The 72,089-nt window shown below is 47.9% G+C and overlaps 1 protein-coding gene across 1 annotated transcript; it reads right to left on the minus strand.

Annotated features, from left to right (window-relative positions):
* Nucleotides 1-14,829: 14,829 nt before the first annotated feature.
* Nucleotides 14,830-24,926, minus strand: LOC123042761 (disease resistance protein Pik-2-like). The gene is made up of 2 exons (XM_044465152.1): nt 24,070-24,926; nt 14,830-16,895 (listed from the first exon to the last, which is right to left on the minus strand). Exons 1-2 carry the CDS (start codon nt 24,924-24,926, stop codon nt 15,287-15,289), a joined length of 2,466 nt encoding a protein of 821 aa, XP_044321087.1. The 3' UTR covers nt 14,830-15,286.
* Nucleotides 24,927-72,089: the final 47,163 nt, after the last annotated feature.

Here is a 72,089-nt window from a genome sequence, read left to right on the forward strand (position 1 = left end):
CTCACTGGAGCCGGACAAACCTTGTTGTAGTAGATAGTCAGGAAGTCGTTGTGCTAAGGCCCCAAAGTACCGACGCACAAGAGCAACAACCATCGCCGATGAAGAGAGTTATAGAATGGAAAGATCAAACCTGTAACCACACGAAAGAAGACAAACAAAATCTGGATCCAAATAGATCCACTGAAGACCAGCACCGATCGAATTCCGCGACATCCGATGGAGACATACTTCCACACATCCTCCGACGACACTATTCACATCATCGAGGCGGGGGTAGGATGTGGGAGACATTATTTCTACTGAAGGACATCGCCACTGCCACACAGCTCCAACCAAGACATTGAACCAAACAAAAATTAAAATGGGATCCCTCCCGCCGGCGGGGGGCCGAGATCCTCTGAACCTCCACGGCCCAAAGGCCATCGGAGGCGGGGCCGGCGGTAGGAGGATGTGAGATGCAAAACCGTTGGGTTCTAGCTATGAGGCATGCTTTGTTTATTTCTTTTCTGTAGTTCATGTTCAACTTATATATAATGAGCTTCTCCCATTTTTCGCAATCCTAGCCCCGCTCAATCAAATGACCAGAAATGTTTGTCCCCAGATCCAGTTGCCAAATCTTCCCCGTTGGAAAGCCCTCTAGGTGACACGTGGCTCTTTTCGCTCGATCAGTAACGCTACACAACTCCCTTCTTTCCCGTTTATAGAGCTCATCCAAAAAAATTGTTTTTCCGTTTCATAAGTTTCAATTCTACTACTTACCATCACCCCTTCCAGTGGTGGAGACAGGCCTGGGGCAACTAGGGCTATAGCCCCAGGCCTAGTGACAACTTTCCTTATAATTTCCTTCATTCAAAGTACAGAAATCATAGAAGTTTATCACTCAACATAGCACAGCCCCATGCGTCACCTACTTCTATCTCCGCCACTGACCCCTTCGTACATGCTACATATGGGCTCTCCGCTAGGGTTTCCTCTGCCTCTTGCCAGCACCGCCGCCAATCCTCCTCTTCTCCTACGGCCCTAGGACCATGTAGGCACACCATCGCCGGTCTGCCTCTCCTCCTATAGGGTCCTAGGACCATCGAGGCATGGTGGATCCCGGCCCTTGATGTCGAGAGGGCTCCGTTTTTAAATGTCTCTTCTAGTATTGTTGGGGTTTGTGCGAAGCTTGGGAAACCATGCGGAGGCCGCTTCTTGAAGATGGAGTAAGATTCTCCTCGCCAGCCCCCCGTTCCGACGATGCTTCTAGCGTCGCTGGAGCGCGTGTGGAGTTTCCTCTCTGATGGATCTAGTGGGATTCGGTCGACCTTTGTCTTTGGTGGATCCAATTGGATCCGATCTTCGTTTGTCTGCGTATGTGTGTCTACAGGTTAGATTCTTCTGATCTACACTTTTTTTCATTGGCGGCAGTTGTTGTTCTCGTGCGCTAGTCCTATAGGCGCCTTAGCACAATGACTTCCCGTTGTCTACTACAATAAGGTTTGCCCGACTCTGATGAGGGAGGAGCGATGACGGCGGCGGACCTACGGCTCGCTTTAGTGTTTGTAGTCATCGCTAGGTTGTCTACAGACCTAGATGTATTTTTTTTACTTCTACTGTCTCTGTACTATATTGACAGATGGTGAATAGATCAGAAGTTTTCTCGCAAAAAAAGGTTCAGATTTTAAGGTGCATAAATAACTGCATGCAAGGATCAAGAGAAAACTCACCAATTCATATATTTTTTTTGGTCATTTAGTAGTCCTGTATGCATGAGCTGTAATTAATGCATCAGTAAATATAACTTTTTGAGAAAAATAAGCGTCCTAATTAAATATTTGCAAACTATGAAATTTATTTCATCACTCATCATCTATCTTGGTTGGAAAGATTTTGGAATTGAGCTTTATAAGAGCATGGTTAATCGAAAGTCCTGTTCTGCGCTCGAGCACATATGCTCGCGGAATCATCCCCGTTCAGTCTCCTTGAGATCGTGGACCCATCACGTGAGGGTCCAAGTATTCTTTTCGTTACCAGGCCTGATGACCCACATCACAGACGATGCCGTCAGTCATGTTGTTACCGCTCTGACGGAAGCACACATTATGGCCCGTCAAATCCGAGATTCTGGACGAACGGCGATGTTAGAGCCCATTTATTGTTCCCAACTGTTGCACTGACCGATCTAAAACTGCTGAATTGTCTCAGAAGAAAATCTAGACTGCTGAATACATGAATGGAGCGGCCAATACGTTCAGTTGTCCCTCTCCCAACTCTTATCCATACGTAGGCATCAATTTTTTCGCTCATGTCCACAATTTGAACTCGTGCATATGCCTTGTCCGCCGCACTAGAATTTTGGATTAGACACCTATCTGCAGACAGCTATGAACGTATACTAATATGCAATGAACTGTTGTAACCATTCAGCTACAAGTGCAGTCTTTTAATTTACCAAACAAACTCTAATACAGTACCAAAACATAATTCTGGAGGTATAACTATCAACGCCCACCCACATCATAATTCTCCAGATCAAAACCCAGACCAACTCACAGTAGATTCAGTACAGTTTATTCAGACCACATTCTATTTATTCAGACTAGTTCCACTCAGGAAGTAGTATCAAGAAATTCATTAGACACACTTGTATCAACACATGCAAAGGAAATTTGCAGCTTCAGCATGAGGATACAACCTACAACAAACAGTCTGCATTATCTGCAAATTGTCATACACATACACCATTTATCCTAACCATGCAGGTACTGTCCCATGTACATCCCTACTATTTCAGTCAACTCTCTTTCAGACATAGCTCCGCTGCTTTGTTGCAATTGTTCCGCTGGTGACCTTCGACTCCACAGTTCTTGCATCGACCGGGTCTTGCTATGGTACATCTCCGCGGTCTGGGCACGTAGTCCTTTTTGTCTCCCTGTCGCCGGCGAATAGTGCAAAACCTGGATTATCGGCAAACCACGGATAGCCTTCTCCATAGCAGTAGTCCGGTTAGGACATGGTGTCCTTCCCGGCGCAGCAGCACCTATCGTCACTCTGCAACCAAGAAAATCCCACAAACAGATATGAATATGATGGATAGTTTTACACACAGCGCTAGTAAACATTTGCAAGCACCCTGATCTTCTACTTTTGGTTTAGCTGCAGAATCAACATAGCCAAATCACATCTTGTACAACTTTATTAATAACAATTTCCTGATTTCACACACTAGCAGCAACATGTTAATTACTTCAAACCACAAAATCATGCAATGTCGCTGCCCAGCTTATTCTAGTTCTGAATTTCTGAAGCTTGTACTAATAGATGAGTCAGTCCTGCATCCGTATTTACAGGGCCACACACCTAGCAGTTCAGTCAGTACCAACATAGGCACCCACTCCCTTACACAATTTGCATGCTCTGATTGTTTCAAACCAGAGTGCACTTGAAAGGCCACCCAAGTGCTTTAGCCCCCATCTCTACAAACAGAGGGCGCCTAAATCACTTTTTCTGCTGAATAATCATAATTTGGTTGCACAAAATTTGTGGTTCTGCAGAACTGACATACCTTCTTTTCCACCCAAGAGCTATTTGGTTGATCTGTCTAATAGTGCTCTGAACCTTCCCGGCCTCCATCCGCCGCCCCTTCAACCGAACAGATCTGGACATCCGCACTCATCTCCACCATAGGTGCAACACTGGGTAGTATTGCGGCTGCATCAGAATATTGATGCCGTTCACCTCTTCAAGCACGGTGGTCCTAGGTACACAGATTGGAAACGGAGGCTTTCGTCTTAGTGAGCACCACCCAAAAATCACGCACCAGAAAAAACAAAAAAAAATGGACAGATTGCTCACCTCTTAATCGGCAGCATAAGGAACTCAATTTTTGGCCGTTTCGATCAGCCCTCATCGCGCACGAGAATCGCAGATGAACTCCGCCGCTTCTGCAAGTGACTAATCCAGGCGGCGGAACTCTAAAAAAAAAATCCAGGCGGCGGAGGTACGAGACAACCCTAGCGAGCTCACCATCCCTGCATTTACTCGGTGCCTGTCCCGGTAACCAGAAAGCAAGTTTCCTGGGCGGAGGATCAGGAAGGACATAACGTCATGTGCCACGGCTCTGCTTCGATCCGTCCACGGCGTTCTAGCTCCGTCACTAACATGGCCCACCACCCAGGGTTCACGGCGCACGTGACATAGCCAATTGAGTGGATCCCGTCGTATCCCGATGCTATGACGAACCGCCCAGATAACGAGTCCATTTGTACTCGAGCTCAATAACTCCACGTCCCATGGTTAATAGTATAGTGAGATGTTGGCTATATGCAGCTGCCATGTTATGCAACATCATTATGTGTAGTTAATCATACAATAAGTTCAGCTATCTTATATCTTATCTTATATTTACTAATTGGAGGCACCATTTGAGCCTCCACGTTAATCCTACAAAACTATCTACAACAACCATTAGATCTTAATTGTACGTGTAGGATTAAATTAGATTGAGAATTTTATCTATTTAATTGTCTATACAATTTTTTAAGGGTCGCAGTCCGTATGTTACAAGGAAAATTGGATCGGCCCAAGAGTCCATTAGTTTTACACTAGGTAACGTGCAAAGTAAGATCACCTAGCAAATTAAAAATATTTTTTTCATCAACGTACGCATGCATTGGTCCATTAAGAATGAGTCCATTTGTGTTAGGGCATCTCCAGCCGTTCGGCCCCCCAGGGAGCCTAAATAGAGCGGCCTGGGGGCGTGCCGGCGCTAGTTCGGCCCCTGGGGGCGACCTAGCTCCCAGTCACGCCCCCACGCGCCGGCCCCAGGATGCGAGAAATTCAAACTTGGTTGTTCCCGCTCTCAAAAGACGCCGCAAATCCGGCGATCGGACGGACGTAGTCTGGCGTTACAAAAAACAGAGCGCCGCCGTGCAACGATTCACTCGGCGGGGTCGGCTCCAGGCGTTGTCGTAGTCGGCGTGCGCGGGGTCGTCGGTGACGGGGCTGCTTCGGCGCAGGGCTGCGTCGGCGCGGCTTCGGCACTGCTGAGCGGCGATGTAGAGGAAGTGTTGTTCGGGCTTGACGTCCGTGCGGTCGTGGGCGTCGTCGGCGTCGTCGGCGTTGCCGTCGGCAGCTCGTTCAGGATGAGGCCGCGCTGCACCAGGTACCACGCCTTGAGCTTCTCGTCGTTGCTCTGGAGCATGTCCGCCCCGCTCATCAAAAAAGCCATGTTGGTGTTCCTCTTCTTCGCGGCGACGTTCGTCCGGAGCAGGTCGAGCTTGATGGCGTTGTTCTTCATTAGCGACGACCACCGCGCCTCGGTCTTCTCTTCGCGCAGGAAGGCCCGGGCCTGGGCGTCGGCGAGGCAATGCTCGATGGACTCCTGCACTCGCGCAGTTGCCGCGTCGGCGCTTTTCCCCTTCTTTGCCAATTTGTGGCCGTCCGGCCGTCCCTCTGACGCGCCCGGAGTCGTCGCGTCTGGCTTGTATGTCTCCTTGGCCTTGTCGAGGGCACGCCGGACTTTTGCCCACTTCTCGCACTTGTCAATGCGCTTGTAGACGTGGAGGTGCTTGAAGTCGGCGTCTTGGTTGTCGCCCCGATACATGGCGAACATACGCAGCAGCTGCGCGGAGGGGCAAACAGTTGGCTGGCGGCGGGCGTAGGGGACGAAGATATGCGGGCGAACGGCGTGCGTACCTGATCCTCAACGCTGGCTCCGCTCTCCGGGCGAGCCGCGACCTCCTCGACGATTCCATGCCATTTGTTGCACGCCAACTGGATACGCCCCCAATGGTTCGCCATCGCCTTGCTGCATGTAGACGCCTTTGAAGTAGGGGTCGACGAGCTTCCGCTCGTCGAACTCGGCCTTGATGCGGTCCCAGTACGTGTCCAAGCTCTGGTTCGCGCCGGTGGTCGGGTCGAGGTAGATGACTTTCCATGCTTCGGCGAGGCATTCCTCCTCCTTGAACGTCCACTTGATGCGCGGTTCGCCTGACCTAGCCGCCCGCTTCTTCTTCTTCCGGCGCCCCTTCGTCGGAGCAGGAGCCGGCTCCTCCTCCTCCTCCTCCTCCTCCTCATCCTCCTCGTCCTCCTCGGGCTCCTGCGCGTCGTCGCCGTATACGTAGCCGAGCTCGGCCTCCATGTCGCCGTTGAGGTCCACCACCTCGTCCTGCGTGGCGAACCCGGGAGACGCGGCGGCCGCGGTCGATCCTGTCGCGATGATGTCGTCCATGTCGGCTCCCGTGTCGTCGGCATCGCCGAGGTGCGAGAAGGGCAGTGGTCCGCGATAGAGATGGGGCGTCGGTGTGGACGCGTACGAGGCGGGCGGCGAGTAGTTGTATGGAGGGTACTGCACGCCGGCGAAGGCGGGCGAGGGCGTGCGCGTAGCGGGGTGACCATGAGGGAAGGTCACGTTTGGGTTGAACCCACCGTGCGCGTCGCCGTCGGCGTAGCCGGGCGACGATGAACCCCATGGAGATCCGGCGCCTTGCTGTCCCCAGGGCGCGTACTGGGCGTGGCTGACGACGGGGGGATTCATCCCCGCCTGGTCGACCGATGAGGAAGACGCCGCGGCACGCGCCGCGTTGTCGCGGGCCTTCTTGGCTATGGCCCTATTCCGCCTGTCGGCGGTGACTGCTTCGCGCCGCTGAACTTCCACCCTCCACTCGGCGTTCGACAGGCCCGGTGGCTTCGATGGCGGCGCCCTCGGCTTCCTCTGCTTCGGCTGGGCCACGGCGCCAGTAGCGGATGCCGCCGCGCGCGGCATGGCATACTTCTTTGGCGGCATGGCGTGCTTCTTCGCGGCGAGCGAGCGGGAGGGGGTTTGGCGGGAGAAAGGGAGAGAATGGCGGGAGGAAGGCGAGCGAGCGGGAGAGATGCGAAGGAAAAGCATCGAGAAACGGCGGGAAAAGGCCCTCGGGTCGCTTCCAGGGCGGGCCCACGCGCCTTTTCGTTTGTGCCGACTCCCCAAGCGCCCCCCAGGGCGCCGGGTTCGGCCTGGGTCCGCCGGCACCAGTTTTGGCCCGAGCCGGCGAAAAACGGGCTTCTGGAGGCGCGACTGGGGCCTTTTTTTGGCGCCGGCACGGCAAAATCGCCTGGGGAGGGCCTGTTGGGAGCGCGGCTGGAGATGCCCTTACACTACTACGCATGCATGGGTGACATAGCTATGTGGAATATATACCCAAGTGTGCTGTGGGTACATCTAGGCATGTGAACTAATTTTCTCATCCAAAAATCACCACACACACTACGGCAATGCATATATGTGTATATTATAACAATATATTTGTAAATCACACTTACATATATACTCCCAAATTTTAATGTGATTTACAAAGTGTTTTCTAAAAGTACTAAAAAAGGTGTAGAAAAAAAATCTAAATCTATGTTCCAAGTACATGTAAAAAAACCCTAGAATATATTAATAAATCAAAATTGCAAAAAAAAATTTCAAAAAATGAAAAGTGTGAAACTTGCATCAGAGGCCAGCTAATTTCAGAAGTGAGGGTGTGCTGTTATAGTTTCATATAGCTGATATTAAAAGAATAACCGAATAACATTGCGAGAGCACTTAATTAGTTAAACATGTAACTTAGTAGTAGTGAAAGAAAAGTCGCTAAATTAATGTATTTAAATAAATCAAATTGCTAAATTTTGCAATGCATCAGAGCCCCGCTGATTCCGGAAGTGACGGCATCAAATTTAATATTGGGATTTTAGATATTTATGGAATAATTGCACACATTTGTGCGGACGCTGAATTAATTAAAATTATAAATTAGTTCTAACCAAAGAAAAACATCGTCATTACTTCTCCCAATGGCTCTATTGAGATGTCATATGATCAATTTCCAAAAATGTAGAAACCAAGATAAGAGATCTTATAGCTTTGATAAATTTACAAAATATAAGGATGGCTTCTAGAATGTTACTGTCCAAGGATAGGTTGAACCGAACCATGACCCGTAGCAAGGCATGTAGCTCACCGGCATGCTGATGAGGTAGCAATTAGTTGGATAGGTTTATCTGTGTGTGAGGGCGCGCGTGTGACACGCACACGGACACTTGATAGAGAGGGAGGGAGCACGTGTAGATAGAGCTGAGAGTGATCACATGAACTAACTCCTCCGAGAATAGTTGTAGGTCACTATGTTTTTTATGGAATATTTTCAACATAAGTAGCAACTAGATGCAAGAAGTAACTGCTCTGTAGAGAGCAAACATTTTCATTTTTTAGTAACTACTAGAGTTAGGAGCCGTTAAATAGATATAAGTGTGTCACCACTTTTTTTGTGGCACAATGCTTAGTACAAAATTCCAACACTTTTTTCGGAGTATATTCATAATGGGAAGTAGGGAAATGTAATATTGTATACGCTACGAAAATAAGTAGCAAATGTATATAAATGTGTTCTACTTCTATTTCTTCAAGATTCAAAGAAAGCAATAATTATAAGACAATCCATGTATAAAATTATTTTTTGAAGCATGCTAGCCGTGCAGGAGCACGGGTTGATGACTAGTTAGAATAATACTTTTTTGAACTTCTATCTTTCTCTTTTATTATATTTTTTTCCTAGGAGCAGGTATATAGCTAGACTTTTGCATGAGAGCCTACTTTCATCATTTTACAATGTACCACTGTTTCACTTACGTAAAAATGCCATATAAGCGGCCTACAAGCCCACTATTGACTGGCTTTAAACAAGAAAGGAGGTATCCTAATCAAAGAAAAACGGGGAGTATCAGCACAAAGCTACTTCCTCCGTCCAGGTGCCTCCACCTGGGTGCATAGGACGTCTGACGAAAATCAAGTATTCCAAATGTATAAAGGGATCGTGCTACAATTAATTAAGCATAGTTAAGGGCATCCCCAGACCCTCAAACCACCCGAATATGTTTAAATAGCATAGTCCACACGCGTTCTGCCATCCAATGCGGTCCTGCATTGATCCGTAGGATGGTCTGGACGCACTTTCTCCCGCAAAACGGAGAGAAACTAGGGAGTTGCGGCTGCCCGTAGTCATGTAGCTATACAGTGGATACGAACCAGCAGGTTGGTCCGTCGAGCCCGCCAGATATGAGCCAGGAAACTCCCTACTCCACCACCCTCGACGCTCAAGGCCGTTGCAGGACAGCCCACGGAGGCAGAAACTCCGAACCGCTGCATCGTTCGGTAACTCGCCGCTCCAAGCCAGCTCGCCGAGGAGTGGTGAGTTGTTCCAGGCCGGCACGCGAGGGGGGGGGGGGGCATGGTGGCACGACATCGTGTTTTCCTAGGACGACGTCGTGTCAGATCGTTCCTCACGTGTCTGTGATCGCACCATCTGTGTCAACGTCGGCGTAACCGCGCCCTGTCGGCGGAGCAAGAAGCCGACTTCGCGGAGATCGACGAGGCGGCGGACAGCACGTCCATGTCGGCCATCTTCATCGAGGAGAAGTAGAACAAGGGAGGCCGTCGCCCCTTGTGTCCAATGAAGGCCACCGCTGAGGCGAGGTTGGTGTACACAACCGGTGTCTTACTCGGTGGCAAGCCACCGTCGTTCCCTTCCCCTCCCGCTGAAGCACATCCCGGTGGTTCTACTCCGATGATCGGCGCTGCCAAACATGGGGAAGCGAGCCGCCCTTTGTGCTGAAGCATATATCTCCGGGGCTCACGGCAGTCCGATGAGCGGGCTGCTAAACATGGGGAAGACAATGGAGAACCCTGCGGCCGACCATAGACTAGTCAAGGATATCCGTGTCGCGGGAACGGATATCTGCCGGCGTCAGCCGTAGTTTACCATAGTTAGGTATAGTCTTTAGTTAATTTTTTCAAAATATAATGAATTTCGTTCGGTTTATTTGAAATTCACCATATTTGAATTAATTTCATCCGGTAAATTTCAACAATGGTTGAAATATATGCGGACAACGTTGGATGAGCGGTCCTGCACAAGTGTCCGTTTGGAGATGCCCTAACCACCAACGCCTCGCTTGCGCCATCACCATGCGCAAACTTTTCTGGCTAGCCTCCCAGGAAAACCGTAACTATTGTGCATGCATGCTCCCTTGCCAATCCGTTCGCTGCAGCGAACCAACATGTGGTTGAATAGTTAAAGGGATTGTGGTATTGTCAGCCCACCAGGGTTCAAGTCCTGATGCACGCATTATTTCTGAATTTATTTCAGGATTTTCGGCGATGTGCTTCCAGTGGGAGGAGACATTCTCGTCGATGACAAGGCGCCTACGGTGACTTTATAAATTTCGAGATAACATGCCAGCTCGGTCTCTTGAAGGTGCTCATAGGGGTAAGGCGTGCGTGTGTGCGTCCATAAGGGTGAGTGTATGTGCGTATATATGCGCGCTTGCATCTGTACTGATGTTTAAAAAAATCCATTCGCTGTAGGGGAGAGTCAAAACGACCCCATATTAATTATTAGGAATTGATTGTTGTATCCAGCTCCGGGTATGAAGAAAATGGGCCCGTGATTTGGGATGAGATGTAGTGTGGATGACATGCGAAGCCGAGTCCATACAGCAGTGACTGTACTGCATGATCTGCTACTGTAGAGGATCCTAACACCCGTGATTTGCCCAAGTCCTGGTCCGATTTTTTTATATCAACCAATTTCTTCACGTCTAGATTACGCTGCTTCTCCCAACACAGCGTAGGGTGTGTAGGGAGAAGGCCACCTTCCTCCCGCTCGCACCCTGTTAGACCATCGCTAGCAAACCTATTATCGTACGATTTTCTTCCTTTTAAGGTAACGGAAACGCTCATATACACGTGCATACACTCATCTTTATAAAGGCACATCCTATCCTATAAGCACTTTTGAATGACTGGGTTGGTATATCATCTTGAAATTTACGTAGTCGTCGTAGGCATCTCATCGTTGACGGTAACGTCTCCCCACTGAATGCACATCACCGGAAATCCTGAAATAAATGCAAGAATAAATGCGAGCAACAGGATTTGAACCCTGATGGGCTAGGGATACCATAGTCCCTCTAACCATCCAACCACAGGTGGTTCGATCGTACGGATCTTTAAAGTGAGTATATATGCCATAGAAAACGTGTTCTACGGTTGGCGCGGGCTGCGGCCGAATAGTAAAACAGTAATATTTGTTTTACGGTTCGGCCTTGCATGGTCTGTTCGACCGTTTCTGTTTTACCGTTCGGCCTTGCGGACTCTATTCAGCCGCAGCCCGCGCCAGCCCTCAAACCGAAAAAAAAACATATTAGACAAATTGACCGTAATTCCGATAAATGGCTACAAATTCAAACAATCAAACATAGTTTGTGTGAAAATTAAACATAGTTTTCATCCATTGCCCAAAAGAACATCATGCAAAAGCCACCACCACCTCCATGACCATCATCATCATCACTCTCCACCACCACGGCCGAAGCCACCACCACCTCCATGACCATCTCATTATCATCATCACTCTCCACCACCACCACCGAAACCACCACCCGTCGCCGCTTGCTTCCTTCTCTCCAAGATCTCCCTCCTTGCAATATCATGTCATTCTTTGGTGATGTCGTCCATCTCATTGCGGTTCATCGTAATGATCTTGTTCTCCTCTTGAATAAGCTTGCCCAAGGCCTTGTTCTCCTCGGCAATGGCTCTTCTCTGTTCAATGGTGGCCTTGTGAAACCCCTCTTCCTTGAGTAATTGCCACTTTTCTTGCTTCTCTTGTGCCTTCTTGTCCGCCAACTCCTTCTTTGCCTCCAATGTCTTGGCCACCATCAACTCATTTGATTGCACCATGGCATCTATCTTGACCTGCAAGCTTGATGCCTCCACTTCCCTCTTGATCTTGTCCTTGGCCTTCTTGTTTCCATCGGGCTTGTTCTTGTTTCTCGCGCCATCATCATCTTCATCATCATCACCATCAACCTTGGTGAGTGAACCTCTCTCTGGCGGGGATTATTTGTCAATCAACTTCCACTTCTCGCTATTTTGAAGGTTGCCATTGGAAGCTTCCATGTCCTTGTACCTTTCTTGCGCAATTTTGTCCTACAAAATGAAAACAATGTCAAAGTATGTCACATGCAACCACTCCAATGGCTACAAATCATTTTCACTACTTGGGACGTGAAAACAAACTCGGGCTACAATGGTACCACTTAGAGGTGCATTGTGGACTTGCTCGAAGCAACCACTCCAACGACTACAAATCAGCTTGATCACATCCCAACGACCTTGGAGTGACCTATTGGTGTGTGGCATCCTCGAGTCATACTTTTCCATCATTCAGAAGAACTGATTCTCTATCCTTTGCCAATACCGCTTGTCGGTGTGGTCAGTGTCGGTGCACGCATCTAGAGACACAGATTCCCAAGCCTTGATCAAGACTTGATCTTTCAATTGCGTGTAGTTCTTAGATCTCGCGCGCACTTTTGCTTGCGCTTGGTCAAACACCCCCTCCCCAATCTTCACCACCTCATCTTCTTCCTCACCGTGACCGTCCACACCACCATCCATCTCATTGTAGCCGTAATCACCGATCGGGGCTTAATCAATCTCGACGGAGTTGTCATCCACCATGTGCACAAACTCGGTAGTCACATCGTGCAAACTGGCGCTGCAATTTCACTCACAAGTCATGAACAATCGCAATGGCGGGAAGTGAAAACGACTAGAAGAAAATTAAAGTTCCATACCTTGCGCCCATTCCATCGAACACCTCCGGGGTGACGGCAACAGCGTCGTTGGCGGGCGTCCTCGGGGAAGCTCTTGCGGTGGCGATCGGAGGAGGTGGTGGCGCGGTGCTTACAGTACCTTTTTTGGCCGCCTTCTTGCGTTTCACCCACGCCACCTTGCGCATCTTCACCGGCTGGGTGGGGATGGCCTGGACCGGATTCGCAGTGGCGGCGATCACGCGTGCATTCCCAGCAACGGCTGTGGGAGCGCCGCTCTGGATGAAGAAGTTGCCCTGGCGCTTGCGGGGATGGGCAGTGGAGGCTTGAACGGCGGCGGGCGCAACACAGCTGGCGACGAGATCTGCTTGAGGGTTGTTGGTGCGTCCATGCCTTCCACGGTGACGGGTGACGGCTGGAACGTGTCCATGGCGGCACTATAGAGCCGGGGAAGGTGGTCCGCAGGGGCCGGAGGAAGATCAGTGACGGTGGAGGGAAGGAAGAACAGGAACTGTTGCGCGGAAATGTCCATCCCGCCAAATCTCGCCAGCAATAGGGGTCACCCTCGGGTCAGCTTCCTGCCCCGTGTTTCTAAAGGTTGAGGGGGAGAATTTGCCGCGCCCCCCAAAAAAATTAAAGGCCGCCGGCCGAGACGGTGTCTGTTTGGGCCACTTTTTTCGCGCAAAACTGTAAACTAACGGTTATTTTACAGTTCGGCGCGATATAAGAGGTCTGCTAGAGATGCTCAGCCCACCTAGCGAAAACCCGGATAGATACCTGATACATGATACATGATCGTCCTAGTACCCCTCAACAAAAAGAAAAACATGATCGACCTAGTAAGTTTTTGTTTGGAAGGATTTTACCCTGATTTGTATTCGACAAGTTGTGGTAGTAAGAGAATACTGATAAGGCTGTCATAGCGGGGAGTATCATATAATAGTATCATGCATAGGATACTACATCCATATTGCATAGTATCATATGTTGATATCATAGATAACTTCATTTATTATCATGCAAGACACATAGTAGCACATCATTTAATATGATACAGTATCATAATATGATAATCAACCATCTCTTTCTTCATTTAATTTTATAACGCCTCATTAAAATTGTCTAGTTGAAATGCATAATATTACTTATGATACTCCCATTACGGGTAGCCTAAGACTTTAGCAGCGGAGACGTCACTCTCAATCACACCTCAATCTATTATTAGCAAAGATAATAGAGTTATGATGGTTGAGATATTTGCAGTAAATGAAAGTGGTAATTACCTATGGCCGACTATTAGGCGGTGTCCGGCCGACCCAAACACTCGTCTGTTTTTATGTTATTTCATGGTAAATACATAATGTTTTTTCTTCTTTCTAAACCACACAAGTGTAATAGACAATTTATGTGTTCCCGAGTTCTTGTTGGGTCAATATATCCGCCATGTGTAGGACAAAAAAGAATTGTGTTTGGTGGCACGAACAAAATACATGCATGGAATTAGTAGTTACATAAGAATTATTTCTCCTAATTAACTTTAGAATACAAAAATTGTCCAAAAAAATTCGGGTTGTAGTATAATATTTGTTTGACGTAGATATGAGTTGTAGATGTTGTTTGAATTAGGAAGCCACATTTTAATCTTTCAGTTTCTAGATAGTTTTCCTTGCTATGTTTTAAAACAAGGTTTAGCTTTCTGCCTTTCTTTGGGAATTACATGAAAAATAAATCTTTTTTAGTAGAAAAGAATCATTACACTTCAGATGATCCTCTGATCATTAAAATTTTCTCCTGCAAGAGTGCCAAGGCAGCTAGGAAGCGCTCGCGCAAGGTCCTTTCGCGACGAGCACATCCTCCCCGCTGCCGTTGCCATGAACATCGCCGCCAATGGGCTCTCCAACCTTCAAACTTGCGCCCCCCCTCTCTTTCCAAAAACAAAACAAGTAGCTTTGCTTGTGAATGAGTCAAACAAATGAAGGTGAGATCGAGACAGGGACCTGAATTTAGGAAACATGCATTGGAAAGGTAAGATAATGTCCAAGAAAACACAAACGATCTCTGCCGCAAACTCCGGCTTTATTACACAGCAATAACAATTCTTTTCACAAACACAATTCTGAAACTGCAGAGGAACAGCCTAACAGGACAAGAAGCAAATCACACCAAGACAGTAGGAAAGCAAGCAGGTTCTAAGAAAATCTGCATAAGCAACACTTGTGAAACAAATAATGAACCTCCGGCAAGCAAGCAGAGTGGCAAAACAGAGTGATCACTCGTATCTCACTGCAACCTTGAGCTGCTGATTTGGGCGCTTCGCATTTAGTACCTTTAGCTGCCCCACTGTATCGTCCAATGAAGAGTTGTTTTTCCTACCAATGAGCTGCACCTCTTTAAGGCTTGTCAAATGCTCGATGCCAGTTACGCTCTTAGAATCTGTGGTTGCGAATCTCACTCTGAGTGACTCAAGTTTTGCCATTGATCTTTCCTCAAATCGGAGAACTTCCACAGCTCCATTCTCAAATTTCAGGTACAGGTCCTTGAGCGCCGGAAAGCTCTGGGTAGCTTGTGCAACCAGCTCTTTATCCTCGTAGCAATACGCGTCCAAGTCTAAGTACTTCAGCTTGGGCAGATTACATATTGGGCTGAACAGTTGGTCACCACCAAAGTATGTCTAAGCAACAGAAAGCTCGACAAGATCATGCAGAAACTCGACCCACTCGGGCAATTTGTCAATGTGGGAGCCGATCCTGAGATACTGGAGGTACGGCGGGTGCGGCTTGACATTATGCAGAAAGTTCAATACATCCTTGTCCGGACCGCGGTCACTAATGTTGAGCCACCGGAGGGAATATAACTTGCTCAGGGACTTAGCAAGCTTTTTCTTAGCTTCCTCATTAGGGGGGTCGCTGACAATGGCCATACGTAAATCTCTCAACTGTTGTAATTCACCGAGCTCTTTTGCAGCATCGATATCACATTTAAAAACCACTTCATTCACCGTCCGTAGTGCCTTCATCCTATGCAGGCCCTTGCGTGCAGTCCAACTATCACCGTAAAAGTAACGCCTGTTGTTGATTTGCAGGTGTTCAAGTTTCTCTAGCTTTGACACAGTTTCTGGTAGATCTTCCAGGAGCGTGTGACGTAGATCAAGGGTCTCCAAATTCTCTAGGTCACCGACTTCTGGAGGCATCTTCTCGATATTTGTACCTTTCATGCTCAAAAATCTTAGCAGGTACATCCGGCAGACATGTCTCAAATGCTTGTTTTCTAGGCCCATGCAGTCTTCCAGGTCAAGCACCCTGAGCAGGGCGAACTTTCCTAAACGAGCAAGCACGATTCTGTGATCATCGGGGCCAAATAGGCTCAACGATCGGACATGATCCATCTTCACCCCCTCGATGCCATTTTTCTTACTAAGACATGCTGCAGTTCTGTTAGATGGAGAGCCCTCTATCTCTTCGCCACCATGGATGGATAGGCGGCGAATCCTATCATACGCCACCCCTTTGTATGGACCACCTACTAGGCTAACAAAGTTACACTCCAGGGATTTGTTCACCATGACCTCAAGCATCATGTCGTGCACCCGGCACATCTCCAACCTCCCATCATAGAAGGTGACTACATCACTGGACCGATCAATCATGCTTCTACTCACCAACTCATTGTAGTGGGCTTCTGCAACCTCCATTAAGGTCAAACCTCGGACCTCAGTAACTAGTCCTTCTGCTATCCATCTCTTCAGGAGACGATCTTTGGCGAAGACATAATCCTCTGGGAAAATGCTGAGGTACATCATGCAACCCTTAAGGTAATGAGGGAGGTGGTTATAGCTGAGAGTAACTATTTGCCTCATCCCCTCAAGGGTAGGGTGGCTCTCCATGTGAGAACCAATCGACTTGTGAACTCTTTCCCACATATCCTTGCTCTCCGATGATTGGTAGCTTGCCAAGAGGCCTGCGATGCTAATAATTGCCATTGGAAGTCCACGACATTTTTTCAAAATTTTGTGCATTTCAACTACCAGACCCTTGGGGCAAGAGGCAACCTTGGGACCAAATACTCTGCTGAGGAACAACTTCTTGGAGTCTTCCAAACTGAGGGGCTTAATCCGATAAACGCAATTTTCATTAACACTGCTAGCACCACTGCATGCTGCAGCCACAGTATCTATCCGAGTGGTCACAATGATCCGGCTCCCTTGGTTGTTCTCTGGCAACTTGTATTTGATTGCATCCCATGTTGCTACTGTCCATACATCGTCCACCACAATGAGGTACCTAGTTTTGCAAAAGCAGTTCCTTATTAATTAGAATGCATGAAAAGCGATAACTACCTTCATTATGAATATGTATTCCTTAGTGACATAAACATGGTAGCTTAAGGCCATCAACAAAGACGTGATACCACTTGATTCTTTGTTTTCAAGTCATAAACTAATGTGTGTAAAAGTTTTGTATGGATTTATATTGTTGTAACTAATATGTAGAAGTTGCTCCCTTTTTGAGTTTGTACAACTAGTGCAACCATTTATGTTCTACTACATATTAATTCGACTCTATTTACATAATACCAAACTACACCATATTACAATAACACTTCATTCAATGCCAGCACCTTGCTGTCTCTTCTATATATTTTAAAGGATTTGAGATGAAGAACACATGATGGATATTTTTCAGGATTGGCCTAAGAGAAAATTTTAATGATCAGAGGATCATCTGAAGTGTAATGATTCTTTTCTACTGAAAAATAATTTTTTTTCATGTAATTCCCAAGGAAAGGCAGAAAGCTAAACCTTGTTTTAAAACATAGCAAGGAAAACTATCTAGAAACTGAAAGATTAAAATGTGGCTTCCTAATTCAAACATCATCTACAACTCATATCTACGTCAAACAAATATTATACTACAACCCGAATATTTTGGACAATTTTTGTATTCTAAAGTTAATTAGGAGAAATAATTCTTATGTAACTACTAATTCCATGCATGTATTTTGGTCGTGCCACCAAACACAATTCTTTTTTGTTCTACATAGCGGATATATTGACCCAACGAGAACTCGGGAACACATAAATTGTCTATTACACTTGTGTGGTTTAGAAAGAAGAAAAAACATTATGTATTTACCATGAAATAACATAAAAACAGACGAGTGTTTGGGTCGGCCGGACACCGCCTAATAGTCGGCCATAGGTAATTACCACTTTCATTTACTGCAAATATCTCAACCATCATAACTCTATTATCTTTGCTGATAATAGATTCAGGTGTGATTGAGAGTGACGTCTCCGCTGCTAAAGTCTTAGGCTGCCCGTAATGGGAGTATCATAAGTAATATCATGCATTCCAACTAGACAATTTTAACGAGGTGCCATAAAATTAAATAAAGAAAGAGATGGTTGAGTATCATATCATGATACCGACCAAACCGACAAGCGGTATTGGCAAAGGATAGAGAACCAGTTCTTCTGAATGATGGAAAAGTATGACTCGAGGACGCCACACACCTATAGGTCACTCCAAGGTCGTTGGGATGTGATCAAGCTAATTTGTAGCCGTTGAAGTGGTTGCTTCGAGCAAGTCCACAATGCACCTCTAAGTGGTACCATTGTAGCCCATTATGTGAGTTTGTTTTCATGTCCCAAGTAGTGCAAATGATTTGTAGCCATTGGAGTGGTTGCATGTGACATATTTTGACATTGTTTTCATTTTGTAGGACAAAATTGCACAAGAAAGGTACAAGGACATGGAAGCTTCCAATGGCAAGTCATTTACACTAGAGCTTTGCTGGAAATTCCTTCAAAATAGCGAGAAGTGGAAGTTGATTGACAAAGAATCCCCACCGGAGAGAGGTTCACTCACCAAGGTTGTTGTTGATGATGTGAAGATGATGATGGCCCAAGAAACAAGAACAAGCTCGATGGAAACAAGAAGGCCAAGGACAAGATCAAGAGGGAAGTTGAGGCATCAAGCTTGCAGGACAAGATAGATGCCATGGTGCAATCAAATGAGTTGATGGTGGCCAAGACATTGGAGGCAAAGAAGGAGTTGGCCGACAAGAAGGCACAAGAGAAGCAAGAAAAGTGGCAATTACTCAAGGAAGAGGGGTTGCACAAGGCCATCATTGAACAGAGAAGAGCCATTGCCGAGGAGAACAAGGCCTTGGGCAAGCTTATTCAAGAGGAGAACAAGATCATGACGATGAACCGCAATGAGATGGACGACATCACCAAAGAATGACATGATATTGCAAGGAGGGAGATCTTGGAGAGAAGGAAGCAAGCGGCGACGGCTGGTGGCTTCGGTGGCGGTGGTGGAGAGTGATGATGATGATGAGATGGTCATGGAGGTGGTGGTGGCTTGGGCGGTTGTGGTGGAGAGTGATGATGATGATGGTCATGGAGGTGGTGGTGGCTTTTGCATGATGTTCTTTTGGGTCATGGATGAAAACTATCTTTAATTTTCACACAAACTATGTTTGATTGTTTGAATTTGTAGCCATTTATCTCAATTACGGTCAATTTGTCTAATTTGTTTTTTTGGTTTGAGGGCTGGCGCGGGATGCGGCTGAACAGAGCCCGCAAGGCCGAACGGTAAAATAGAAACGGTCGAAGAGACCATGCAAGGCCGAATCGTAAAACGAATATTACTGTTTTACTGTTCGGCCGCAGCCCGCGCCAACCGTAGGACACATTTTCTGCGGCATTTATACTCACTTTAAAGATCCATACGAGCGAACGACCTGTGGTTGGATGGTTAGAGGGACTATGGTATCCCCAGCCCACTAGGGTTCAAATCCTGTTGCTCGCATTTATTCGTGCATTTATTTCAGGATTTCCGGTGATGTGCATTCAGTGGGGGAGACGTTACCGTCAATGATGAGGTGCCTATGGCGACTTCGTAAATTTTAAGATGATATGCCGGCCTAGTCTTTCGAAAGTGCTTATAGAATAGGGTGTGCGTTTATAAAGATGGATGTATGCATGCGTATATGAGAGCTTGTGTTGTGTTAAAAGAAAATCGTACGATAATGGGTTTGCTAGCTGCCGTATGAACCCGGCCCCACATGTCATCCACACTACAGCACCGTACAGTACTGCAGAGGATCTCAACCCAAATCACGGGCCCATTTTCTTCCTACCCTGAGCTGGATACAACAGCCAATTCCTAATAATTAATATGGGGTCGTTTTGACTCTCCGCTGCAGCGAACGGATTTTTTTTAAACATCCGTACAGTTGCAAGCGCTCATACATACGCGCATACACTCACCCCTATGAACGCACACACGCATGCCTTACCCCTATGAGCACCTCCGAGAGACCGAGCCGGCATGTTATCTCGGAATTTACGAAGTCACCGTACGCACCTCGTCATCGAAGAGAATGTCTCCTCCCACTGAAAGCACATCGCTGAAAATCCTGAAATAAATCCAGGAATAATGTGAGCACCAGAACTTGAACCCTGGTGGGCTGGGGATACCACAATCTCTCTAACCATCCAACCACATGTTGGTTCGCTGCAGCGAACGGATTGACAGGGGAGCATGCATGCACAATAGTTACGGGTTTCTTGGGAGGCTAGCCAGAAAAGTTTGCGCGTGGTGATGGCGCAAGCGAGGGGTTGGTGGTTAGGGCATCTCCAAACGGACACTTGTGCAGGACCGCTCATACAACGCTGTCCGCATATATTTCAACCGCTGTTGAAATTAACCGGATGAAATTAATTAAAAAATATAGTGAATTTCAAATAATTCGAACGAAATTCATTATATGTTGAAAAATTTAACTAAAGACTATACCTGACTATGGTAAACTACGGTTGACGCGGGCAGATTACCGGTCCCGCGACACGGATATCCTTGACTAGTGTATGGTCGGCCGCATGGATCTCCATTGTCTTCCCCATGTTTAGCAGCCCGCTCGTCGGACTGCCGTGAGCCCCAGAGATATATGCTTCAGCGCAAGCCGCCCCATGTTCGGCAGCGCTGCTCATCGGAGTAGAATCACCGGGATGTGCTTCAGCGGGAGGGGAAGGGAACGACGGTGGCTTGCCGCTGAGTAAGACACCGGTTGTGTACGCCGACGTCGCCTCGGCGGTGGCCTTCATTGGACACAAGGGGTGGCGGCCTCCCTTGTTCTACTTCTCCTCGATGAAGATGGCCGACACGGACGTGTTGTCCGCCACCTCGTCGATCTCCGTGAAGTCGGCTTCTTGCTCCGCCGACAGGGCGCGGTTACGCCGGCGTTGACACGGATGGTGCGATCACAGACACGGGAGGAACAATCTGACACGACGCCGTCCTAGGAAAACACGATGGCGTGCCACGATGCCCTCCCCCCCCCTCGCGTGCCGGCCCCTGGAACAACTCACCACTCCTCGGCCAGCTGGCTTGGAGCGGCGAGTTACCGAACGATGCGCCGGTTCGGAGTTTCTGCCTCCGTGGGCTTTACTGCAACGGCCTTGAGCGTCGAGGGTGGTGGAGTAGGGAGTTGCCTGGCTCATATCTGGCGGGCTTGACGGACCAACCAGCTGGTTCGTATCCACTGTATAGCTACATGACTACGGGCAGCCGCAACCCCCTAGTTTCTCTCCGTTTTGCGGGAGAAAGTGCGTCTAGACCATCCTGCAGATCAATGTAGGACTGCATTGGATGGCACAACACGTGTGGACTATGCTATTTAGACATATTCGGGTGTTTGAGGATCTGGGGATGCCCTTAACTATGCTAAATTAATTGTTGCACGATCCCTTTATACATTTGGAATACTTGATTTTCGTCAGACGTCCTATGCACCCAGGTGGAGGCACATGGACGGAGGAAGTAGCTTAGTGGTGATACTCCCCGTTTTTCTTTGATTAGGATACCTCCTTTCTTGTTTAAAGCAAGTTAATAGTGGGCTTGTAGCCCGCTCATATGGCATTTTTGCGTATGTGAAACAGAGGTACATTGTAAAATGATGGAAGTGGACTTTCATGCAAAAGTCTAGCTATATACGTGCTCCTAGGAAAAAAATACAATAAAAAGGGAAAGAGAGAAGTTCAAAAAAGTATTATTCTAATAACCGAACTTATTATATGATTGACTACAGATAATGATGTTGCATAACATGGCAGCTGCATATAGCCAACATCTCGCTATACTATTAACCATGCTCTTATAAAGCTCAATTTCAAAATCTCTCTAACCAAGATAAATGATGTGTGATGGAATAAATTTCATAGTTTGCAAATATTTAATTAGGATGCTTATTTTTCTCAAAAAGTTATATTTATCGATGCATTAATTACAGCTCATGCATACAGGACTACTAAATGACCAAAAATGTTTATATGAATTGGTGAGTTTTCTCTTGATCCTTCCATGCAGTTATTTATGCACCTTAAAATCCGAACCTTTTTTACGAGAAAACTTCTGATCTATTCATCATCTGTCAATATAGTACAGAGACACCAGAAGTAAAAAAAAATACATCTAGGTCTGTAGACAACCTAGCGATGACTACAAGCACTAAAGCGAGCCGAAGGTCCGTCGTCATCGCTCCTAGCTGATCAGAGCCGGGCAAACCTTATTGTAGTAGACAACGGGAAGTCATTGTGCTAAGGCACCTATAGGACTAGCGCACGAGAACAACAACTGCCGCCAATAAAAAAAGAGAGTAGATCAGAAGGATCTAACCTATAGACACACATACGCAGACAAACGAAGATCGGATCCAATTGGATCCACCAAAGATAAAGGTCGACCGAATCCCACTAGATCCATCAGAGAAGCAACTCTACACGTGCTCCAGCGACGCTAGAAGCATCATCGGAATGGGGGGCTGGCGAGGAGAATCTTATTCCATCTTCGAGAAGCGGCCTCCTCATGGCTTCCTGAGCTTCGCACAAACCCTAACAATACTAGAAGAGACATTTAGAAACGGAGCCCTCTCGACAGCAAGGGTCGGGATCCACCATGCCTCCATGGGCCTAGGACCCTATAGGAGAAGAGGCGGACCGGCGATGGCGTGCCTACATGGTCCTAGGGCCGTAGGAGAAGAGGCGGATTGGTGGCGGTGCTGGCAAGAGGCAGAGGAAACCCTAGCGGAGAGCCCATAGGTAGCATGTACGAAGGGGTGATGGTAAGTAGTAGAATTGAAACTTATGAAACGGAAAAACAATTTTTTTGGATGAGCTCTATAAACGGGAAAGAAGGGATTTTCTTTTGTGTAGCGTTGCAGATCGAGCGAAAAGAGCCACGTGTCACCTAGAGGGCTTTCCAACTGGATCTGGGGACAAACATTTCTGGTCATTTGATTGAGCAGGGGGGTAGGATTGCGAAAAATGGGAGAAGCTCATTATATATAAGTTGAACATGAACTACAGAAAAGAAATAAACAAAGCATGCCTCATAGCTAGAACACAACGGTTTTGCATCTCACATCCTCCTACCGCCGGCCCCACCTCCGATGGCCTTTGGGCCGTGGAGGTGCAGAGGATCTCGACCCCCCGCCGGCGGAAGGGATCCCGTTCTAATTTTTGTTAGGTTCAATGTCTTGGTTGGAGCTGTGTGGCAGTGGCGATGTCCTTCAGTAAAAATAATGTCTCCCACATCCTATCCCCGCCTCGATGATGTGAATAGTGTTGTCGGAGGATGTGTGGAAGTATGTCTCCATCGGATGTCGCGGAATTCGATCGGTGCTGGTCTTCCGTGGATCTATTTGGATCCAGTTTTTTTTTGTCTTCTTTCGTGTGGTTACAGGTTTGATCTTTCCATTCTACAACTCTCTTCATCGGCGATGGTTGTTGCTCTGATGCGTTGGTACTTTGGGGCCTTAGCACAACGACTTCCTGACTATCTACTACAACAAGGTTTGTCCGGCTCCAGTGAGGGAGGGGCGATGAGGGCGGCGCACCTTCGGCTCGCTCCAGCGCTTGTAGTCATAACTAGATGGTCCATGAATCTGGTTATAATTTTTTGACCTCTAGTGTTCTATGTACTGCCATGATTGATGAGTAGATTGAAAAATTTTCTCGCAAAAAAACAGATTGTGAACTAAAAATCCTGATAATTAAAAATACCAATACCCATGTAGGGTAATTAGTGTGGGTAATCTAATTGCAATTATACCTAGATCCCATCAAATGAGTTTGGCTTACATTTAATTTTTCGGGATTGCTAAATTTCAGTTGACTTAGACTTAATCAAGCCTCTGTTGATGCTATATTCATGTGATCTTACGTGATGTGGGCAAAAAAAAAAGATTTTTTTTATTTTATTTTCTGTTGCTTGACTAAAACTTTGTTAAATCTTAGTTGAGGGATCTAACCACACCTATGTTTTTCTTCCTTGATTGACATGAAACTTCCTGAGTGTCTTAAATAGACAGACTGATAGATTCAAACACACAAAAAAAAATCACAAACAGATAGATCGATATATATAGGCAGTTTGTGAGTGTATTTACCTCATGTCCTTCAGAAGTTCCTTGAGCATGTTAGTGAGGTCGTCTTCATCCTTGTTGTCGATGTCATCTAGGGGTTCTTCTTCCTTGACACCTTGCGCGTTGTCTACTTTTGGCTTCACGATTTGACGAAGCATGCGCCTCAGCAGTCCCTCCATATCCTTTGTGCCGCGGAACGCCTGGGACACGGAAACTTGTGCTTGGCGTTGGAAGTCCGCCTCCAGCTGCTGGCACACCTCCATCGCCAGCGTAGTCTTCCCCAGCCCCCCGAACCCCACGATGGAGAACACCTTGGGCTTCATGTCACGCTCACTGTTAATCACAGCCTTAACCATCGTGGCCAGTTCGGTAGCCTGCTCCGTGATGCCCACGAGATGGTCACGGTCGTTTGCTGCCAGGCTGCGCGCATGGCGGAGCACTGGCGCAGAGGTAGAAGGAGATGTAGAGCGGCTCAGCGCCTTACGGCTGACGCCGTAACGCGCATGACGCTCACTGACCACGACAGCACGGGCGCGGAGCTCCTGGATCTCACGAGCCAGCCGACGGCGAGTGAAGAGCGTCGTGAGGATGCGCTTGGACCAGACGAGGAAGCCGTCTCTCGGCCGGCAACGGATGCGGAGGATGTAAAGGTGAACACAATCCTCCGCGTCGTATGCGAGCTCGCGAACCTGCTTCATCCACGCCCGGATGAAGTGGTCCACGGCGCCCTCGTCGGCGTCGGACAGCATGCGGAGGATGGCGTTCATGGTGTCCAGCTCGTCCCTGAGCTCAGCCACCTGGCCGGCTACATCGCGGAGCTGCCGGTACTCCTCCCCCACCAGCTGCCCGACGATGGACACAATCTGCGTCGTCCCCTCCATTCTCCCCGGCTCTCCCTTGGCTCTCTTGACTCTCTCGAAGGGTGAGTGGCTGGATCGGAGATGCACAGTTTTGTGGTGTGATTCATTTATTTTTTAGAAGAACAGGGAGGCAGATGCTCATTTATCAGGTACGGAGAACATGGTTCGTGTTATTAAGGACAAAGAACATATAGTAGGTAATTAAGGTGGCGAGCAAAGCACTCTCAACCAATGATATACAAGCTTGCACCACCAACAGCCATGCCTAGCTGGACACTGCACATGATCAACCGCTAAGCCCTCGCGTCCAAAGACGACTGAGAGAAAAATCCTTCTTTTTTCTCTTAGATCCATGCCATGGCAGGCACCATGAGCAATCATCGAGCAATAATGAGAAAAGCTCAAGATATTTACCACTCCCTCACATATATTAGATGTAATAAGATCTTATATTACGAGACGAAGGGAGTATATCTAAAGTATGTTAGCTGATCATTGAAGCGAACTGCCTCGTAAGTTGCCGACTTGCCTGTTGGTAAGGTAATCTGTCATGGAAAACCTTTTCCGGCAGAAGTATAGGCAACATCCATATTCTGTCAGTAAACCTTTCGCCAACAGATAGTGTGATAACACTGATATCGCGCGGTGTGGTGGTGTAGTCTGTAGTGGCTGTAGACAGACCTGGGTGGCTGGGCAGAGGGTTAGACAGAGACCATGCCAGGTCCTGATGGTGGTTAGAGAGCAGTTGGACAGAAAGTATTTCTTACACGGTCGGCATACGCATTGTCTGGCTAATTACAGCCGTACGAGCACTTTTACAATACCCTGAAGTAAATATGATCCGTCCATTTGTTCTAATCCGATGGCTCAGCGTAATGGGTACTCCAACGGAAGTGGCAGGGAGTATCATCGTCAAAAGGCAGAGAGTACCTCGAGTTCAAGGATAATATTGTAATCTGTAGGATAATTAACGGATTGGGCGCATGGGCTCTGTTGTAACCCTCACTTGAAAACCCTAATTTCGTGAGTTTGTTCGGCCGGCCATGGGGACGGTACGGGACCTCGCCGACGACCACGACATGGGCGGTGTCCAATTAAACGAGATCACTCGATCTCGTGGTCGCCCGCAGAAGTCATGGTGTTGGAGATGCTGGAGGAGACCACGTGATGGAGATGGTGTCGCCAAGAACCAGCGTCTGCGATGCATCCTCCGCTGCAACCTGCAAGTGCACGATCTGCTGCCAACAGCTCCATCCATCGTGGCCGGTGTGACGCGCAAAGACGAGGCAGCTGGATGCGCGACGGGCAGTCGATGGTGGTACCATGTGCCAACCCCTGGCGACACGGGGGGCGATCCACCTCCGCCGGCCCTAGGCCTCCGCCCTAATCTCCCTCCTCCTGTCGTTGCCCAAGGCCACGCGGGGGTAGCATGGCCAGTGACGGCGGTGGCGGGGCCTTCCCCCTCACACGGTGGTGGCGATCTCCTGTCGGCAGCGGCGACTCATGGCTCGGCGGTGCACCGGCGGCAAGGAGCAGCGGGCGCCCGGCGACGAGTGTGACGGCAGTAACAGCGCAGGCGCGATGTCCCCGCGGCCGAGGAGCACCTATGGCGGCGGCCCAGATCACGGGGCACGCCTTGCCCAGATGGGTTTCTGCAGGCCGGTAGATCTGGAGGGCGTCTACAGGCGAGCATAGTGGGCCTGACAGCGCCGGCTTAGGCACAGTGGTGGTGCCGTGGTCGGTCAGGCGGCGGCGGCCTGGATCCATCATCCAGCCCCCGGCAGGATGGCAGTGATCCGCGCACAAGATGCTTGATGGAGGTCCTTCAAACAGATCCGGGTGAAAACTTGCTTTCGGCTTGCTGCCAAAGCCGGCGGTGGCGGCGTTATTTTGCGACATTCCCTTCTTGAAGGCATCGTCGAGGAGAAGTTCAAGGCCACTGTCTGCTACCTCCGGAGGAAATCTTAGATCAGTAGATCGGAAGACGGCGGTGTTCTTATGTCGTTTCCCCCCTGGGGGCGTCGTTCTTGGAGATGTGTACGGGCTCAAGGGACGAGTGGACCGCATATTTGATGGAGTGGTGCTTCATCCTACACATTGATGGCGACGGACCTCGACGGCGTGACGCGGTGCAGATTCAGCGTCCGATGCGTGCGAGGATGAACTCGCGCAGGAGGACGACGCTATCTGGCGTCGTGGTGGCGTCGATGACAGACAGACCTGGCACAGTGGATGCAACAGTACAGCTCTGAAGATGGATTGGTAGCAGGTGGCTGCGGCGGCCTCAAACCCGGCGGGCATCCTAGTTGAGGAGTGCGCCGGACTGGTGTGTACCCCATACCCGGCAGGCGTCCTGGATGGGACTTCAGGTCTTAGATGCTTAGGTTTGGCTGCGAGGTCTGTTTTGTATTAGGCCCAGACTATCAGCATCCCTTCATCAACTGAATAGGAGTAGCGACAGATGTTGCCTAAATGGTGGCTTTAGTTTTGCTGTCACTGGTAGAAAAAGAGGCTTCCGTCCAGCCCCATTAGTCGCGAAACTGTAGGAACCGCGACTAATGAAGTCTTTAGTCGCGGTTCGGCAGACGAACCGCGACCAAAGGCTTGGGCCAGGGCGCTCGGTGGCCAGCTGGTGCACGTGAGGGGCTTTAGTCGCGGTTGGCCAGGCCAACCGCGACTAAAGGTGCCCAAAGGCCTTTAGTCGCGGTTGGCCTGGCCAACCGCGACTAAAGCTCCTCCCCTATATATACCAGTTCAGCGCACTCACTTAGCCATTTGGTGCCACTTCTCTTCACAAGGGGGTGTAGGTTTGCTTTTGGTTCCTCTTATGCACACAAGGTGTTTGATGAAATGCCCAACAGCGTGAAACAAACATGATATGAAGTGTTGGAGCCACACTTGAGGTTCCTCCTCGATCGCGGTTAGCAACTTGAACCTTTCATGCATGTGTGTCATTGATAAAATATGCATGTGTGTTGTTCATTGTTTAATTTCTATTGTTTATAGCTAGTTACTTTAACAAATGCATGATGGTTAATTATATATTTTATATTATAATAATGCAGATGAATCGGCAATGGATGTACGGTAACCGACTCTCCCGCGAGTTCACTACGGGTTTGAAAGATTTCCTCGTAGTGGCTAATGCGAACAAGCAGAAGGGTTTTGTTATCTGTCCATGTGTTGACTGTAAGAATCAGAAGGGTTACTCTTCCTCAAGAGAAGTTCACCTGCACCTGCTTCGGCACGGTTTCATGCCAAGCTATAATTGTTGGACCAAGCATGGAGAAAGAGGGGTTATAATGGAAGAAGATGAAGAAGGGGATGATTTCATCGATGAAAGCTATCTTGCTCATTTCGGTGATACTTTCATGGAGGATGCTGAAGGTGAAGGGGAAGGTGAAGGGGAAGGTGAAGGTGAAGGTGAAGAAGAGGCACGTGATGAGACCGTTGATGATCTTGGTCGGACCATTGCTGATGCACGGAGACGCTGCGAAACTGAAAAGGAGAGGGAGAATTTGGATCGCATGTTAGAGGATCACAGAAAGTCGTTGTACCCTGGATGCGATGATGGTCTGAAAAAGCTGGGCTGCACACTGGATTTGCTGAAATGGAAGGCACAGGCAGGTGTAGCTGACTCGGCATTTGAAAACTTGCTGAAAATGTTGAAGAATATGTTTCCAAAGAATAACGAGTTGCCCGCCAGTACGTACGAAGCAAAGAAGGTTGTCTGCCCTCTAGGTTTAGAGGTTCTGAAGATACATGCATGCATCAACGACTGCATCCTCTACCGCGGTGAATACGAGAATTTGAATGAATGCCCGGTATGCACTGCATTGCGTTATAAGATCAGAGGCGATGACCCTGGTGACGATGTTGAGGGCGGGAAACCCAGGAAGAGGGTTCCCGCCAAGGTGATGTGGTATGCTCCTATAATACCACGGTTGAAACGTCTGTTCAGGAACAAAGAGCATGCCAAGTTGTTGCGATGGCACAAAGAGGACCGTAAGTCGGACGGGGAGTTGAGACACACCGCAGATGGAACGCAATGGAGAAAGATCGACAGAGAGTTCAAAGATTTTGCAGCTGACGCAAGGAACATAAGATTTGGTCTAAGTACAGATGGCATGAATCCTTTTGGCGAGCAGAGCTCCAGCCATAGCACCTGGCCCGTGACTCTATGCATCTACAACCTTCCTCCTTGGTTGTGCATGAAGCGGAAGTTCATTATGATGCCAGTGCTCATCCAAGGTCCGAAGCAACCCGGCAACGACATCGATGTGTACCTAAGGCCATTAGTTGATGAACTTTTACAGCTGTGGGGCAGACCTGGTGTCCGTGTGTGGGATGAGCACAAAAAAGAGGAATTTAACCTACGAGCGTTGCTTTTCGTAACCATCAACGATTGGCCTGCTCTTAGTAACCTTTCGGGACTGTCAAATAAGGGATACAATGCATGCACGCACTGCTTACATGAGACTGAAAGTGTACATTTGCCAAATTGTAAGAAGAACGTGTACCTTGGGCATCGTCGATTTCTTCCGAAAATTCATCCAGTAAGAAAGAAAGGCAAGCATTACAACGGCAAGGCAGATCACCGGCCGAAGCCTGCGGAACGCACTGGTGCTGAGGTATTTGATATGGTCAAGGATTTGAAAGTCATCTTTGGAAAGGGTCCTGGCGGACAATCAGTTCCGAAGGGAGCTGACGGGCACGCAGCCATGTGGAAGAAGAAATCTATATTCTGGGAGCTAGAATATTGGAAAGTCCTAGAAGTCCGCTCTGCAATCGACGTGATGCACGTTACGAAGAATATTTGCGTGAACCTCCTAAGCTTCTTGGGCGTGTATGGGAAGACAAATGATACAAAGGAAGCACGGCAGGACCAGCAACATTTGAAAGACCCTGATGACCGGCATCCGGAATGGTTTCAAGGTCGTGCCAGCTACGCTCTGACCAAAGAAGAGAAGGTCATCTTTTTTGAATGCCTGAGCAGTATGAAGGTCCCGTCTGGATTCTCGTCCAATATAAAGGGAATAATAAACATGGCGGAGAAAAAGTTCCAAAACCTGAGTCTCACGACTGCCACGTGATTATGACGCAATTGCTTCCGATTGCTTTGAGGGGGCTCCTGCCGGAAAATGTTCGAGTAGCCATTGTGAAGCTATGTGCATTCCTCAATGCAATCTCTCAGAAGGTAATCAATCCAGAAGATCTACCACGGTTACAGAACGATGTGATCCAATGTCTTGTCAGTTTCGAGTTGGTGTTCCCGCCATCCTTCTTCAATATTATGACGCACCTCTTGGTTCACCTAGTCGAAGAGATTTTCATTCTCGGTCCTGTATTTCTACACAATATGTTCCCCTTCGAGAGGTTCATGGGAGTATTAAAGAAATATGTTCGTAACCGTGCTAGGCCAGAAGGAAGCATCGCCAAGGGCTATGGAAATGAGGAGGTAATTGAGTTTTGTGTTGACTTTGTTCCTGACCTTAAGCCGATTGGTCTTCCTCGATCGCGGCACGAGGGGAGACTAAGTGGAAAAGGCACGATCGGAAGGAAATCAACGACATGTATGGACGGCCATTCTCTGACTGAAGCACACCACACTGTACTGACCAATTCCAGCTTGGTGGCTCCGTACTTTGAGAAACACAAGAATATTTTACGCTCGGACAACCCGGGGAAGCCTGAATCCTGGATTAGGAAGGCCCACATGGAGACTTTCGGCAGTTGGTTGAGAAAACATTTAATGAATGACAATGATGTTGTAGATCAGCTGTACATGTTGGCCAAGACACCATCTTCGACTATAACGACTTTCCAAGGGTACGAGATAAATGGGGTCAGGATCTCGATATGTCCTATTTTAGCAAGGGTCATGCCGGTTTTTTCCGTGAATTTAAGCATGACTTGTGCTAGAATATGTAGGAAATATTGAGTGCCCCGGATTTGCTAGAAAGAGAATTAATGACATTTCGAGTTGACATTAAGTCTGTCGGGGCTCAATACATGACTGTACAAAAATCGGTGAGGGAGAGTCTCCACCATATATGAGAGAAGAATGCCGACTGTTGTCGTGGGGGTCACTTTTCCTTCTTCTCTTTGTGCTAGACCTTTGTTATGCACTAGGGGAAGAAGGAGTAGCGACCATCATCGATGGTCGAAAAATCGGTGACGGAGTGTCCACCATATATGAGAGAAGAAGAATGTCGACTGTTGTCGTGGGGGTCGCTTCTCCTTTAATGCACTAGGGAAAGGAGGAGTAGCGACCATCACCAACGGTCGCAATATCATAGAGGGAGTGCCCACCATATACTTGAGATGAGAGTTTAGGAAGGAAGACTCGACAGACCTAAAGTCAACCCGTTGCATATTGAGTAATAGTGATCTGTGTGTTTAGTTTCCTGGTAGTTGCCTTTGGTCGATCTTTATTAATGTTTCAACTATAAACATAGGAAATGTCTGATGACGAAAAGGAATTCGGTATGTGCGAGTACTGCGAAAACGAGCGCGGCCTATGCGACAGGCCTCACCTAGTTGGTGGTACGCGCTTCAACATCAAGCGGGATGACACCTTCGAAGTGCATACAGTATGTCACAACGACAAGTCTTTTTCGTAATTAAACATGACTTCTGCTTCTTTTGCTTCAACTTATATTTTTTTACTATTCTACTAGCGTATCCCCTGCTATGTAAGAATATATGTCTTGGATAAGGTTGGTTTTGGTACTATGGAAACTATGGAGGTAAAAAGAGTTAGCTTGAGGACCGAGAATGGTTATAGTTTTCCCGCAAAATTATACAATACAAACACCTATACCCATTTGGAATGCAAACAATGGAGAGCACCATGCAAGGCTTATGCATTTGAGCCTGATATGCTTATCACCTTTGATATTTATCCGGAAGATGATATTGAAGATAATATCGACATCTGGGTCAATGTGCAGATGCTCCAATTCTACAATTATGTAAGTTTCTCAACCATATTCATGTCTTGGATAGTGTTTATTCAAAAATATTTGACAACTAATTTCTATTGACAACTTATTTCCATTCAAGCAAACATGTCCAACGCTTGGTAGATAGGACCTACTACTGTCCCGAGGCTGAACTAAACTCCGCGGAAACAAGTCGTTATGTTTCATGGCTTGAGGATCTTCATACTATCAAGACAAATTATTTTCCTAAACTTGGAAATCTTAGTACTCAAAACGTGCGACCAATAGTGTTCGTACTGAACTACGGTCACATCTATTTAGGAAAGATGGTAAGATTTTTAGTATCCGTCCTCAGTGCATCTTTTGCATACATTATTTTTAAGCTAAACTTCATTGCTAAGTATGTTACTATGATGTTCTTCAACAGGGACTCCCGATGATAGTTGTGCCTCAGTGGATCGAAGCTAAAGGTCGCATGTCCATGGTTAGCATACGACCAAGACATCCTACGTTGCACATGAGTGCATTCAGGATTTCTAGAAGCGAGCATGTCTTAATAGTCAAAGCTTGGAACAAAATTGTGAAGGATCGCAGACAAGTACTAGGGGGCAGCAATCAGAAGCGCAACCCACAATTAGGAGACATGTTCATCTGTATGCTTCAATATGATGAATCAGGAGCGCTCCACATGTTCTATGCTATTTTACCTGAGAGAGAGCAGTAGGAGTGATTAGCTAGCTAGAATGAGTGTTGGTGGTGATGACTATGATGATTATTATTAGCTAGTGTTGGTGGTGATTAACTATGACTATGATTATTAAATAGTGTTGGTGGTAATAACTATGATGATTATTAGCTACTGTTGTTGGTGATGATATGATGTAAGAGTTTTTATATTAATATGATGATGATGATGATGATGATGATGATGAGTATGTTATTATACCATTGGGTGATAAAAACACGGATTAGTTTTAAGTGGATGGATCCTAAGTGATCAAGTCATGGATTATCGTGATAATCCATGACTTGGTCACTTAGGATCCATCCACTTGAAACTAATCCGCGGTTCTTACACGTAGTGATTTAATAACTCATTATAATGTAAAAACAATCTCTAAATTGCTATTGTATGAAAAATTGTATAAAGTTGTATGAATAGGACCTAAAATTTAAAAGAAATAGAATACAGAATAATAGTAGTAGCGCGGGCAGAGAGAAGCGCTACTAGTAATTACCAGTAGCGATTGTTTGAGAAAGCGCTACTACTAAGTAGATATAGCAGTAGGGGGTGCCAGCAGGCGCTACTGCTAAGCTTTAGTTGTAGCGTCGTATCAGTAGCGCGGTTACCCGCGCTACTGATAGGCCAAAAACCAGCGCTACTGCTAGGCTTTTCCCTAGTAGTGCCCGGCCATGGGTCCCTGAATACGACGGTACAACAATGGGGGAAGAAGCTGAGCCGGCAATGCGGGAAGAAGCAGAAGAACATGTATCAGATGAGCCCGCTGATGATCTAGGTCAGGCCATTGCCGATGCAAAGAGAAACTGCGCATGTGAGAACAAGAGGCTGAAGTTGCAGCGCATGTTAGAGGATCACAAGAAATTGTTGTACCCAAATTGCGAAGTTGACAAGAAAAAACTGGGCACCACACTGGAATTGCTGCAATGGAAGGCAGAGAATGGTGTATCTGACAAGGGATTTGGAAACTTGCTGATAATGTAAAAGAAGATGCTTCCAAAGGACAATGAATTTCCCGAGAGTACGTACGAAGCAAAGAAGGTTGTCTGCCCTCTAGGATTAGAGCTGCAGAAGATACATGCATGCCCTAATGACTGCATCCTCTACCGCGATGAGTACGAGGATTTGAACGCGTGCCCGGTATGCGGTGCATTGCGCTATAAGATCAGCCACGATGACCCTGGTGATGTCGAGGGCGAGCACCCCAGGAAGAAGATTCCTGCCAAGGTGATGTGGTATGCTCCTATAATACCACGGTTGAAATGTTTGTTCCAAAACAAAGAGCATGCCAAGTTGATGCGACGGCACAGAGAAGACCGTAAGAAAGACGGGAAGTTGAGAGTACCCGCTGATGGGTTGCGCTGGCGAAAAATCGAGAGAAAGTACTGGGAGGACTTTGCAGGTGATGCAAGGAACGTACGGTTTGGTCTAAGTGCAGATGGCATTAATCATTTTAGGGAGCAGACAACAATCGCAGCACCCGACATGTGACTCTATGTATGTATAACCTTCCTCCTTGGTTGCGCATGAAGCGGAAGTTCATTATGATGCCAGTGCTCATCCAAGGCCCTAAGCAACCCGGCAACGACATTGATGTGTACCTATGGCCATTAGTTGAAGAACTCTTACAGCTGTGGAATGGAAAAGGTGTATGTGCGTGGGATGAGCTCGATTAGAAAGAATTTAACCTACATGCATTGCTGTTTGTGACCAACATTGATTGGCCTGCTCTCAGTAACCTTTCAGGACAGACAAACAAGGGATACCGCGCATGCCCGCACTGTTTCAGTGATACCGACAATATATATTTGGATAATTGTAAGAAGAATGTGTACATGCGACATTGTCGATTTCTTCTGAGAAGGCATCCCGTAAGAAAGAAAGGCAAGCATTTCAAAGGTGAGGCAGATCACCGCACGAAGCCTCGCCACCGTACTGGTGATGATGTACATGATATGCTCAAGGATTCGAAGGTAATGTTTGGAAAGGGTCCTGGCGGACAATATCTTCCGAATGTCACTCACGGACACGCACCCATGTGGAAGAAGAAGTCTATCTTTTGGGACCTACCCTATTGGAAAGACCTAGAGGTACGCTCTGCAATCGACGTGATGCACGTGACAAAGAATCTTTGCGTGACCCTGCTTGGCTTCTTGGGCGTGTATGGGAAGACAAAAGATACACTGGAGGCACGAGAGGACTAGCAACATATGCATGGAAAAGATGACATACATCAGGGTCATGCCAGCTACGCTCTTAGCAAAGAAGAGAAGGAAATCTTATTTGAATGCCCGCTCTGTATGAAGGTCCCATCTGACTTCTCGTTGAATATAAAGGGAATAATAAATATGGAAGAGAAAAAGTTACAGAACCTAAAGTCTCATGACTGCCTCGTGATTAGGACACAACTGCTTCCGGTTGCATTGAGGGGGCTTCTACCGGAAAACGTTCGATTAGCCATTGTGAAGCTATGTGCATTCCTCAATGCAATCTCTCAGAAGGTAATCAATCCATAAATCATACCAAGGTCAGAGAATGATTTGGTGCAACATCTTGTCAGTTTCGAGTTGGTGTTCCCATCATCCTTCTTCAATATCATGACGCACGTCCTAGTTCACCTATGTGAAGAGATTGCCTTTCTGGGTCATGTATTTCTACACAATATGTTCCCATTTGAGACGTTCTTGGGAGTCTTAAAGAAATATGTTCATAACTATGCTAGGCCAGAAGGAAGCATCTCCAAGGGCCATGAAAATGAGGAGGTCATTGAGTTTTGTGTTGACTTTATTCCTGGCCTTAAGCCGATTGGTGTTCCTGAATCGCGGCATAAGGGTAGACTAGGTGGAAATGGGACGCTAGGACCGAATCAAATAATATGTATGGATGGGCATTCTCTCTCTCAAGCACACAAAATTCCGCCTTGGTGGCTCCGTATATGGAGGAACAAAAGAATATTCTACGCTCCACATACCCGGAGCAGTCTAACGACTGGATTACACGTGAACAAATGAGGACTTTCACCGGTTGATTGCAGACACGTGCCATGCATGACGACGCTGTTGAAGATGACCTGTACTTGCTATCCCAGTTACCATCTTCGAATATAATGACTTTCAAAGGGTACGAGATAAATGGGAATATATTTTACATGATCGCCCAAGATAAAAAAGAGCACCAACCAAAATAGTGGTGTCCGCTTTGATTCACCAACCAATAGGCGAAATGGCACATACTATGGTTACATAGAGGAGATATGGGAACTTGCCTATGAAAGTTATTTGAAGGAACCTTTGTTTCAGTGCAAATGGGTGAATCTGACAGGAGGCAGCGTAAAGGAAGACCCGCAGTACGGACAACAATGAATCTCAATGAAGTGGCACAGGTTTTCTATGTGAAGGACATGTCTCACTAGTAGCTAACAGGGCTTTGGTCCAGGCCTGAAGAGGGCATTAATCTCGGTTCTCACACAAACCAGGACCAATGGGAGCATTAGTCCCAGTTTGTGAGGCTAGGGCTGGGGCCAGCCGAGCCTCGGGGGCCATTGGTCCTGGTTCGTCTGACCCCTTTGGTCCCGGTCCCATACACGAACGGGGACCAATGGGCCTCACTCCTGGCCCACAACCTTTAGTCCTGGTTCGTGTCTGGAACCGGGGCTAAATAGAGGCCTATATATATACCCCCAGCCTGTGAGCAGAGCAGTGCACTTCTCTGTTTTTTTGGCCGGCCGTGGGAGAGCTTTTTGGTGCTCTAGCTCACCTCCTATGCACATGAGGTGTTTGATGAAATGCCCGAGCCACACTTTATAAGCTTTCTCCTCTCGAAGCTCCTTGTCCAAACTCCATTTTCCTCAAGATTTGTCTAGGTTTGGCGGTCCATTCTATCCCGTCCCCGTCCTCACGCCGTCGATCGCCCGCGCCGATCTTGTCGCCGGCACCACCGTGATGAGCCTCTTTTTATTATCTTCTCTCTAAAATAAAAATATTCTTACTTGTATGATTTAGATTGCTACTTGTATATTTTTCTTACTTTTATTATTGTTTGTTATTATTCAATGCGATGGTTTTGGTATCCGCCCCCGTCGGCCCTCGTCCTATCTATGATTGATGTGATATATACTATCTTTTATAACTATTTCTTTCATTTAGTGTTTATGACAATTATGCTGACCAACATGACATAGATGTTTTATCTAGGAGGTATGTGAACCGGAAATTCCAATTCACCCTCTTGTCGAGAGGTTAAATGTAACATCCCAAATTTTCAATTTGGAATGTTATACATTAGATCATCATTGCATATCATATTTTATTTGCATTTTATCTTGATCCTAGAAATTCTACGCAACTCAAGGACCCACGGATAGAGTTGGGGATTTCGTTATTTTCATATTTGAGTTTTCTCAATTTTTTGAAAATAGGATCAATTGATTTTAATTATTTTATCTTCATATATTTTTTTATACAAATAAGAGAGAGGGATTAAAATGACTTTCCAAAAATAAAGAAATATTGGAGATTTAACAATAAAATCAAATAAGATTTTATTTCAGACTTTTATCGCTTTTTTATTTGAATTAGGAAAAATTCACATTTTTCAAAAATGCATTTTAGGCCCAAATAAATGTTCACCTTGTACGGCTTATTTTTAGAGGACGGGGAAAATTTATTTCAGGATTTTTAGAGCCCGTTTAGTATTTTTTTTCTTTTTTTTTCTGCATGTCAGAATTATTTAAAAAAAAGTCAAACAGACTCCGGGCCGTACCCGAGCGGGACTCCCTCCGGGGGGGTTTTATAAGCCGGGGCCCCCTGCCCCGAAAGCCCACACCGCCGCCACCAGCCCTAGCCGCCCGCCCGCCGCCACCGCCGCCGCCGGTTGCCACCGCCGCCGCCCCGCGCTGCCGTCGCTCCACCGCCCTGCGCCGCCGCCGACCCCGCCGCCCGAATCCGCCGCCCCACGCCGCCGCCGGAGCCTGTTGCCGCCTCTTCGGAACCCCGCCGGACCCGAGGTAGCCACCGCCGGTTTTTATTATAAAACCGTTAGGTTTTTTTAAAACCCTAGATCCTTTTTTTAGTTTCAGTTCATCAGTTTTTTCTCGGTTTAGTTATTTAGCGGACGTTCATCCGTACATTCATTTTAACGAACGGTTTTCACCGTTTAGCCGCAGACAGCGAAAGTAGGTTCGTTAGCCTGTTCGTCAGTTTTTCTTTTTCTCGGGTTTTTCACGATTATTTTCGATCGCGGTTTCTGATCCAATTTTCGTTATAGTATAACTTTTCGCTCATTTATCGGAATCAGGCGATTCCAGCGCCTGGAGTTTCGTCTCAAAACCCTCTTTCCGTTTAATCAACTCAAACAAGTTTTTGATACTGTAAAATGTGACTTAGGTCCTAATTAGTAAACGAAGCTTGTTTCTTCTGCCGTTTGAGTTTCATTGCTTCGTTGGATTTGATTCTTTTTGCAAACCGGAGTTCTTAAGTTGAACTTTCTGGTTAGATCTATTATTTGAGTTTTACCCGTGCATTAGATGAGTGCTTATTGTATGCTTGTTTGTTTGCGATAGAGTACCCGGAGTGCGCCGCGTGCTACTACGAGTCTCTAGGTTTCACGGATCATCAACAAGGCAAGTAACACTTTGATCATACCTCTTTACTACCCTGTTTTATTGCATTAGATCAATCCTCAAACAATTGCATGGTTAGGATCTGATTAATATGTGGGTTTTGAGAAGTAGATGAGGTAGTACCTATTGTCCTGTTTATTATCAAACCTTTGGGACTTACTTCTACGTTTGCTTATATTGCTATGCTATTCTAGTAGACATGGATTGGGTGAGTGTATCCATGACAGATGTGAGATTGTTAATTAATGGTTTACTTAAGGTGGCTACTTTAATACACATCTGGGTGGATTGAGGCACCTGGGGAACCCAGTGTTGCCTGTATTTTTGGAAATCCCGGGGTACCGTGTGATTCTCCTATGGACCGCCACCCAGGCTCAAAGGGATCATGAGATTATTCATGCTAGAAACTTTCATGTGCAGCCGCAAAGCTACTATGGGCTCTAGCACAGTTGATTAAGTCGTATGAACTCTTACAGTGGTAGACTAGCAGATGTAGGGGAAAGTAGGTGTAATTGTCCACCCATCATAAGGTGCTAATGCTTCTGAAAGACTATGTCTCGGTCATCCGTTTCTCAAACACCATGTAGTGCGAGAAATTCAGCGGGGAAGATCGAGTCTTGTGGGGAAAAGTGCGCAAACCTCTGTAGAGTGTACAAACTAATCATGGTTAGCCGTGTCCCGGGTTATGGACGTTTTGAGTATCTAGTACTTGGATTATCATGTGTATCTCATCATGTTACTTAAAATAATTCTGTTTGGGTTTAATGATGATGTTTAATTGGGATTGAGTTAGGTGAACCTTCTCAGTGTTCAACAACCACCATGATAGTTAAATAAAATTTATTCCTTTGTTGTAGGGAAAAATTGGCTTTTTGCAAAACTGTAACCATAGAGCTTTCCACCAGCCATATATGCATGTAGTGATAGCATTATTCTGTTCATTACTCTCTATGTGTTACATTGCCAGCATATTCCATGTGCTGACCCGTTTTTGGGCTGCAACGTTCATGTCGCAGACTTTTCAGACGACGAGTAAGGTGCCATAGGTCGTGGTCTTATACTTAGTGCTGCCGTTGGAGTTGATGGACTCACTTTATCTTCCAAGCCTTCCGCTATTATTGTTATTAGATGGCCTTAAGCCATATTTATTGTAATAAGTTCTCTTTTGAGACATTCGATGTAATAAGTGTGTGATTGCTACTTTGTTATAAATCCTTCAAGTACTGTGCGTGATAGCATTACCGATCCAGGGATGACACTGATGCACAGAGATCAGACTGTTTGAGGTCTGGTCGCTACAAGATGGTATCAGAGCACACGCTGACTGTAGGACACGACCACTAAGCTAAAGCCCTAGATCACTACTCTCTTCTCATTTCTGACTCCTCTCCCTTTTTTACTCTTTAGGATGGCGGATGCAAGGAACAAGTTCGCGCAACCGGATGAAGATACACCTTTTGGATGCCACTTGAAGGAAGTCACTAGATACGTGAATATCAGAGTACCGAGATTCACCGGGACCTACATCGCCACTTTACCAGAAGAGGAGCGTTGGATGATTCAAGTTCAAGTTCCAGGAAGGACGTTCATGCCAGTCACTGAGCCCATAGAGTTTTCCTTTGATGCACCAACCTGGAGTCTAGGAAAGAGCATGGTAGACCACATCACCGTGGGACGCATTGGAGAAGTTTACCACAAGGATCTCAAGAATACTATTTACCAAATTTGTGGGCGCCGAGATGAGCAACAGGAGATGATCAACACCAGGAAGGATAGATCAATTGCAGCTTTCATCCAGGAGTTAAACCAGCACATTCGACGCTAGGAGAACCAGATGTGCGCAGGCATGATAGATCTGAAGAAGGCAATGACCAAGATCACGGAGCTGGAAGAAGAACTCAAGTCTACACGTGTCGGATGTTGGGTTCAGGAAGACCCTTAAGGTTCGAACTCTGGGGTGCGAACGAAGATCTCTCCCCTACCGATCTACGTCCGATCACCTCGTGAGATCTAAGCTGAAAACGATGAACAACACAAGGGACACACGATTTATACTGGTTCGGGCCACCATTGTGGTGTAATACCCTACTCCAGTGTGTGGTGTGGTGGATTGCCTCAGGGGCTGATGATGAACAGTACAAAGGACGAACAGCCTCGCGAGAAGTGTTCTTCAGCTGGTGCGATGAACTCCTTGGGTGAGTTTGATCGCCTCTCTCTCTCTGGCTAGGGCTCTATCCCATCTCCCTATCTACGGTGGTGGCTAGCTCTATTTATAGAGGGTCTGGCCCTCTTCCCAAATATTGAGCGGGAAGGGCGCCAACAACGGCCATTTTGAAGGGGAACATCTAGTACAAGTTATCCTAACTAAAGTTGGTCTTCGGTTGCCAAAAGCACTAGCGATGACGCCGTCTTGGGCTCCACGGTGACCTCCATCCTGCCGCTCCGCTGGTCTTGGTCTTGTTGCACTGAAATGGCAACCTTTGCCTGATGCCTCGGTACTCCACGTCTGTGCTTGCCCCCTTTGCACCAAAGAGGAAACAAGGAACTGCGCAGGCCGGCGCCCGCCTAGCGCCCGCCTGGTCTCGATTGTCATGGCTTGCATCACGAGCACCTCACGAGGTACCCTGCCTTGATCTCTCCGCCTCCTCGCGAGCCTGCCTGGCGAGGCCGCTCCTGAGGGAGTTGTTGGAAATATGCCCTAGAGGCAATAATAAAAGGATTATTGTTATATTTCCTTGTTCATGATAATTGTCTTTTATTCATGCTATAATTGTATTATCCGGAAATCGTAATACACGTGTGAATACATAGACTACAACATGTCCCTAGTGAGCCTCTAGTTTACTAGCTCGTTGATCAATAGATAGTCATGGTTTCCTGACTATGGACATTGGATGTCATTGATAACGGGATCACATCATTAGGAGAATGATGTGATGGACAAGACCCAATCCTAAGCATAGCACAAGATCGTGTAGTTCGTTTGCTAGAGCTTTTTCCAATGTCAAGTATCTTTTCCTTAGACCATGAGATCGTGTAACTCCCGGATACCGTAGGAGTGCTTTGGGTGTACCAAACATCACAACGTAACTGGGTGACTATAAAGGTGCACTACAGGTACCTCTGAAAGTGTCTGTTGGGTTGACACGAATCGAGACTGGGATTTTTCACTCCGTATGCCGGAGAGGTATCTCTGGGCCCACTCGGTAATGCATCATCATAATGAGCTCAAAGTGACCTAGTGTTTGGTCACGGGATCATGCATTACGGTACGAGTAAAGTGACTTGCCGGTAACGAGATTGAACGAGGTATTGGGATACCGACGATCGAATCTCGGGCAAGTAACGTACTGATTGACAAAGGGAATTGTATACGGGGTTGCTTGAATCCTCGACATCATGGTTCCTCTGATGAGATCATCGAGGAGCATGTGGGAGCCAACATGGGTATCCAGATCCCGCTGTTGGTTATTGACCGGAGAGCCGTCTCGGTCATGTCTACGTGTCTCCCGAACCCGTAGGGTCTACACACTTAAGGTTCGGTGACAGGTTGTAGAGATATGAGTATGCAGCAAAACAAAAGTTGTTCGGAGTCCCGGATGAGATCCCGGACGTCACGAGGAGTTCCGGAATGGTCCGGAGGTAAATAATTATATATGGGAAGTCGAGATTCGGCCATCGGGAAAGTTTTGGGGGTCACCGGTATTGTACCGGGACCACCGGAAGGGTCCCGGGGGTCCACCGGGTGGGGCCACCTATCCCGGAGGGCCCCATGGGCTGAAGTGGCATGGGAACCAGACCATGGTGGGCTGGTGCGCCCCACCCAAGGTCCCAAGGCGCCTAGGGTTGGAAACCCTAGGGGGCCATTGCCCCCCCGAGGGGGCATGCGCCCCCCTGGTTGGAAACCCTAAGGGGGCCGTTGCCTTGGGGGCCGCCCCCCTCTAGATGGGATCTCCAACGGGGCATGCGCCCCCCTAGCCCCTATATATAGTGGAGGGGAGGGAGGGCAGCCGCACCCTAAGCCCTGGCGCCTCCCTCTCCCTCCCGTGACACCTCTTCCTCCTCCAGTAGCGCTTGGCGAAGCCCTGCTAGAATCCCGCTGCTTCCACCACCACGCCATCGTGCTGCTGGATCTCCATCAATCTCTCCTTCCCCCTTGCTGGATCAAGAAGGAGGAGACGTCTTCCCAACTGTACGTGTGTTGAACGCGGAGGTGCCGTCCGTTCGGCGCTCGGTCATCGGTGATTTGGATCACGACGAGTACGACTCCATCAACCCCGTTCTCTTGAACGCTTCCGCTCGCGGTCTACAAGGGTATGTAGATGCACTCCTTTTCCCCTCATTGCTAGATAACTCCATAGATTGATCTTGGTGATGCGTAGAAAATTTTAAAATTCTGCTACGTTCCCCAATAGTGGCATCATGAGCTAGGTCTATGCGTAGTTCTCTATTGCACGAGTAGAACACAAATCTGTTGTGGGTGTAGATGTTTTCAACTTTCTTGCCGCTACTAGTCTTATTTTGCTTCAGCGGTATTGTGGGATGAAGCGGCCCGGACCGACCTTACACGTACACTTACGTGAGACAGGTTCCACCGACTGACATGCACTAGTTGCATAAGGTGGCTAGCGGGTGTCTGTCTCTCCCACTTTAGTTGGAGCGGATTCGATGAAAAGGGTCCTTATGAAGGGTAAATAGAAGGTGAAAAATCACATTGTGGTTATTCGTAGGTAAGAAAACGTTCTTGCTAGAACCCTATTGCAGCCACGTAAAAGATGCAACAACAATTAGAGGACGTCTAACTTGTTTTTGCGGCAATTGCCTTGTGATGTGATATGGCCAAAAGTTGTGATGAATGATGAATGATATATTGTGATGTATGAGATCATGTTCTTGTAATAGGAATCACGACTTGCGTGTCAATGATTTAACGCCATGTAATTACTTTACTTTATTGCTAAACCGTTAGCTATAGTAGTAGAAGTAATAGTTGGCGAGCAACTTCATGGAGACATGATGATGGAGATCATGATGATGGAGATCATGGTGTCATGCCGGTGACAAGATGATCATGGAGCCCCAAGATGGAGATCAAAGGAGCTATATGATATAGGCCATATCATGTCACTATTATTTGATTGCATGTGATGTTTATCATGTTTTTGCATCTTGTTTACTTAGAACGACGGTAGTAAATAAGATGATCCCTCATAATAATTTCAAGAAAGTGTTCCGCTAACTGTGCGCCGTTGCTAAAGTTCGTCGTTTCGAACCACCACGTGATGATCGGGTGTGATAGATTCCTACGTTCACATACAACGGGTGTAAGACAGTTTTACACATGCAAAACACTTAGGTTAACTTGACGAGCCTAGCATGTACAGACATGGCCTCGGAACACAAGAGACCGAAAGGTCGAACATGAGTCGTATGAAAGATACGATCAACATGGAGATGTTCACCGATGATGACTAGTCCGTCTCACGTGATGATCGGACACAGCCTAGTCGATTCGGATCATGTATCACTTAGATGACTAGAGGGATGTCTAATCTGAGTGGGAGTTCATTAAATAATTTGATTAGATGAACTTAATTATCATGAACATTAGTCTAAAATCTTTGCAAAAATTGTCTTGTAGATCAAATGGCCAACACTCATGTCAACATGAACTTCAACGCGTTCCTAGAGAAAACAAAGCTGAAAGATGATGGCAGCAACTATTCGGACTAGGTCCGGAACCTGAGGATCATCCTCATAGCTGCCAAGAAACAATATGTCCTAGAAGCACTGCTAGGTGAAGCACCCATCCCAGAGAACCAAGACGTTATGAACGCTTGGCAGTCTCGTGCTGATGATTACTCCCTCGTTCAGTGTGGCATGCTTTACAGCTTAGAACCGGGGGTCCAAAAGCGTTTTGAGAAACACGGAGCATATGAGATGTTCGAGGAGCTAAAACTGGTTTTCCAAGCTCATGCCTGGGTTGAGAGATATGAAGTCTCCGACAAGTTCTATAGTTGTAAGATGGAGGAAAATAGTTCTGTCAGTGAGCACATACTCAAAATTTCTGGGTTGCACAACCGCCTGTCCCAGCTGGACATTAACCTCCCAGACGAGGCGGTCATTGACAGAATCCTTCAGTCGCTCCCACCGAGCTACAAGAGCTTTGTGATGAACTACAATATGCAGGGGATGGTGAAAACTATTCCTGAAGTATTTTCAATGCTGAAGTCAGCAGAGGTAGAAATCAAGAAGGAACATCAAATGTTGATGGTCAATAAAACCACTAAGTTCAAGAAGGGCAAGGGTAAGAAGAACTTCAAGAAGGACGACAAGGATGTTGCCACGCCCGGTAAGCCAGTTGCCAGGAAGAAGTCAAAGAATGGACCCAAGCTTGAGACTGAGTGCTTTTATTGCAAAGGGAAGGGTCACTGAAAGCGGAACTGCCCCAAATACTTAGCGGACAAGAAGGCCGGCAACACTAAAGGTATATTTGATATACATGTAATTGATGTGTACCTTACCAGTACTCGTAGTAAATCCTGGGTATTTGATACCGGTGCCGTTGCTCATATTTGTAACTCGCAGCAGGAGCTGCGGATTAAGCGGAGACTGGCAAAGGACGAGGTGATGATGCGTGTCGGGAATGGTTCCAAGGTCGATGTGATCGCTGTCGGCACGCTACCTCTACATTTACCTACGGGATTAGTTTTAAACCTCAATAATTGTTATTTAGTGCCAAGTTTGAGCATGAACATTGTATCAGGATCTCGTTTAATACGAGATGGCTACTCATTTAAATCCGAGAATAATGGTTGTTCTATTTATATGAGAGATATGTTTTATGGTCATGCTCTGATGGTCAATGGTTTATTCTTAATGAATCTCGAACGTGATGTTACACATATTCATAGTGTGAATACCAAAAGATGTAAAGTTGATAACGATAGTCTCACATACTTGTGGCACTGCCGCCTTGGTCTCATTGGTGTCAAGCGCATGAAGAAGCTCCATGCTGATGGACTTTTAGAGTCTCTCGATTATGAATCATTTGACACATGCAAACCATGCCTCATCGGCAAAATGACCAAGACTTCGTTCTCCGGAACAATGGAGCGAGCAACCAACTTATTGGAAGTCATACATACTGATGTGTGCGGTCCAATGAGCGTTGAGGCTCGCGGAGCATATCGTTATGTTCTCACTCTCACAGACGACTTAAGTAGATATGGTTATGTCTACTTGATGAAACACAAGTCTGAGACCTTTGAAAAGTTCAAGGAATTTCAGAATGAGGTAGAGAATCAACGTGACCGAAAAATAAAGTTCTTACGATCAGATCGTGGAGGAGAATATTTAAGTCACTAATTTGCTACACACTTAAGGAAATGTGGAATCGTTTCACAACTCACGCCGCCTGGAACACCTCAGCGTAACGGTGTGTCTGAACGTCGTAATCGCACTCTATTGGATATGGTGCGATCTATGATGTCTCTTACTGATTTACCGCTATCATTTTGGGGATACGCTCTAGAGACAGCTACATTCACTTTAAATAGGGCACCGTCTAAATCCGTTGAGACGACACCGTATGAATTATGGTTTGGGAACAAACCTAAGCTGTCATTTCTAAAAGTTTGGGGATGCGATGCTTATGTCAAGAAACTTCAACCTGAAAAGCTCGAACCCAAGTCAGAAAAATGCGTCTTCATAGGATACCCTAAGGAAACCATTGGGTATACCTTCTACCTTTGATCCGAAGGCAAGATCTTTGTTGTCAAGAACGGATCCTTTCTAGAAAAGGAGTTTCTCTCAAAAGGAGTAAGTGGGAGGAAAGTAGAACTCGATGAAGTACTACCTCTTGAACCGGAAAGTAGTGCAGCTCAGGAAAATGTTCCTGTGGTTCCTACACCGACTGGAGAGGAAATTAATGATGATGATCAAGGTACTTCGGATCAAGTTGCTACTGAACTTCGTAGGTCCACAAGGACACGTTCCACACCAGAGTGGTATGGCAACCCTGTCCTGGAAATCATGTTGTTAGACAACAGTGAACCTTCAAACTATGAAGAAGCGATGGCGGGCCCAGATTCCAACAAATGGCTTGAAGCCATGCAATCCGAGATAGGATCCATGTATGAAAACAAAGTATGGAATTTGACAGACTTGCCCAATGATCGGCGAGCGATAGAAAACAAATGGATCTTTAAGAAGAAGACGGACACGGATGGTAATGTTACCATCTATAAAGCTCGACTTGTCGCTAAGGGTTATCGACAAGTTCAAGGGGTTGACTACGATGAGACTTTCTCTCCCGTAGCGAAGCTAAAGTCCATCCGAATCATGTTAGCAATTGCCGCATACTATGATTATGAGATATGGCAAATGGACGTCAAAACGGCATTCCTTAACGGTTATCTTAAGGAAGAACTGTATATGATGCAGCCTGAAGGTTTTGTCGACCCTAAGAATGCTAACAAGGTATGCAAGCTCCAGCGATCCATTTATGGGCTGGTGCAAGCATCTCGAAGTTGGAACATTCGCTTTGATGAGATGATCAAAGCGTTTGGGTTAATGCAGACTTATGGAGAAGCCTGCGTTTACAAGAAAGTGAGTGGGAGCTCTGTAGCATTTCTCATATTATATGTAGATGACATACTCTTGATGGGAAATGATATAGAACTTTTGGACAGCATTAAGGCCTACTTGAATAAGAGTTTTTCAATGAAGGACCTTGGAGAAGCTGCTTATATATTAGGCATCAAGATCTATAGAGATAGATCGAGACGCCTCATAGGTCTTTCACAAAGCACATACCTTGATAAGATATTGAAGAAGTTCAAAATGGATCAGTCCAAGAAAGGGTTCTTGCATGTATTACAAGGTGTGAAATTGAGCTCGGCTCAATGTCCGACCACGGCAGAAGATATAGAAGAGATGAGTGTCATCCCCTATGCCTCAGCCATAGGGTCTATTATGTATGCCATGTTGTGTACCAGACCTGATGTAAACCTTGCCGTAAGTTTGGTAGGAAGGTACCAAAGTAATCCCGGCAAGGAACACTGGACAGCGGTCAAGAATATCCTGAAGTACCTGAAAAGGACTAAGGACATGTTTCTCGTTTATGGAGGTGACGAAGAGCTCGTCGTAAAGGGTTACGTCGACGCTAGCTTCGACACAAATCTGGATGACTCTAAGTCACAAACCGGATACGTGTATATGTTGAATGGTGGAGCAGTAAGCTGGTGCAGCTGCAAGCAGAGCGTCGTGGCGGGATCTACATGTCAAGCGGAGTACATGGCAGCCTCGGAGGCAGCGCATGAAGCAATTTGGGTGAAGGATTTCATCACCGATCTAGGAGTCATACCCAATGTGTCGGGGCCGATCAAACTCTTCTGTGACAACACTGGAGCTATTGCACTTGCCAAGGAGCCCAGGTTTCACAAGAAGACCAGGCACATCAAGCGTCGCTTCAACTCCATTCGTGAAAATGTTCAAGATGGAGACATAGAAATTTGCAAAGTGCATACGGATCTGAATGTCGCAGATCTGTTGACTAAACCTCTTCCGCGAGCAAAACATGATCCACCAGAACTCTATGGGTGTTCGATTCATCACAAGTAACTAGATTATTGACTCTAGTGCAAGTGGGAGACTGTTGGAAATATGCCCTAGAGGAAATAATAAAAGGATTATTATTATATTTCCTTGTTCATGATAATTGTCTTTTATTCATGCTATAATTGTATTATCCGAAAATCGTAATACACGTGTGAATACATAGACTACAACATGTCCCTAGTGAGCCTCTAGTTGACTAGCTCGTTGATCAATAGATAGTCATGGTTTCCTGACTATGGACATTGGATATCATTGATAACGGGATCACATCATTAGGAGAATGATGTGATGGACAAGACCCAATCCTAAGCATAGCACAAGATCGTGTAGTTCGTTTGCTAGAGCTTTTTCCAATGTCAAGTATCTTTTCCTTAGACCATGAGATCGTGTAACTCCCGGATACCGTAGGAGTGCTTTGGGTGTACCAAACGTCACAACGTAACTGGGTGACTATAAAGGTGCACTACAGGTACCTCCGAAAGTGTCTGTTGGGTTGACACATATCGAGACTGGGATTTGTCACTCCGTATGACGGAGAGGTATCTCTAGGCCCACTCGGTAATGCATCATCATAATGAGCTCAAAGTGACCTAGTGTTTGGTCACGGGATCATGCATTACGGTACAAGTAAAGTGACTTGCCGGTAACGAGATTGAACGAGGTATTGGGATACCGACAATCGAATCTCGGGCAAGTAACGTACCGATTGACAAAGGGAATTGTATACGGGGTTGCTTGAATCCTCGACATCATGGTTCATCCGATGAGATCATCGAGGAGCATGTGGGAGCCAACATGGGTATCCAGATCCCGCTGTTGGTTATTGACCGGAGACCCGTCTCGGTCATGTCTACGTGTCTCTCGAACCCGTAGGGTCTACACACTTAAGGTTCGGTGACGCTAGGGTTGTAGAGATATGAGTATGCAGCAAACCGAAAGTTGTTCGGAGTCCCGGATGAGATCCCGGACGTCACGAGGAGTTCCGGAATGGTCCGGAGGTAAAGAATTATATATAGGAAGTCGAGATTCGGCCATCGGGAAAGTTTCGGGGGTCACCGGTATTGTACCGGGACCACCGGAAGGGTCCCGGGGGTCCACCGGGTGGGGCCACCTATCCTGGAGGGCCTCATGGGATGAAGTGGCGTGGGAACCATCCCTGGTGGGCTGGTGCGCCCCTCCCAAGGGCCCAAGGCGCCTAGGGTTGGAAACCCTAGGGGCCGTTGCCCCCCCCCGGGGGGGCATGCGCCCCCCCCTGGTTGGAAACCCTAAGGGGGCCGTTGCCCCGGGGGCCGTTGCCCCGGGGGCCGCCCCCCCTCTAGATGGGATCTCCAAGGGGGCATGCGCCCCCCTAGCCCCTATATATAGTGGAGGGGAGGGAGGGTAGCCACACCCTAAGCCCTGGCGCTTCCCTCTCCCTCCCGTGACACCTCTTCCTCCTCCAGTAGCGCTTGGCGAAGCCCTGCTGGAATCCCGCTGCTTCCACCACCACGCCATCATGCTGCTGGATCTCCATCAATCTCTCCTTCCCCCTTGCTGGATCAAGAAGGAGGATACGTATTCCCAACCGTATGTGTGTTGAACGCGAAGGTGCCGTCCGTTCGGTGCTCGGTCATCGGTGATTTGGATCACGATGAGTACGACTCCATCAACCCCGTTCTCTTGAACACTTCCGCTCGCGATCTACAAGGGTATGCAGATGCACTCCTTTTCCCCTCATCGCTAGATAACTCCATAGATTGATCTTGGTGATGCGTAGAAAATTTTAAAATTCTGCTACATTCCCCAACAGAAGACTTGTGTCGTCCGCCCCGCGAGGCTTGGCCCCTCGCGAGGGTCTTGAGTCTTGCGCTGATGAAGATGAGCCATACTGGGCCACCACCTGAGCCACGCCGCAGGCCGCAGGCAGGCAAGTCTGGGGACCCCCGTTCCCAGAACACCGACAACACGCGATGGATATGAGGAGGAAATGGCAACACTCGTGGAGAAGAATGATGATCTGAAGAAGAAGCTAAAAGTATTCATGGGATTCCCCGTGCCGAGAGGAGAAGACAACGATTGCACTTGCCCAAAGAACTATATCATCATCGACGACTGAGGGAGTCCTGGATTAAGGGGTCCTCGGACAGCCGGACTATATACCTTAGCCGGACTGTTGGACTATGAAGATACAAGATTGAAGACTTCATCCTGTGTCCGAATGGGACTCTCCTTTGCGTGGAAGGCAAGCTTGGATATTTGGATGTGTAGATTTCCTTCTCTATAACCGACTCTGTGTAACCCTAGACCCTTCCGGTGTATATATAAATCGGAGGGTTTAGTCTGTAGGACAACAACAATCATAATCATAGGCTAGCTTCTAGGGTTTAGCCTCTACGATCTCGTGGTAGATCAACTCTTGTAATACTCATATCATCAAGACCAATCAAGCAGGAAGTAGGGTATTACCTCCATCGAGAGGGCCTGAACTTGGGTAAAACATCGTGTCCCCTGCCTCATGTTACCATTAGCCTTAGACGCACAGTACGGGACCCCTACCCAAGATCCGCCGGTTTTGACACCGACATTGGTGCTTTCATTGAGAGTTCCATTGTGCCGTCGCGATAAGGCTTGATGGCTCCCTCGATCATCTTCTACGGTGCGGTCCAGGGGGAAGTTTTCCTTCCCGGACAAATCTTCATACTCGGCGGCTTCGTACTGCGGGCCAACTCGCTTGGCCATCTGGAGCAGATCGACAGCTACGCCCCTGACCATCAGGTTAGGGTTGGAAGCTTCAACTATACTGCTGACATCCGCGGAAACTTGATCTTCGACGGATTCTAGCCCATGACAGGTGCGCTGAACAGTCACGACGGACATGACTTTGATCGGCCGTCGGATAGTATTCAGGAGATCGCACCCGCGTTGGCTCTGTGAATCAGTCCAGAGCAAATCGTGCCTTCCGAGGATGGGTGGATGGGCCCCGCCATGGAGGCCGCACACTCATCGGCGTCGGAGCCGAACACTGATCCCACCTCCTGTGAGAGTGGCGTTATCGGACCTCCGGACTCGTCTCCGGCTGCAGGATCCGAACCACGTGCGTCCGTGCCTATCGAATCAGATTGGGCACCCGTCATGGAGCTCACTGCCGCGGATATCTTTCACCACTCACCCCTGGGTGACGTGCTGAACTCATTAAGGTCTCTATCCTTGTCAGGAGATTCTTGGACAAACTATGTCCGTCATGAGTGGGTAGTGGATGACGAAGAAATTCGTCCCCCACCCACCACTCAATTTATAGCCACTGTTGATGACTTAACCAACGTGCTGGACTTCGACTCCGAAGACATCGGCGGTATGGACGATGATGTAGGAGAAGAACAGGAACCACCACCTGTAGGGCGATGGCCAACCACCTCATCATATGATATTTACATGGTGGACACCCCTAAAGAAAACTATGGCGATGAGGCAATGGAAGATAGCCCCTTGGGGAAGCAATCTAGACACCAGCGTCATCGGCGCCGCTCCAAGCCCCGCCATAGCAGAAGCAGTGATACCGGCACAAGAGATAACGATCCGGATGGTGCCGAAGATGAAGAAAATCCTGCCCAGCCAGGCTTCGAGTAGGCCGAGCAAGAGGATGGGCAAGCTAGCCCTAAAGAACAGGAAACTGATGGAGAATCAGAGGACGATAATTACATGCCTCTCTCCGAAGACAAAGTGAGCCTTGGCGATGAAAAATTCATCGTGCCCGAGGATCCCATCGAGCAGGAGCGCTTCAAACGCCGGCTTATAGCCACTGCAAAAAGCCTGTAGAAAAAGCAACAACAACTTCAAGCTGATCAAGATCTGCTAACTGACAGATGGACCGAGGTCCTGGCTGCTGAGGAATACGGACTCGAGCGCCCTAGCAAAAGCTACCCAAAGCGCAGGCTGCTACCTTAACTCGAGGAAGAGGCCTCAAAGCCCATGCTACCAGTGCATGATGCGGTTGACCGGCCACCCCGTGGCCGCGACTAAACGGCGTACCAGCCCAAAGTCCAGACCGCACCCCGCCGCCAATCAAACGATAATACCAAGGCTTGGGGCTACACGAAGGACCTGCGAGATGTATTGGAAAAGAAAGCAGGACAGTCAAGATCGATCTACGGATCACGGGGACGCGCCCCAACGCGTGACAAGAATCGTCATGCCGGATACACTAAAAAATCCGGCCAGGCCGAATACAATGAAACCTGGCACAGAGGCGCCGCACACCCTCTATGCTTCACTTATGAAGTAATGGATCATGAACTCCCGGAAGGGTTTAAACCCGTGAACATTGAATCATACGATGGCACCACAGACCCCGCGGTATGGATAGAAGATTTTTTTCTCCACATTCACATGACCCGCGGAGATGAACTACACGCCATCAAGTACCTCCCATTAAAACTACACGCCATCAAGCATTGGCTGAATAGCTTGCCGGCAAACTCCATCGGGACTTGGGAGAACCTGGCAGATGCATTCCTTGATAACTTCCAGGGCACTTACGTACGCCCACCAGATGCTGATGATCTAAGTCACATAACTCAGCAGCCCGGAGAGTCAGCCATGAAATTTTGGACCCGGTTCCTAACCAAAAAGAACCAAATTGTTGACTGTCCGGATGCCGAAGCCCTAGCGGCCATTAAACATAACATCCATGACGAATGGCTTGCTCCACATCTCGGTCAGGAAAAGCCAAAGTCCATGGCAGCTCTCACAACACTCCTGACTCGCTTTTGCACAGGCGAGGATAGTTGGTTGGCCCGTAGCAACAATACAGCAAGCAATCCAGGCACATCTAAAGCTAAAGATAGCAACGATAAATCACGGCGCAACAAACACAAGCGCCGCAAAAATGGTGTTAATGCAGAAGATATGTTAGTCAATGCCGGATTCAGCGGCCCCAAAGCCGGTCAGTGGAAGAAACAATTCAACAAAAACAATTTAGGCCCGTCCAGTTTTGACCGCATACTCGACCGTCCATGCCAAATTCCTGGCACCCCTGGAAAACCAGCCAACCACACCAATAGAGAATGTTGGGTCTTCAGACAAGCCGGCAGGTCAGGCGCCGAGAACAAGGGGAAGGGATCTCAAAGAGACGACGACAACGAAGAGCCCCGATCACCGAATATAGGAGGAAAGATGAAATTCCTTCCCCAGGTGAAAACGGTGAATATGATACGCGCAAGCCACATTCCCAAGTGGAAACGTGCACTAAGGGAGGTGTATACTATTGACCCAAAGTTCAACCCATGGTCCTCTTGCCCGATCACCTTCGATCGCAGGGACCACCCTACCAGTATCCATCATAGCGGTTCGGACGCATTGGTCCTCGACCCCATCATTGACGGATTCCACCTCACACAAGTCCTTATGGACGGAGGCAGCAGCCTGAACCTGCTTTACCAGGATACAGTGCGCAAAATGGGCATCAACCCTTCAAGGATCAATCCCACAAAAACCAACTTTAAAGGTATAATACCAGGTGTAGAGGCCTGTTGCACGGGCTCAATCACACTGGAAGTGGTCTTCGGATCTCTGGACAATCACCGTACCGAAGACTTAGTCTTCGACATCGTCCCCTTTCGCAGCGACCATCAGGCACTGCTCGGGCGAACTGCATTTCCTCGGTTCAACGCGGTGCGACATTATGCCTACCATAAATTAAAGATGCCCGGTCCACGCGGTGTCATCACGGTTAACGGCAGAAACAAATTTCCCCTCCCGGCCGAAGATTCTACCACCAGTTTAACAGCAAGAACAATGAACGGCACCTTACAGTCGAACCTCGAGTCGAAGGCAAAGCTCCCAGACACCAACAAAGGAATCCGAACTACTGCGCGGCAGGATAGCCCGGCCCGCCCGGAGATAAATTAAAAACACTTCAGAAAAGGATAGAACAAGCCACATGTTGCGGCTCAACTGCCAGGTGGCGCAAAACCATTTCTTACGATTTCTTTATAGGTTCACCTCTACATAGGCCATGATGGAAGCCGTGGGAACAGTTTGAGCGCGTCAGGGAATTTCTTGATATTCCCCTGTAATCATGCGACTACACCCCAGATCCGAACACAACTCCCGCACGCCTGGTATCAGCAGGTTTCGTAATCATATTTCTTTTTATCACATCACCTGTACTCATGCGAATTGACGTATTACTCAAATACAACATGTGGATTTATATGATGCTCACCTGTTACTATTTCTTACTTAAAATTCCTTTGTTAAAAGGCGGCTGCTTATTGCAATATGCCTCAATATGCCAGGGGCTTCATCACGCTCATACTACGATAAAAAAGTCCGAACACCTTCACGGTAGTTCGGTACCCCGAACTTATAGCATTATATGCATCAACTTCGAATCATGTCTTGGGTCAATAGTTGGGTTTGCCGGGCTCCTATATGTTGGTACCTTACGTTCCGCTATATCGGCTAAGGTAGCACTGGGAGAACTACTGCAATTGTGTCCCGGTTCTTCCGGACGAGCACCTCAGTAGACAAAGCCGAAAATTGACTGTCATGATGTAGCGAGAGCTGGTCAGCTATTCGAGAGGTTCTAAAATCTTTATGGATTTCTTCCGCATAATGCTATAACCAATGCAGCGTGCGATGGATCGGCCTTTTCCGATCAGGCGCTTATAGAGCCCCTTGTGCGGACTTCCAAACACTAGGGGCTGCGCCTACCTTCCTCGAAACAACTCCTATGGCTAAGTGAGAGCGATAAAGCCCTATAGTCCGATTGCCTGGTTCGCTGTGCTGAACACCTCCTTTAGGGACCCAAAACTTGGATAAAGAGTGCTCAGGTTTATCCCGAACACCCCCGTACTCAGTACGTGGGGGTGGAAGCCGACGACTGGCCGACTCTCAGAATTATTATATACAACGGACGCACAGGATGAAAAACATTCAAACGACAAAGCAATAGATGATAAAAATGCTCTTGTTCAAGTATTACAACAGATGAACATGACCGTATTCATGGAAATATAATGTCCTTGGTGCATTGCTCCTCCGCAAGGCGGGCTCCTTTCAAGACACCTTCATGATACAGTTCGGGCTTGTGGTGCTCCTTCCCCTCCGGCGGTGCCTCGGTCATCAGCATCTCCGCATCCATCTTCCCCCAATGCACCTTGGCACGGGCGAATGCCATTCGCGCACCCTCTATGCAGACTGACCGCTTGATGACTTCGAGTCGAGGGCAGGCACCTACAAGCCGCTTCACGAGCCCGAAGTAGCTGCTTGGAATCGGCTCAGCAGGCCACAGCTGGATAATTAAATCCTTCATGGCTAATTCGGCCGCCTTGTGCAGCTCGACCAGCTGCTTCAGCTGATTGGAGAAAGGCACCGGATAATTCGGTGCCAGATACTGCATGTAGAAGACCTTATCCGCAGTATTCCCCCCTTCGGCTCGGTAGAATTGGGCGGCATCAGATATGCTGCACGGCAGCTCCACAAATACCCCTGTATACATCAAAACTCAAGATTGCCAAACTTGATTTCTCATCTCCTATACTTGCTTTTTATAGAAAAAGCCTTACCGGCCGCAATCTTCCTCGCCTCCTGGATTTCCTTCAGGACACCTTGGGCTTCGCCCCGGGCATCACTTGCGGCTCGGCGAGCCTGGGAGAGTTCGGATTCTTTCCCTGCTAAACTCTGCTCCAGGGTCTCGCATTTCCGCACGGGCTCTTGAAGCTCTCGCTCAGCCTCAATAACTCTGGCCTCATGCTTCTCACGGAGCACCTGCTCTGCGGCTGCTTTCCTCTCGGCTTCGGCCACAGCCTTCTTCAAGGTCTCAATCTCGGCCGACGCCCCTAGAGCACATTATCAAAAGATTGTTATCATGCAGACTCATCCTTTCGTGCTACATAAACAAGGTTTCTACATACCTTGATTATCCTCCAGCTGTCTCTTCACTTGGCCAAGTTCTCCTTTGGCCCGCTTCAGACTACGCCTTAGTCCGGATACTTCCGCAACTTGAGAGGCCGCAGTCGCTATAGATACCTGCTGATTAAAAAGAGTGATAAATATCATCAAGTGAGTCTCCTGGAAACATGAATTTGATCCCCTGTCCGGTTCTTTCTTTCACTGAACAGTGTATCAAGGGCTACTATCTATACCATGACATTCTCCCAAGAACTCATAAAACATACCTCAAAGCCTCTTATGAGGCTGACAGAAGATTCGCTCAGTCCACTCTCAGCAGACTGAATCTTCTCAATCACCGCACCCATGAGGGCACGGTGTTCATCAACGATGGAGGCACCCTTCAGCGCCGCCAATAAAGTATCCGGCACCCCTGGTGGAATAGAGGCGACCGATGGATGGGACTCGGGCACCTTATGGGTCTCTAGAATCGTGTCCGGCTTGGGTCCGGATTCAAGATGACCTCCGCCGTCGACACCCACGGGGTTTTTCTCTCCCGTGTAACCGGCCCCAGAAGTATGGTGTCAGGACCCCGACTCGATGTCACATCGATCTAGCCGGTAACACCTCATATCACTTTGTGGCCTCACGCACGGTATCCCCACGGGTGTCGCCTTACCTTTGCCCGGGACCGTTTGCGCCTTTTGGCTCACGTATATGATAGTGTCGCTAGCATCCATATGATAAGGAGCCCGAGCTGACATGACTAGTCGTAAACCCAAAGTGGCACAGACTTACAGGGAACGGTGGTGGTGGTCGTGCCTGTGGGGGTCAAACCCCAGGTCAAACAGGTCAAACCCACCGGCGACATGACGCCGGCGAGGCCCGAGACGGCGGCGCGATACGGAAACGCGCTACAGGGCACGGGCGAGGCCGTGCTTGGGCTCGTTGGAGAGCCCTTGCTCCCGCGCGTCGAACGGTGGTGGTGGTCGTGCCTGTGGTGGCCGGTACCGACGACGGCGAGCTCGTGAGCGGCGGCCGGAGTTCGGGTGCGGTCGGGATCGGTGCTGCTGCTCGCAAGCGAGGGAGCTGAGGCGCTGGAGGGGCTCTACGGGTCGCGGCAAGCTCAACGGGTGCACGCCCGTGACCAAATGGTCACCGGAGCTGCGTCGACGGCGAGCTCGGCGACGGCGGAGGTTCGGCCGTGGTGGGAAACGGGGTTACGGTGCGGGAACGAGGGGGAAAAGAGGGGGAAACGGTGGCGGAGCTCACCGCGGTTGCAGTGGGCGTCGAAACAGGCTCGGGGACGCGCTGGAGACGGCGAATCGACGGCGATGGTGGTCGGAGCCCGAGGAGGAAGACGATGGCATGGAGGCGATGCAGAGCTTCCCGAGGGGCTTGGCTTGGTGGGGAGGAAGAGGGGGTCGCGGCGGAGCTCCTGAGCTCAACGGAGGGGCGAGGGGTGGCCGGTGGCGGCTGCTATGGCGGACGGCGGCGATGGTGGTGTTCGGCCGTGAGAGAGAGAGCGAGGGGGAGGAGGGGAAGAACCGACGGAGAGTGAGAGAGAGCAGGGGAGGGCGTGGCGTCGTCCGGGGCATCGAGGGCGACGAGAAGGGCGCCAGGCAGGCAGGAAGGGAGGTGGCGTGGCGCGGTGGCGCGCGCGCGCGCCGGGCACACTCCCCTCCCTCTGTCGAGGACGAAGACGACAGAGGGGGGAGACGGGCTGGGCCGCCTGCTGGCTGGGCCGGCCAGCTGGCTGGGCTGCACAGGGAGGAGCCCAGGTAAGGTTCTCCCTTTTATTTATTTCTGTTTTCTAATTTCTGACATTTGTTTTGATTTAAATAAAATATTAAATCATTTTATAACCTTATGCCAATTTTTGCAGGAGCTAGATATATTATTACAGAGCTCCCCAGCAGGTGGCATAATTTTTGGACATATATTAATATATATAACTAATATATTTCCAAAGCAAATATTTATGCATTAATTCCAAATGCCCAAAATAAATACCTATGAGCTCTTGAAAATATTGGTTTGATTTTTATCTCTGTCCAATATTTTCAGAGAGCAACATGAGCATTTTCTTGGACCTTTTTGGAGAAATTTTTATTTGGATCATTTTCAAAAATGATTCTGAGGGTTTCACAAATCCCCATTTCAAATTAAATGGAAATTTAAACATGATGCACACACTCTGATGCATGACTAGCTAGGGTGTGACATATGGCCTCCTGGCGCCGCCTTCGCGACCTTCTCCCCTCCTCTGTGGCCTGGGTCCTTCTGGGATGAAACCTCGGTTTCGTTCCTACGTTTGGAGGAGGAGGCCTTCAGGTGTGTCCCGCTCCCCATAGCGTCCGAACCCAGCAGATCCACTGACGAGGATTGCTCGGCGCGGGGCTTCGTTGGACTGAAAAAGAAAAGCACGACTCAGATTAGAATGTGATGCCGTGACAAGTGCGGACGCATGAGTGTGTTCGGATTTTATGCTTACGAGTTCACCAGGGGCTCGGCCCTGGGATCCCACTCCGGGCAGCTATCGGTGGTGCCGGTGGACTCCTCTTGAAGAAGAGTTTTTCCCCTCTTAGGCGAATCGGCCTCCAAGGAGCTGGAGGTCGTTCTTTTCTTCTTTCCACCTGTGGGGGATTCGTCCTCCTCCTCCTCGTCCTCTTCGCAGGAAGAATGGGCATTGGAGGCTTTGGATTTTGTGTCCGCGGTACCACGGCGACGGAGGCCGCCCCTGGTCTTCTTGGCCTCCTTCTAGGTCTTTTTCTTCGGCGCTTTATATGGCGCCGGGACCAGCATCTTCGTCAGGAGTGGTCCGGCCGGTTCTTCTGGCAGAGGGGCAGGACAGTAGATCCGCCCCACCTTCTTCACGCAGCCCTAGGAAAAATGATGGCAAATATGTTAAGTGTCTCCCTGAGGATGTACGGACAGAATGCATGAATTATCAAACATTCAGTTGCTTACCGAACTTGTGGGGCGGGACAGTTGGTATCCATGGTCCTCGGTGGAGTCCGGCCACGGTTTGCCGGACTTGAAAAGCACCTTCCAGATGTCCTTGTGTGTAGAGCCAAAGAGCTCTAGCAGGGTCTGGTGCTTGGCCGGGTCGAACTCCCATAGATTGCAAGCTCGGTGTTGACATGGTAGAATCCGGCGAACCAACATCACCTGGACTACATTGACGAGCTTGATGCTCTTGTCTTCCATGTCTTGGACGCGCGTCTGGAGCTCTGATAGCTCGTCAGACGAAACCCAGCTCAGGCCCTTCTCGTGCCATGACATAAGTCGCAGGGGGGCACCGGATCTGAACTCTGGAATGGCGGTCCACTCCTTGCCACACGGCTCGGTGATGTAGAACCATTTCTGCTGCCACTCCTTGATGGAATCATTGAAAGTCCCTGTCGGCCATGTGACATTGGGCATCTTGCTCACCATGGCGCCTCCGCATTCGGCATGCTCGCCGCTCACTACCTTGGGCTTTACATTAAAAACCTTCAGCCATAAGCCGAAGGGCGGCGGAACGCGGAGAAAGGCCTTGCACACGACTATGAATGTCGAGATGTTGAGAAAGGAATTTGGGGATAGATCATGGAAATCAATCCCGTAATAGTACATGACGCCGTGAACAAATGGGTGGAGGGGAAACCCTAGCCTGCGGACAAAATGAGGGAGAAATACCACCCTCTCATGGGGTTCCGGGGTGGGGACTATCTGTCCCGCCGTCGGAAGACGGTGGCCAATTCTCTTGGCCAAATACCCGGCCCCCCGAAGCTTTTTGATGTCCTTCTCCCGGATGGTAGAGGCCATCCACTTGCCTCCTGCTCCAGATCCGGACATCTTTGGGAAGCCTTTTTGGGCGACGAAGAGAAACGGTTGGGCACTAGGGCTCGGGCGGAAAGGAATGGATGAATAGGGAAGGGCGTGGGTGAAGGGGAAGACTCTCATCCCCTTATAAAGGCAGAAAATATCCTGGGCCTCCCCACTTGCCTGCTAAAATCGCTTATTCCCCAAACGCCATGTTTGATGGCACGATTGGGTTAACCACGTCTATATTGATGAGGATCCCGTGATAAGGGGACATGATCTCTGGTTCGACAAGACGTGCCGATAAAACCGCTTCACGATATGTGCAGTGGCTGGTTGTGAAAAACGGTTCGAATAGTGACCGAACCGTGGCGTGATGTCATGCTACAAAAAGCTGTCAGCACATTAGATCTGTGGAATATTATACTCTCTATGGTGGAATGTGGAATTTGTTTTGCTGAGCCGGACACGATCCTTGTGTTCTAAATCTCTTATGGAGTATTTGGAGAAGGAACCCGCCTTGAAATGCCGAAGTCAATATGCGCGCCGGACTCATCGTCATTGAAGCCTGGTTCAGGGGCTGCATGAAATTCTTTGGCAGGTCGGGACCGAGCGATGCGCGTTTCTCTCGTACACGTACGCGCGTGTGTGTGAGGCGTTGGCTCTAACTAAACCCGAGCGAGGCATTGGGCTCTAACTGAACCCGAGCGATTGCACTGCAGGCTACGCGTTACTGAACCCGAGCAATCGATCGATGGCTGTTAACTGAACCCGATCGAGCGATTCCTTTGCTACTGCTGCTAACTGAGGCCGATCGATGCTGCCTCTGGGATGAACAGTGAGCGTTGTGGGGGTTTTGGATGAATAGTGACCGGTGGCGTTGCCTCTGGATGAACAGGACCCCGTGGTGTGGAGGGATAGATGAACAGTAGGTGGTGGAGGGGTGCCCGTGGAGGGGTGGTTGAACAGTAGCCGATGGAGTAGCGCGCGGTGGAGGCTGGATGTACAGGAGCCCGTGGAGGCTGGAGGAGGTCGACGGTAGCCCGTGGAGGCTGGAGGAGGTCGACGGTGGAGACGAACAGTATCCCGTGGAGTCCCGTTTTGCGGTATGCCACACCCCTCTAGATGAACAGGACCCCCGTTTGGACCATAGCGCTCCAACACAAGTCCGTTTCGTCCGTTTTGCAGTACGCCACACCCCTCTCGATCAACATGACCCCCGTTTCGACCGTAGGAGGTCCGTTTCCTCCGTTTTGCGGTACGCCACACCCCTCCCGATCAACAGGACCCCCGTTTCGACTATAGGAGGTCCGTTTCCTCCGTTTGGCGGTACGCCAGACCCCTCCCGATCAACAGGACCCTCGTTTCGAACGTGGCCGGTCGAACACAAGGCCGTTTCCTCCGTTCTGCGGTACGCCAGGCCTCGTTTCCATCGCTTGTTCCGTCCAATCCCTCTGGATGAACACGACGACGCATTCCGTTTCGACCAAGCCGGTTGGCTCCCACGCGTTCCGTTGCCTCCCGATGAACACGACGCATTCTGTTGCCTCCCCATGCACATGACGCATTCCGTTGCCTCCCCAGGAACACGACGAAGACGTTGTTTCTCTGTTCCGGCCCAGCCATGTACACGAGCCCTGGCCGTACGTATGCACGAGTAGGCGTTCGAGACCCCGCCCGTATGTACACATACGTGGCCGTATTATTTTCTTGCACACTGGTCGCTGTACGTACGTGTACATGCTACGTGCGCGCCTCTAGTACGACACGTGTGCGCCTCTACATCGACAAGTATATATGTACGTACACATTCGTGACCAGAATGACAACGCTACGTACGCTTCGACCAGGTGGGTCCCGACTATCAGGCACTTTCTTGCATGCGAAGATGTAGCTCGTGGGTCCCAGCAGTCTGGGGATGAATCGTTTTTTTTGCCCGGACGCACTTCCTTGCGTGCGAAGGTGTAGCTGGTTGGTCCCAGCAGTCAAGGGGGAAACGTTTTTTTTCGCGAAATACGGTTGCCCGTCCGGTGGGTCCCTGCTGTCAGGTGGAGGAATCATTATTTTCCGCGTAATAAGGAGGCACTTCCTTGCTGCGGCCCTGGATCCAGATGTCAGCCTCTCCATGAACAATCCACGACCGATTGAAGTCGTTCCTTGACCATGTTGACCACGCCGCGCCGAGAGCACCAGGGCGGTGGACGACGGCGAGGCCTAGGATGGGGACGGCGTGGAGCTGGTGAAGACGCGGCAGTGGATGCCCACGGGAAGAGGAGTATGAGGGTTCACTCGTTCGGCTGCGGTGTGAGGCTGCCATCGCCACAGGGCCTGGCCAGCTGTGGGAATAGTAGGGGGCGGTGAGGCCTCCGCGGCAGCATAGCCGACCACGGGAGGCAGGAGCAGGCGGCACGACCGGCACTGCTTTGGGCGGCTGGAGAAAGAAGACCAGAGGTTGCAGAAGCACTACGGCCGTTGGATGGACATCGTACGGTCACTGGACCTAGAATCGTTCATATTGACTAAGTTGACAAAGCCCTCCATCCCCGTCAACTTAGTAGGCCCACAAGTCAGCCTCCCACCAATGTGGGTCCAAGCTAGCAGGGGGAGTATTCATTTTTTTGTGCGTAATAAGGAGGCACTTCCGATGGGTCCGAGCTGACAGCAGGGGGGACATTTTTTTTGCGAAATACGGTGGCCCGTCAAGTGGGTCCCAGGAGTCAGGGGGAAACGTTTTTTTCGCGAAATAAGGTGGCCCGTCTGGTGGGTCCCTGCTGTCAGGTGGAGGAATAATTATTTCGCGCGTAATAAGGAGGCACTTCCTTGCGGCCGCCTTGGATCCAGCTGTCAGCCTCTCCACATACAGTACTCTTCCGATGGAAGTCGGTCGTTGACCACGTTGACCATGACGCTCCGAGAGCACCAGGGCGGTGGACGACGGCGAGGCCCAGGAAGGGGATGACGCGGAGCTGGGGAAGACGCAGCAGCGGAAGCCCGCGCGGAGAGGAGTACGAGGGTTCACTGGTTCGGCTACGGTGTGAGGCTGCCGTCGCCGCAGAATAACAGGGGGTGTGTGTGAGTGGAGGGATGACCTGGCCAGCGGTGGGAGTAGTATGGGGGCGGTGAGGCCTCCGCAGCAGCACAGTCGGCCACGGGAGGCAGGAGCAGGCGGCACGACCGGCGCTGCTTTGGGTGGCTGGAGTAAGAAGATTAGAGGTTGAAGAGGCACTACGGCCGCTGGATGGACATCGTACGGTCACTGAAGCTAGAATCGTTTATATTGACTAAGTTGGCAAAGCCCTTGGTACGCTCCAACTTAGTAGCCCCACAGGTCAGCCTCCGAAACGGTGCGCCCCAGATGTCAGGGGAAGGAATCAATTTTTGGACGGCCGAAGCTAAGAATATCCGAGATTGAAGAAGAAGCACGACAGCCGTTGGATAGACATCCAACGGCCACTGCTGCTAGAACCGTGTGTTAACTATAATAAGTTGACAAAGCCTTGCATACGCGTCAACTTATTTTTTAGGGGACGCTTCACTTAGTAGGCCCACAAGTGTGTGGCAGAGAACTTATAGCCCATTTGCGTTTTGTAAGAATGTACATCCAATTTTTGAATTCTAATGGAATTTACAACAGCCCATTTACATATTGTTAAAAGTACAACCCATTTTCTAGCTAGGACAACGATTAATAATTTAAACCAACCGTTGAATACAAAATTTTTCAATAAAATTTCCCACATTTTGATGGGATCCGAAATATTTTTATCCCGAAATTTCGAGTCAGATTAAATATGAATTTGTATTACGTAAAAATCCAAAGAAACATTGCGCGCACAACAATGAAAATTTAAGATTTTCAAAATCCATAAATAATATTTTATAAACTAATTTCTTGTTTGGTGCATTTTTTATAGTTACTACCCAGTTTTTATAGTTACATCCATTTATTATTTTTTAAAGCCCATTTTCCTGTTAATCCTAATGCATCCCTACTAGGAAAGATTTGCAGCCCAGCGGGGCGGAGAATAACAAGTTTACCTTGCCTGGGTATTCCTCAAAAAAACGTATAGCTGGGCTAGCCATTTTCATCTTGAAAAAATTAGTATCTGGCCTGGGCTAGACGGGCCACAGCCCGCCCAGTTAATACCCTGCTCTCCTCTGAACAACAACGAAATCATCGCCAAGAAAAACTCTGCAGTGCTCATGCCTCAAAAACACAAATACTGCTCGAGCTGCTTGGTCCCAGCTGTCGGCCACACCTTGTACAATTCTCTCATTTATATTGACTACATAGGTTGACAATGGTGTGGGACCGTGATGTCAGGAAACCAGGAAAAAGCAAAAAAATATAGTTGTACATAATGAGGAGGCACTTGCGTACGTACGGCTATGGCCCTAGTGGGTCCCTAGTGTCATCCAGTCAAAATAAAGTCATCTCCTGAATCCTCATGTTCGTTGACGATGTTAACAATGCTCGGCGCCACGGCGAGCGCAACAACTCGAAGGACAATGGAGAGGGCCTCGCGGGCCCTACGGATGGTCTGATACAGCGCCCGCTGCTCATTGAGGAAGCCAGGATCATCGGACACCTATGAGCACCTTCGAGAAACTGAGACGACATGAAACGGTAAGGCCGCGCTTGGGAGCTCTGGTTTATTTCAAGGGATATTTAAATTAGTGCCCCTGGTTCCTTAGTTGTGCTCACTTTTCCCCACGCTCCAAACTTTTGCTCACTTTTCCCCTCTTCCTTAGCTGAAACTCTCACAAATGCTCATAACGGACCTTTGCCGTCTTGACCATCCATTGACCGTTAATTGCTGACGAGTGGGGCCGAGTCTTCGTCTGACCGTTGCTTGCTGATGGGTGGGACCGCAAGGACACACGTATTGGGCAGCTTGTCTGAATCTGAAACAGATCTAGACAGGCCGCACCGCACCGCGCTGCCCCAACCCCTCCGCCGGCGTCGTGTTGCGTCCACTGCAGTTGTTTCCTCCACCCTATGCCCCTATTCCGTTCGTCGGTGACGCCGCGTCTCCGCCAGATATAGCCCACCCCCATCTGGGATTACATAGCGATGTTGAGTGAGGACGCCCGGAATGCAGTCGACCGTGGAGAGGATTGGGTCGAATCCGCGGCAGATAATTCATGGATTAAACCTGGGTAAGCATCGTTTCCTCTCGAATTGACGTTCTAAGTCGTATTGTAGGCCGTATTTGACTTCTGTTTGCTTGAATCGTTCGAATTTGTGCTCGATTTTACCCGGCTAACTGAAGCCTTTGTTTCAACAAAATAGGATTGATCCCGCGCTGGCTTTCCGGCTAGCGATTAGAACGGAAGCTAGTGTGCTGCGTGGTACTAAACCACATTTGATTTCATCATTTTTCTATCCCAAAGTGGTAGAAACCATCATATCTTCCAAAGATTTGCAAGCTGAGCTCCGAAACACCTATCCCTGGAGTGATGCCGATGCTGTTGAACTGAATTACTTTAGCAGTGAAGAGCAAAGATTTCTCCCACTAACTTGCGACGATCATATGCCGTTGCTTTTTGCTGGGATTGCTGGCTGCCGATTCGGTAAACTCCAAATCGATGTGCTTCAGCCACGCGCAGAACGGGCGAAGGGGAAGGGAGTTCAGACATCATCTGTCTATGCTAATAGCCAGCACCCCGACACTCCTTGTAGGTCGACACCAAGTAAAGCAAGTGGTTCATGGAGCCACAACATGCCTGCTGCCAACTCTGGTTCTGATTCAGCTGCTGCTTCTCGTGTACCTTCTGCAGTTGGTGTAGAAGAAGATGCAGAACCTGACGAGGCAGTGCCTACAAATGATGATGAAGACGAGATGATGTTGCCTGAACTGGTCGATGTAGCTAGTCAGCAAGCAGTGGATGATGAATATATGGAGGAGCCCATCAGCCAAGCTAGGTTTGATGACACTGATGATGAAGAGAAGGTGGAGAACATGGACAGCTTAATCGAGGATGAATACGATGGTGATGACATGCCAACAATTGAGTGGAACAGGGAAAAACCTGAGCTTAGTGTAGGTACCATTTTCCAATCAATGGTGGACTGTCGGAATGCAGTGACAACGTGGTGCATTATATCTGAAAACACCTATAAGATTAAAAGGAGTGGGCCAGCAAGGTTTACAGTTTTTTGTCCATATCCTAGTGTAGGTGGAAGTTGCATGCATCTCGTATGAGAAAGAGCAAATATATTCAGGTAATCCAAGTTCAGTTAGTAATTTAGTTTCAGATCATTGATTAAGGTTTCTTAACTGTTTTTTACCCTTTTATTTTGTTTCAGATAAAGAAAAACCCACACAAGCACACCTGTCCACCTGGAGGGGAGGGGGAAGGCCAAAACCAAGCTAGCAAAAACTAGGTGGGTGGCAGATGCTATATTGGATTGGCTGAGAGAAGAACCTGGACTTGGTCCAACAGCACTCCATGGGAAGCTTTTTGAGAAGTACAAGATAGAAATTCCTTACATGAGAATTTTCAATGCTAGGGAAAAGGCTCTTGACAGAATTAATGGTCAATGGAATGACAGTTTTCAGCTGCTTTACACTTTCAAAGCTGAAGTGGAGATGGCAAGTCCAGGGATTGTTGTAGAGATTGATAAGCATACAGTTCCATTCAAAATAAAAGGAAAGTCATTTGAGAAGGAGTGCTTCAGAAGGGCTTTTGTTTGTTTCAAGGCTTGCTGGCAGGGGTTTCTAGATGGTTGCAGGCCCTATTTGGCTGTAGATGCTACACATTTGACTGGAAGATGGAGAGGACAGCTAGTAGCAGCTTCTGCTAGTTGATGGACACAACTGGCTATTCCCAGTTGCATTTGGTGTGGTGGAGGCAGAGTCTGAGGAAAGTTGGGTTTGGTTTCTGCAGCAGTTGCGCAACATTATAGGCACACCCCCAGGTTTAGCTATACACACAGATGCTTGCAAGGGTTTAGAGAGTGCAGTAGAAATTGTATTCCCTGGAGTGGAGCATAGGGAATGTATGCGACACCTAGCGCATAATTTCAAAAAGAAGTTCAAAGGTAATGTTTATGATGAGAACTTATGGCCAGCATCATACACATGCAGCAAAAGGAAGCATGAACACCATTTGAGAGTGTTGTATGCACAAAATCCTCTTGTGAAGGAGTACATGGATGCACATCATGGCAAGGTGTGGTCAAGAAGCAACTTCAACAAAATCTGCAAAGTAGATTATGTGACAGTAACCTTGCAGAATGCTTCAATTCAAAGTTCAAGTCAGTGAAAGGGCTCTTGTTGTGGCAAGCATTTGACAAGATGAGGCAGATGATCATGATAAAGATAGCTCTTCGCAAAAGAATTGCAGAAACACAATATGTTGGTCATCAAATGATCCCATCACTGATTAAGGCATTGCACTTGAAGGCAAGAGGACTGAAGATGAAATGTATTCGATCTGGTACATATGAGGGAGAGGTTACCTATACTGACACTAAAATAGGGTATGGAGGTATCCTGTGAACCTAAGTACTAGAGAATGTACTTGTAGGCAATGGCAGATCCGTGGGAAGCCATGCATACATGCCCTACATCTGATGACCGTTATCGGGGGTGCAGATGGTGAAGTTGATCAATATTGCTCTGAGTATTTCTCTGTTGCCAAATTTATGGCTGCTTATGCTGACAATGTGCCTGCACTCTTGGGGAAAAATCAATGGAACATAGTAGATCCAGGGTTCAAACTCCATGCTCCTGTCATTACTAGACCACCAGGAAGACCAAGGAACCAGAGGATTAGAGCAGGTGAGGAGGGTCGTCTACCAAACAAGCGTGCTTGCAAAAAATGTGGAGTTCTGGGGTATTTTGCTAGGCTTTGTACCAATGCAGTGGATGCATCATTTGGAGAGGAGGAAATATGGACATCAGCCAATGCCGAGGAGAATGCAACATCAATGGAGACTGAAGATGCAGAGGAGAATGCAGTAGCAATGGAGACAGAAGATGTAGTGGAGAATGCAGCAGCAATTGAAGCAGTGGAGAATGCAGCAGCAAATGAAGCATCTTGGTATGTGTTTGCATTTGTAGAATGCAACTACCATTTTGTTTACATTTGTTCTCTTTTTTGCCTATGGCTTATAATTTTATTTACCAGCTCTATTGAGAAAAGGCCAAGAGATGACGAAGCAGAAGATTTTGAAACCATGGCCTTTGATGGTTTTGAAGCTATAAGAGAGGAAGAGGAGGGGGTAATTTTTCCAATTGTGCCTTTAAAGATTACTGAACCCATAGATGACCGTCAATTGGTCGTCAAGTGCTCGGCGAGTGGAACTACTCCATCAGCACCTCCATGGCGAAAACCCCAAGTAAAGATCAAAAGGAATAAGAGTTTGAAAGAAAGGAGCATCTCAACGAGGGAAACCAGGAGAAAGACGGTGACGCCAGCTGCAAACACAAGGAGCAAGTCGAAAATTTGAATTAAGTTGTTTGGAAATGTTTGTGTTGTCAATTTGAGGGCGAGTCGATCCTTAAAACTTGGTAGATTTGTATTAAGATGTTGGTATATTTAAACTTGCTAGATTTGAGCTACTGTGAAAACTTATCAGTTGTAATAGTGTTGCTTCTACTTTGAGTCAGAATTCAAATTTCCATCAAAATTTTAATTTAAATCAAGATTTGAATTTGGGCCAAAATTTGGAATCGAGCCAAAGTTGAAGTTGAACATTGGAGGTTCATTGCTCTGTTTGGTGTATTTGATCGAGCATTTGAAGTCCAATATTCATAGGTGAACAGTCCGAATTAGAAATGTGCTAGAAACGAGCTCGAAAGCTGGGGTAAACAGCCCTATTTGAAATCAAGTTTTTTTGACCTTGTCTAAATGAGGCATATATATTTTTATTAACACTTGTTCCATATATATAGGGTAAAAACGAAGTCTCACTATTTATTGATTAATATTCATATTACTACATTTTTTTTGAAAAAATATGCTTTTAATTCAAAACCGTCAAATAAAACGTTTTAGATATGAAAATGAAAAGGTAAGTTCAGATCCTTCTTATTCACTCCAAAATGAAGCTATGGAGATTTTTCAGATTTGTTTTGAATTATTTTGATTTATTTTCAAACCCTAAACCCTCTCTCCCTATTCTACAAACTCTGAACATGTTCATAGGTGATAGCTCATTTGTGTGAAGCCTTTTTTCATGAAAATTACCTACACCAAGTTTATATTTTTCTCTCATAACCTTGTCACATATGACGGCTATGTGCGCAAGAATTACAACATTTTGATTTTTTTTGAATTTTTAAAAACATTTGAACTTCATTTCGACAGATCACTTCAAAAAACGATTTTTCAAAAAAAAAGCCCCTATACCAAGTTTATATATTTTTATGGTAACTAGGTCTCATTAATGGACGAACTACGTTTTTTTTATATTTTTGCGATTTTTTCTAATTTAGTTATGGCCGTTTGAAATCTGGTCAAACCCTAATAATCCCGTTGACTGGCTCGTAACCCCGCAGAAATGCTCCAAACCGTAGCATCGAACGTCCGCTGTCGGATCCTACCAAGTGCCAAACACCACCCGTCAGATGTGGGGGCAGGCATGCGCGATCCGCATGACGCATCCTGATTGGCTACTGCACTCCCTTTTACAATCTGGCCCACTTTACATATGAAATTGTATTTTTCGCACATGACCACCACATGTCAGTGTTATGAGTTGGTTCAAATATTCAAATTGCAAAGTACAATGTGGCAAATCGTCAATATAGCTTCCCCTTATCCTCTTCTCCATCTGACAGACAAAGGCATCGAGCAGATCTCGAGCAGTTCCTCTGTTTCTTTCCCCATCTTCTCGTTCTTCTTCCTCTCGAGCAATTCCTTTGTTTCTTCCTCTCCCGCGATATGTCTACCTCCTCGTCAGCCCCCCGTTCCACGTGGCCGGTGTATGGTCCAGTGCCGATGACTCGATGCACTGACTGCCCACGGACTGCGCCACTGAAGCGATTGACTTCAAAGGAGGAGAAGAATGGGAACTTTGGGCGCGAGTTCGTCAAATGCGAGAGCAAGCCGGAGGGGCAGGTTAGATCTGAGTTTTCCTCGCATCCTTTATCTCTAATTTCTCAAAAAAATCTGTTAGATTTGGGATTTAGGTTACGTGATTTCATCTTCAGATAGTGAAGAAATGCCAACATTTCGAGTGGATGGATGATTACATCCAGAGGCTTCAAGGGTTGGGCTTGCTGGATTCGAGGGGGAATGCAATCCGCGAGTTCAATCTGCCCCATGATAGTGCCGCTCCGGCAGCAGCAGCACGTCCGGAATACCCAACGGTGGTAGATGTCGAACTGAAGATGGAATTGAAGAAGATGAACAAGAACTTCAAGAAGCTGATTGAGTTGAAGAAGCAATCCAATCTGATAGCTTTAGGAATACTTGCTCTAGGAAGTTTTTACTTGATGGCCATCTCTCGTTAGAGATGTTTGTCTAATGTTGTTGCCATTTAGCAATCCAAGTCTGTTTATCTCAAATGCAACTCTGTTTAGTGCAACTGTCGATCTCTGAATGTATGCAGTTTACTGTTATGTTTCGACACTTTCAGTTTCGGCAGAAGACAACTACCAGTTCAGTGATAGGATTATTTTGTTAGCTAATAACCTCGAGTGTTGGATCAAGGGATATACATCAAGTTCATATCTTCTCTCTCGCACTTGAGCAGCACAAGGGATATACATCAAGTTCATCTCTTCTCTCTCGCACTTGCCAAACTTTTGTCCTTGAGTTCGTCAGTTCTGCTAGAAAAAAAACCTACTTCACGAGCCCAAAGTGAATCAAGTTGCAATAGGCCCACGAAGGATAAATGAGGCCCAGAAACAAGCGATGTTTCTTTTTTTTGTTTAGGAACGATTGCTTTGTTCTTTTTTGTTTCTGATTGATTTTTTCAAGCAGCTGAATTTTTTTTGATTTGATTTCTCTTCAACGTATGTGCTTTTGTTTTGCTTGCTCACAACATGGCTTAGTTTGGTGGTGAAGTAATTTTAGAATCAAAGTATTTGCAAACCGCAGTATTATTATGCCTAGCGAACCAATACTTCAGTATTGGAAAAAGAGGTCCAACCCTCTTTTTTATATACTTCAAAAATAGTGTAGTTTTCTACATATTAAAGTATATAAAACTACACTTTTGACTAAAGCCAAACATCTCAAAGTATTTGATACTTCAATATTTCTAGAAACCAAAGTATTCTTGGAATACCTAAAAAATATAGAGCTCCCAAACCAAAGCCGTGTACAATATGTTCTTATTTTTAGAAGGCATCTATAAACACATCATTTTTAGTTAGTTTGGTTAATTTTGCCCACATCAATTAGCCATGTCTAAACTTGGGACAAACAAAATACAAACATAACAAAGCATTAATATAACACACATAACTTAACTTAGATAGGGTTGCTAGGGCAACATAAGTTCTTACATATAACACGACACACCAATTGCTAGGGCAACATAAGTTCTTACATAGATAATAATAATTAACCTTACATGCATAGATAGGGTAGCTAGGTCGAGCAACACACACACCAAACTCACACTACATAGTAGATAGGGTAGCTAGGGAAACACCACCATGTCTTCACTGTCGTCTTCACCTTAACCGCAGGCTTCACCGTCTTCTTTCGCCGCCGGCTTCAGTACTGCTCCTCCTCAAGGCCGTTGTCGCCGAGGTAGTACGGGAGGCTGTGCATGCGGTTGCAAGCGGGGAAGATGCTCTCGAAGTCGGTGAAGATGTTATAGGTGGTGAATGCGATGAACTTGCACCCACACCAATACACCTTGCCGAGCAGGTAGCAGGCATCGAACCTGTTGGTGAAGTGGACGACGAGCCCTACCACTGGAGCATTGGCGTGGGGACGCTGCTCCACGAGGTTGAACATGGGCGGCGAGCCCGCCGGGAGGTGGTGGAAGCCCGCAAGGAGGAACCCCCATGTAAGCTCAGTGCTACCCCTCCAGTGTGAGAACGCCCACACGCGGAGCGATGCCTCGACGACGACGTTTGCGGGGTACCGTCGTTCCGGCACGGTGGGCGGCTCTTGGAACGTCGGCCCATTGTACTGCATCTTGAACGCTTTGCTGAGTGGAATGGCTTTGGCTTTTGGGGGAACAAGAGAAGTGGGAGGCGTAGATGGATCTGTAGAAGAAGAGGCAATGGAGGGCAGTTTAAATAGCCGAGGGAGACAAAGTGGGTACATGCGCAAATGGCGTAGATCGTGACTCAGTGCGTGCGTGAACCGATGCGATCATCAATGTGTGAACGTGAATCGAAGCGAGCGTACTTTGCATGCTCTGCGTTGGCGGCTGCCTGCCTCCCCCTTCTGCATGCTCTGCGTTGGCAGCTGCCTGCCTCCCACAACTGAATCGAGCGGCAGCCGTGCGGCGTGAACCGATGCCTCGACATATGGACAGGAGCGCGCGTGTAGCCTGCCCCTTCTGCCACCGGCACGTATGCCTGCGACGCGTGAAACGACGCTGCAGAGCGACTGAATCCACCGGCAACCGTGCAGTACGGATCGATGCGTGCGTGTCGGCGTGC

Source organism: Triticum aestivum, chromosome 2B (genome assembly GCF_018294505.1).
Source record: "Triticum aestivum cultivar Chinese Spring chromosome 2B, IWGSC CS RefSeq v2.1, whole genome shotgun sequence".
Lineage (NCBI taxonomy): Eukaryota > Viridiplantae > Streptophyta > Magnoliopsida > Poales > Poaceae > Triticum > Triticum aestivum.

What these genes read in the sequence shown, in the direction of transcription:
- LOC123042761 (XM_044465152.1), bottom strand. Translation starts at nt 24,926, where the DNA reads ATGGAGGGGACGACGCAGATTGTGTCCATCGTCGGGCAGCTGGTGGGG. An exon ending in GAACTTCTGAAGGACATGAG is followed by an intron (nt 16,896 to 24,069) that starts GTAAATACACTC and finishes TTGCAAAACTAG; the next exon opens with GTACCTCATTGTGGTGGACG.